This window comes from Sciurus carolinensis, chromosome 2 (assembly GCF_902686445.1).
Source record: "Sciurus carolinensis chromosome 2, mSciCar1.2, whole genome shotgun sequence".
NCBI lineage: Eukaryota > Metazoa > Chordata > Mammalia > Rodentia > Sciuridae > Sciurus > Sciurus carolinensis.
Genome location: NC_062214.1, coordinates 5968640 through 6040728, shown reverse-complemented (window position 1 = coordinate 6040728; position 72089 = coordinate 5968640). Strand labels below are relative to the sequence as shown.

General features: G+C 44.8%; 1 long non-coding RNA gene across 2 annotated transcripts; it reads right to left on the bottom strand.

The window, feature by feature from the left end:
* Positions 1 to 16130: 16130 nt before the first annotated feature.
* Positions 16131 to 64930, bottom strand: LOC124977753 (uncharacterized). Of its 2 annotated transcripts, none has more exons than XR_007107252.1 (4): positions 64827 to 64930; positions 63401 to 63468; positions 62836 to 62976; positions 16131 to 16237 (listed from the first exon to the last, which is right to left on the bottom strand). It is a non-coding gene; the product is annotated as an uncharacterized LOC124977753 (long non-coding RNA). The 2 variants fall into 2 exon arrangements; XR_007107253.1 differs by lacking the exon at positions 64827 to 64930 and adding an exon at positions 63618 to 64168.
* Positions 64931 to 72089: the final 7159 nt, after the last annotated feature.

The window sequence follows — 72089 nt, the reverse complement described above, 5'->3', positions numbered from 1 at the left end:
ATCTAACCCAGGGGTGCTTTACCCCTGAGTTATGTACCCAGCCCCAGGAATAAGAGTGTCTATCCTACCCATCAGCATGTGGCTTATTTATTTGGCATGGTATTGGCACCATGTAGACATGTAGACTAATGGTACAAAATAGAAGACACAAAGACAAACCCACATAAATATGGTTATCTCACACTAGACAAAGGTGCCAAAAATATACATTGGAGAAAAGATAGCCTATTCAAGATATGGTGCTGGGAAAACTGGAAATTCAAATGTAACAAAATGAAATTAAACATTTATCTCTCACCCTGCACAAAAATCAACTCAAAATGAATCAAAGACTTAGGCACTAGAATCGAGACCCTGTGCCTAACAGAAGAAAAAATAGGTCCAAATCTTCATCATGCAGCTTAGGACCTGACTTCCTTAACAAGACTCCTAAGGCACAAGAAGTATAATTAAGAATAAATAAGGGGCTGGGGAGATAGCTCAGTCGGTAGAGTGCTTGCCTTCTAAGGACAAGGCCCTGGGTTCGATCCCCAGCACCCAAAAAAAAAAGAATAAATAAGTGGGATGGATTCCAACCAAAAACTTCTTCTCAGCAAATAATCAATAATGTGAAGAAAGAGCCTATGAAATGTGAAAAAATCATTACCACACACACCTCAGAGCACTAATCTCCAGGATATATAAAGAACTCAAAAAACTTAACATTAAAAAACAAATAACCCAATCAATAAATGGGCTAAGGAACTGAATAGACACTTCACAGAAGAAAAACTACAATCGATCAACAAACATGAAAAAATATTCATCATCTCTTGCAATTAGAGAAATGCAAATCAAAGCTGCTCTAAGATTTCACCTCACTCCAGTCACAATGGCAATTCTCAAGCATACAAGCAATAATAAGCATTGGCGAGGATGTCGGGGAAAAGGCACACTCATACGTTGGTGGGATGGTAGATTGGTACAACCACTCTGGAAAGCAGTATGGAGATTCCTAAGAAAACTTGGAATGGAACCACCATTTGACCCAGCTATCCCACTTCTCAGTTTATACCCCAAAGACTTAAAATCAGCATACTACAGTGACACAGCCACATCAATGTTTATAGCAGCTCAGTTCACCATAGCTAAACTATGGAACCAACCTAGATGCCCTTCACCAGATAAACGGATAAAGAAAATGTGGTACAATGGAATACTACTCAGCCTTAAAGAAGAATGAAATTATGGCATTTGCAGGTAAATGGATGGATGGAGCTGGAGAATATCATGCTAAGTGAAATAAGCCAAATGCAAAAAAACAAAGGCAGAATGTTTTCTTGATAAGTGGATGCTGATTCATAGTCGGGGGAGGGTAGGGAAGAATGAAGGAACTTTGGATTGTGCAGAGAGGAGTGAGGGGAGGGGTGGGGCGGTGGGGCGGTGGGGAAGAGAAGGACAATAGAATGAGACAGACATTATTACCCTACATACAGGTACAGAACAAATTTTTTTAAAAAATGTATCACTCTCCAAAAGAAAGATAATGAAAAAATTTTCAATACCACGTATTACTTTACTAAGATTACTCTGAAATGTTCACATTTTTCCTGTTCCCAAATGAAACTGATATGTACTTACTAAGATTAAAAAGAGAGAGAAAAAGAATAGAGTCCCAGCTCTTGGACTTTGGGTCATACTTTAGACACTGAGAAGTGAGCAGATGTAACATTTTCTGTGTCTTTTTTTATGGTTCACTTTGTCTTCTTGAATTCCTGACTCTGAAAGAGGAGAGTTTCCCAGACAGTGGCTGCTCCTTCAGTCCGGGTCCCTGGAAAGGGGAGAGAGGCTGAGAGGGGCCAAGCGCTTTTTCAAGATGGCGGAATAGAAGGGGTCGCTTTCCTGGCTGCTTCATGGTGTAAACCAAGAAAGCTGATAAGCCGCTTCTCAGTGAGGTGGGTGGAAAGCTGAGGGCTTCACTGGAAACTAAAATGGGACATTGAAGGTAGCATTGGCTCAGGAGGTTGTTTATAATAAATAAGGGTAGATACCCAGTGCCACTGCCACCACGGGAGGCACCAGCCTGAGCAGGCCCCACAAGCAAAGTGGAGAGATAAGGAAATCAGAGGAGCCCACGTTTTCAGGAGGCCTCAGGCATGCTTGGGGAGACCAGAGATCAAAGACACTGCTGGGCTAACCTGAAAGGTGAGCCGCACAATGTCCTGTGCAGGAAAGAAGCCACATCTCTCTGGGCAGCCTACGGAGGACAGAGGAAGGAGCCCTGTCGTAGCAAGTGGGGACCGATTCCTGCCAACCCAACCTGGGCCCAAATTCCAGGCCTGCCAAAGCCACTCTGCATGACACAGAGTGCCTGAGTGACCAGGAGAAAATCAGACGCGGAGCGGGGTTCACACCAGTGAATCCTGCCCAGTGGCTCAGAGATGGGCTGGGAGACACACCCAGTTGGGAATTCAAAAGGGTGGGGACAGGAGGGGTTGAGTGTGGAACCTGAAAATGAGAGACCAGGAAACATGGAGTCCACAGGCATCAGAAGGTGATTAAGGATCGGCTCCTCCAGTGTACAAGGTGAACCCAGGGGAGATCCTGGGGCAGAACAGACATCCTGAGCAAAACAGACATCACACTCCATCCCACCCCACCTAGCACTGCTCAGAAGGGAAGCTGAGAATTTTTTCAACTCCAATGGAAACAATTCATTAAATTTTCATCAAGAACTACAGAACTCTAAAGAAAGAAATTGAAGAAGACCTTAGAAGATGGAAAGATCTCCCCTGTTCTTGGATAGGCAGAATTATTAGTGTCAAAATTGCCATACTACTAAAAGCACTATACAGATTTAATGCAATTCCTACTAAAATTCCAGTGATGTTCTTTATAGAAATTAAAAAAGCAGTCATGAAAATTATTTTCAAAAATAAGAGGCCCAGATTAGCCGAAGCAATCCTCAGCAAGAACAGTGATGCAGGAGGCATCACAATACCAGACCTTAAATTATACTACAGAGCTATAGTAACAAAAACAGCATGGTATTGGCACCAAAACAGACATGCAGACCAACGGAACAGAATAGAAGACACAGAGACAAACCCACATAAATACAGTTATCTCACACTAGACAAAGGCACCATAAACATACACTGGAAAAGATAGCCTCTTCAACAAATGGTGCTTAGAAAATTGGAAATCCATATATAGCAGAATGAAAACCCACCTCTCACTGTTCACAAAACCCAACTCAAAGTGGATCAAGGACCTAGGCATTAGACCAGAGACCCTGCGCCTATGAGAAGAAAATGTAGGCCCAACCCTCCATCATGCCAGCTTAAGAACCAACTTCTTCAACCAGATTCCTAATGCATGAGAAGTAAAAACAAAAAATCAATAAATGGAATGGTATCAAACTAAAAAGCTTCTTCACAGCAAAGGAAATAATCAAGAACATGAACAGAGAGCAGAATGGGAAAATACAGAAGGGAGAAAATCTTTGCCACCTGCACCTCAGAACATTAATCTCCAGGATATATAAAGAACTGAAAAAATTTAATACCAAAAAATAAAATAACCCAATCAATAAATGGACAAAGGAACTGAATAGACACTTCACAGAAGAAGAAATACAATTGGTCAATAAATACATGAAAAAAAAGTCCAACTTCTCTAGCAATTAGAGAAATGCAAGTTAAAATGGCAGAGATTCTATCTCACTACAGTCAGAATGACAATTATCAAAAATACAAGTATCAATAAATGTTGGTGAGGATGTGGGTGGAAAAATGTACACTCATATATTGTTGGTGGTACTGCAAATTGCTGCAACCACTCTGGAAAGCAGGATGGAAATTCCTCAGAAAACATGGAATGAAACCACCATTTGACCCAGTTATCCCACTCCTTGGTATATCCCCAAAGGACTTAAAATCACTACAGTGACACAGCCACATCAATGTGTATAGCAGCTCAATTCACAATGGCTAAGCTATGGAATCAACCTAGGTGTCCTTCAACAGATGAATGGATAAAGAAAATGTGTTACATATACACAATGGAATATTACTCAGTCATAAAAGAATGATCTGTGACTTTTGCCAGTAAATGGATGGAACTGAAGCATATCATGCTAAGTGAAATAAGCCAATCCCAAAAGGTCAAAGGTCAAATGTTCTTTCTGATATGCAGCTGCTAACATGCAACTGAAGAATAGAAGGAGGAAGAATAGAAGTTCAGTGGATTAGACAAAGAGGAATGAAGGGAAGGGGTAAGATGGGACAAGAAAAGACAGTGGATGAATCAGATATCACTTTCCTATGTTCATATATGAATACACAACCAGGGAAACTCCACATCATGTACAACCACAGGAATGGGATCCTAATTAGAATAGGTTATATTCCATGGATGTATAATATGTCCAACTACACTCTATTGTCATGTATATATAAAAAGAACAAAATTTTTAAGAGTAAATCATACAGAGACAAATGAGAGAGACAGAGAGAGAGAGAGAGAGAGAGAAAGAGAGGAGCCATGCAGAGATTCACAGAATCTAATCTTCAGGCCATGAGCAAGAAAATAAGTAAACATTTTTGTAAACCATTAAAGTATTAGAGTCATTGTTATTATAGCAAAAGAGTGAACATATTGCACATATTGAGAGAGCATATTGTACAGTTACACAAGAGAGTTCAGGGTAGATTTTTAATGAGAGAACAAAAAGAGACAATTGTTTACCCCAGGGAGAAAATTTGCACAGGAAGGCACACAATGTGAATCTAAAGTGAATAATATTAATATAATCATAATAGCATATGGATTCAACAGTTTTAATTAAAATTCGTGACAACCATATCGTAATGGAGTGATGGAAAAAGATAAGCTGTCTGTTTTCCATAGTACAAAGCCCACAGATAGAATCTAATATTGAAATATTAAAAATTAAATACAGGCATGTGATTTAGAAATATGGGAAAATACATCCTGGTGGGGGGTGGGTGTTGAAAGAGTTGGGTGAGGACCTGAGGGGGAAGGAGAAGGCCGAGACTAGTGCTGCGCAGGTCAAACCTTCCAGAGACGGTGCTGTTGAACCACAGTCGCTGATGTTCATGAGCTGGCATGGTGCCCGCTCTTGATTCTGGGTTGATCCTGTGATTCATTTAACCAAGAAAATGTGGAGAAGTGATTCTGCACCATTTCCAGTCCCACCGCGAGAACTCTGGAACCCAGATGCCATGTAAAATCTGACTGCTCTGCTGAGTCACGTGAACAGGGCCAAGACAACAGGCCTGTGGGCGAAGAGGCCAACAGGACATCCTGGCCCAGTCAAGCTCCCGCATGGCTCCAGCCCCAGTTCCATGTGACTGCAACTGCGTAGCAGACCCAAAGGAAAGCTAGCGGATCCACCCAGGTGAGCCCCGCCAGTCCCAAACATCGGGAAACCTGATATGAAAGTGTTATTTTCAACCATTCATAATTGGGGGCAGTTTTCTCACAGCAACAGGTAAGCAAGAGCAAAATTAGTACCTGAAAATAGAATGTTTCCATAATAAAACCTAAAACCTGTGACATTGGCTTTGGGACTTACTGGCAAGTGATGGCCAGAAGGCTTCATGGAGGGAGTGAATGGAGTATGGAAAACTGTGAAGAAGTCACCACTGAGGCTACGGAAAAGACCAGCAATGATTCCTAGTGGCATCTTCACCTGGAAGACGGAAAATATGCCCAAGGGCCACCTTTTCCTGGCCCCATCACAGGTACGTGAGCACTGGGCAGCCTGTCCCAGGCAGGCTGTAAGTGGGCTGCAGGAAAACTCTCCTGCGGAGCTGAGGGCCTCAAGGGAGTGGTGGTCGCAGATCCACAGAAGAAAGCGTGACCTTATGACGTCCCGAGTCTTTCTAGGGAAGAGACCCCTCAACCCTGAAGCCTGCAGCAAGACTTTAGGTCAGAGTCTAGAGCCCCACAAAGATCCCAAGTCTTGGAGTCTGAATCTGTCCTTGAGCACGGTGCCCAAAGACAGGAAGACCATCATGACATCTCTACCCCAAAGAACATAGGAGACCATGTAAATATGGAGGGTTTATCCAAAGTGCTAGAAGAGTCAGCTCCACTGCCACTGGACTCGGCTTTTCTCAAGAGGGTCCAAGTACCAGGCGTCAGTTACATGCATGCACGTGGCTATGGATTCCACTTGGAGGGAAAAGAATTGTTCCAAGCCTTTCCACAGAGACGCACGTGATGCTGGGAGGCTCTAGAGCCTGGTCTCCGTGGGCTATTAAGACAGCAAACAAGACGTGGGCTTAAACTGGAGCAAGAGGGAAAACCATGAATGAAAGGAATCAATTCAAGAAGGCACTGTCCAGCAAGGAACCAGAGCGGGAAGGAAGCAGAGGGACAGAGGATAATTTGCATTGGAGGTCACTGAAATGCTGAAGAAAGGTGGCGACTCCACAGCAACACATCTCTGAAGACGAGTTTGTTCCTTACAGAAGTGGAAAGATTGACCAAGAACTCGAGCAACATCCATTCACAGGCCAACCCAACCAAGGTGGCCCGCAATGAACGTAGAAATGTCGGAAAGCATTCATTTTAACCTTCAAACACATTTCTCCAGGAACAGAAACCCCGTCAGTGTGGTTCGCTTAGAAGGAGCCTGACACCACATTGTTGGTCATTAGGAAAGCCGCGTCAGGCGGAGGCCACCCACAGCCATGATGAAAGCTGGTGCTATGCTCTCCCCTCACCAGAACCTTTGGTCCAGCGCTGGGCTCCCTGGGGGCTCAGAGTTCCCAGTGGGGATACCACCGTCACATAAGCGAACCTGGGAAAAAAGAAGAATGATAGCACATCTCGTACCCGAGAAGGGAGGCTAAACCTAGCAGAGCAGGCAGCCCTACAAACGCAGCTGGAAAACCCACAGCCAGGAGTCACACCTCCATCAGTGACGTGAAACCCATGCAGAGGAGAAACCTCGAGAACGCGAGCTCCGTGGGAGCCCCTCCCCCTCTCCCGCCCCCCTCCTCCTTCTTCTTCTTCTTCTTCTTTTTTTTTTTTTTTTTCAAAACCAACACACACCTCACTGTAGAACAGAGAATTCGTTCTGGAGAAATCTTTATGGGTGCGAGCCCCATGAAGAAGCCTGCAGCCATGACTCACTCTCGTCATGTGGCCCTGTGGAGCCTGTGGATTTCATACCGAGAAGCAGCCCCTTGGCAGTTTCCCACATGGGAAATCCGACTTTGCAATGCACACCTCCCCGAGCCTGAGGGCTAGGACACACCGAGCTGTGGCCCGGGCAGGAACAGACGGGCCCTTCAGACTCAGGTCATTCAAACGGGATTTATTCACAAAGGCACTATTTACAAAGTAAGGGGTAGGGAACTGCAAAAGGTAACTCAAGTCACTAACCCTAGAAACGAAGAGCAAAGGGTTGGGGTCTATAAGAGAGGATAGAGAGGGCTGGTTTCAAGAGCTGTGGCCTTCCACCAGAGGCACAGGGAGGCCACCAGAGGACTTCACACCCAGCCTCGCCCACTCATCCCTCTGCCTCTTATCTCCTTCCCAAGAGCCCATTGGCTGAGGCTACCAGAGGCCAAAGGGAAGGACACCTGGGACGTGGGCAGCCTCTTGGTACAGCGAGCAGTGCATGGAGGTGAGGCTGGGTCTGGAGGTAAACCAAAGAGGCCAGGCCAGCGGCCAGGAACTGGTTGGTGTACCCTGCTTCGCTCCCCACAGAGTCCCCCGCATGCTACAGAGCCTGGCCTAGAGAGGCATCCAGCCCAAACTGATGAGTGACAGGACGAACCATGGAAGTAGGCATGTCTGGGCACAGGCTGGCCCCAGCAGAAAGTCGGGACCTCTCTGTCTTCTTCAGGGCCTTAGGGAGCACAGGCACGAGGTGCTGCCGTTACCCATTGGGATGGTCACCGGCACCACAGGGCTGTGAGAGCTGAAGCCTTAAAGACAAAGAGAGGCACGAAGGCCCCAAGAGGAAGCTTCAGAAGTGCATCTCATGACCCTGCCTCTCTGCAGAGCTCTTCTCTCTCTCCTGAACAGGTGAGGAAACAGGCTCGGGGGAAACGGGGAGTCCTCCAGGTCACAGCGCAGGGGAGATCAGGTTTGAATCCAAGCCCGAAGTCTTTGGCCTTCTCACCTTGTAGGACATGGGACAGACTCCGCTGCTGGGACAATTGCAATTGAGAACAACTCTGTAGCTTTAAGGCAAAAATGTCTCCATTCTGCCCATGTGTCATAGAAACTATTGGGGCTCAGAACATGGTGCCCAAGGTAGGGCAGCTCGGTGCTCAGGGCTTGGAGTCAAAGGAGAGTGGAAAGGCCTCAGAACAAGAGCACCTGCCCTCCTGTCTCCTCTACTCTTCCTCCCCGGGAGTGCGTCATGGAAACGAGGACTGCCCTCCCCCCAGGCAGAACCTAGACACCAGACCCCTCTCCTCACAGTCAGCCGTAACACCTAGAAAGGCCACTCTCCCCTCTGCCTCTCCCTTGAAGACCCGCATTCCAGAGGGGTCCTGCCCACTCCCAGGAGGATGGAGAGAGGCCTCAGCTACACAGACAGGCCAAGAAGAATCAGGCAGTCTACACCCGCTTCCGATCACCTCTGCACGGCTGACATGCTTCATCAAACCTAAGCATGAAAACGCAGCTTTCCCTGAGTCTTTGGGTCTTCATGTGTGAAGCTGGCCATGTCACCTAAAAGTGACTAAATAAATCTGTTGTTAACTTGTCTTTCGTTTAGCAGGGTGGGCCCTGACCCTCGTGACGGGAGAGGAAAGGCATCAGACCTTCCACCACTGCACAGCATTAATGCATCATTTTATGAACACTGACAAAAAACATCTATTAGGTGCCAAATTCAGAGGTAAGTTAATGATTCACTTAGCAACCCCCTTGGTGTTTCTTAACATTTGAAGTAAAAGGGGCAAAGTGCTTTCATGTCTAGAAAAGAAGTGGCGCATAGAAAGGCTGTTTTAAAATGTGCTTCTATTTATAATTATTGGCATTTGTACTTCAATGGAAAATGAAAATCCTACTGCTTAACACATCAAGTTGCTCAAAACCCAATGGAAAATCAAACCTTTCTTGACCACTGAACTACATTCTCAAACAGTCTGACTTCCCAGTAGAACTCGAGTCCCCCTAAAATCCTATAGGAGATTTTGGGTCACAAATGATTCCCTTCTCTTTAGTGATGAAGAACTGGCTTTTCAGTCAAAGCTTCACCCGACAGGAAGACTGTGACCACAGCAGACCCCAGCCAGCAGCCCTGCCTGAGCGACTTGAGCACCCATCGCTCACAACTGAGGCTCTTCTCACCAGACACACCACTCTCTGAGCTCTCACGCCAGAGCTGTGCCGCTGCAGGAAGCGGCCTGAAGAAGACGTGGAAGGCCCTGCCTGCGGACCCGGCACCACCAAACAAGCGAAAGGCTGCCAAGGCTCTGCTGGAACTAGGGAGGAGTCCTCATGAAAATCAGAGGACCGAGGGTGGGACCGATCCGATCGTAACACCAGCAGTGTCTGGGGGACACTGAGGCGCTGGTGAAAGTCCAGAGAGCATCTTGGGGGCACACCCTGGCTCAGCACCTCTGCCCGTCTCCCACCATGGCTGATCTCGAGCTACCTGAGAGGAAATCCACCTTGCTTTTCATATAATTTACATAAGAATAAGCTTATTTAACTTTCATAACAGCTGTGTTTGACCAATACCTTGCAACACTCTAGAAAATGTTGATAACCCACTCTCCTGAGCCAGGATTAGCAAGTTCCAACACACCACCGGATCAGAGCTCTGGGAGGACCTTTCTGAGGTGACATGTCAGATAAGACCAAAGGGAAGAGAAAGAGCCAAACAGGCAACTAACTGGTCATGAAAGTGGTCATCGCCTGGAAGAAGAGCAGCCAGCGGGGCTGGGGCACAGGGAGAGGAGCGGGGCGAGGCGACCCTGGAGGAGGCAGAAGCAGAAGGCGTGGGGCTGGATCCGCAGTGGAAAGGGACTCTGGTGACAACCTGAGGATGACAGAAAGCCACTAATGCGTACAGAGTCCTGGGGAGAATGATCATAGGGGAACAAGAGCAAAAAGGGGGCCCACCCACAGCTGTACTTGATCCAGGAGAGAGATGAGGAGGCGTCCTCACGTGTTTGCGCCTCCTGGTAAAAGGTAAGTTTTAAGAGAACAATGTAGATTTTTCTTGCCCAAATCTCCCAAAATGAATTACAAAGAGAAGACATGGCTCCCATTTTAAATACGGGGAAGCAGAGCCCTAGGAACACTAAAGGGGCTGCTCCCACAGGTTGCAGTTGGTAATGGCAATGGCAGGCCCTGGTCAGTGAGGCAAGGAGGCTGCACGACCCCGTGTTCCTGAGCTGTGTGCACATGCGCGCATGTGTCCGCTGAAAGGGCTGGAAGCAGACGGCCCCAGGCAGTGCACAGTCAGAGCCCAGACCTTGGGCTCCAAAACGTTCCCCTCCAAAAGGAACCAGCGTTCTTCAGAGAAGAGGCTAACTTGAGGTCAAGAGCAGGGAAGGTACAAGGTGAGCCCCTGGCACATCTTGTGATACCAGAAAATAAAATTTAAGAAGTGCTTCTTGGAATATGTCAAAAAGAACAGTTCCTGCTGGTTAAATCCGGGACATTTGAGCACCAAAATTGTTTAGGACTGTAGTGAATTAGAAACCACTGGGCAAGTCAGGACTCCACATAAACGGAGATAAATAAGTAAGTACCAAAAAATAGAATTAGGGGATAGGGGAGTTCTTTATATACAGTACAATGTCTACTGCTAACTGGTAAAAGCAGAGAAGGTGGCAGACTTGTAACAGCTTAATTTTATAACTGTCAAAGTAAAGTTCAAGTAAAAATCACCAAAGAACACCAAAAAAAAAAAAAAAAGAAATTATATAAACACAACATAGAGATCAAACAATATCCTTCTGAATGATGAACAAGTAATAGAAGAAACCAGGGTAGACATTTAAAAATTCTTACTCAAAGGAGAATAATGATTCAACATCCCAGAACCTCTGAGACACTACGCAGGCAGTTCTAAGAGGAAAGTGTGCAGCTATGAGTGCCTACATAAGGAAACCAGAAAGATCCCAAATGAACAACCTGATGGTGCATCCCAAGACCCTGGAAAAAGAAAAACAAACCAATTTCAAAACCAGTAGAGGAAGGAAATAATACCAGAGCCAAAATTAATGAAACTGAGAATAAAACAGGATAATAAAAAAGGATCAATGAAGTCGAGTTGGTTCTTTGAAAAGATAAAAAAGATTAATAAGCCCTTAGCAAATTAACCAACAGAAAAAGAGAGAAAACCCAAATTAATAAATTAAAGATGAAAAAGGAGAAATCATCACAGACATCACAGAAATTCAGTGAATCATTAAAGATTTTTGAAAACTCATACTCCAATAAATCGGAACACCTAGAAGAAAAGGATACATTTCTAGACACACATGACCTGCCAAATCAAGGGGACATAGAAAACCTAAAGAGGCCAATAACTTGCAATGAGATTAAAAACAATAATAAGCTTTCCAACAAAGAAAATCCCAGAACCACATAGATTTTTCAGTTGAATTTGACCAAACCTTTAAGGAAGAATTAAGCAAATGCTCCTCATGCTATCCTATGAAATAGAAAGTGATGGAACACTTCCTAATTCATTCTATGAAGCCAGTATCACACTCATACCAAAACCAGATGAGGACACGTCAAGGAAAGAAAACTACAGACCAATACCCCAGATGAACTTAGGTACAAAAATTCTTTTAAAAATATTAGCAAATCATATTCAACAATATGTAAAGATTATTCATCATGATCAAGTTAGTTTTATCCCAGTGATGCAAAGATGGTATAACATATGCAAAACAATAAAATTCACCACATAAATAGAATTATGGACAAAAATCACATAGTCATCTCAATAGATTCAGAGAAGGTCTTCAACAAAATTCAGCACCCATTCATGATAAAAATACTGAAGAAACTAGAGATAGAAGGAATTTATTACCTCAACATCATAAAGGCTATACATGACAAACTCAAGGCCAACATCTTGTGAGTGGCAAAAAACCAAAAGCATTTCCTTTAAAATCTGGGACAAGACAAAGATGTCCACTGTCATCACTCCCATTTAATCTAGTGCCAGAAATTCTAGTCAGAAAAATTAGGCAAGAGAAGGAAATAAAAGGGATAAAAAGAGGAAAGGAAGAAGTCAAACTATTAAGACAACATGATCCTTTACTTAAAAGATCTAGAAAGCTCCTCTGGAAGACTGCTAGAGCTAATATACAAATTCAGTAAAGTAGCAGGTTTAAAAAATCAACATGCAAAAATCAATAGCTTTTCTATGCACCAAGAACAAACCTGCTGAGAAAGAAATCAGGGAAATTACCCATTCACAATAGCCTCAAAAAATAAAATAAAACACCTAGGAATAAATCTAACCAAGGAAGTGAAGGACCTCTAAAGTGAAAAGTATGGAACATTGAAGGAAGAAAATGAAGAGAACATCAGAAGGTGGAAAGACTTTCCATGTTCATGGATAGGTAAAATTAATATTGTTTAAAAAGACCATACTACCAAAAGCAATATACAGATTCAACGTAATCCCCTTCAAAACACCAAAGATATTCTTCACAGAACTAGAGAAAACAGTCCAAAATTCACTAGGAAGAATACAAGACCAGAATAGTCAAAGCAATTCTAAGTCAAAAAAGCAATGCTGGAGACATCGCAATACCTGGCTTCAAATTATATTACAGGGCTATAGTAACAAAAACTGCATGGTACTGGCATGAAGACAGACACACAGATCAATGGTAGAGAAGAGAAGACAGAGACAAACCTACACAGGTGCTATGATCTGATTCTTGACAAAGGTACCAAAAACATACCTTGGAGAAAACAGTCCTTTTAACAAATGGTACTACAAAAACTGGTTATCCACACGTAGAAGAATGAGACTAGATCCTTATCTCTCACCCAGCATGAAAGTCAATTCAAAATGGATCAAAAATCTAGGAATTAGACCAGAAACTATGCAATTCACAGAAGAAAACATAGAGTCAACACTCCATAATATAGGCACAGGCAATGACTTTCTCCATAGGCTCCCTAAAACTCAGGAAATAATGCCAAGGGTTAATAAATGGGATAATATCAAATTAAAAAGCTTCTGCACGGCAAAAAAAAAAAAAAAAAAAAACAATTAAGAACATGAGAAAAGAACCTACAGAATGGGCAAAAATCATTGCTAGTTACTCTTCTGACATAGGATTAATATCCAAAATATATGAAGAACTCAAAAGCTTAACACCAAAAACAAAATAAATAAATAAATAAATGAGCAAATGAACTAAACAGACACTAATCAAAAATAGAACTACAAATGACCCACAAATATATGAAAAAAAAACACTCAACATCCTTAGCAATCAGGGAAATGCAAATCAAAACTACAGAGATTTCATCTCACTCTGGTCAGACTAGCAGTCATCAGGAATACAAATAATAATAAATGCTGGAGAGGATATGGAGAAAAAGGAATAATTTTTACACTATTGGTGAGATTGTAAATTAGTACAATCACTATGAAAATCAGTGTGGAGGCTCCTCCAAAGACTAGGCACAGAACCACCACGTGACCCAGCTGTACCACTCCTCGGTGTTTATCCTGAAGAATTAAAGTCATCTTACTATGGGGATATGTGCACACCCATGTTTACAGCAGCACAATTCACAATAGCCAAACTATGGAATCAGCCTGGGTGTCCATCAACAGATGAGTGGATAAAGAAAATGTATATAAACACAATGGAGTTTTATTCAGTCTTTAAAAAATAAAATTATGTCATTTGCAGGAAAATAAATGGAACCTGCGAACATTATGTTAAACAAAACAAGTCAAACACAGAAAGGATTGCATGTTTTCTTTCATATGTGGAAGATAAGGAGGAAAAAGGAAAAGAAAGGCTGGGGCAAGGTCTCATGAAAACTGAAACATCAGCAGAGTAGAGGAAAGGGACTAGGGCAAGAGAGGAGGAGAGGAAAGGGGAAATACTGGACAATGATACTGGCCAAATTGTACTGTTACATTGTGTGCACGCACAAGTATTTAACAACAAATCACAAAATTATGTACAACTATAATGCCCTAATAAACAATATCGAAAAAATAGGCTATGGGAAAAAAACGATGTGGCTATATCACTATGGTATTCTGATTGTGGTCCTTTTGGATAAGAGTCAAAGAGAAGGATACCTGGGTCATACAGTGGTTCCATTCCTAGTCTTTGAGGACTCTTCATACTGCTTTCCAAAGTGGTTGTACTAATTTGCAGTCTCACCAGCAAGGTATGAGCATACCTTCTCCCCAACATCCTCACCAGCACTTATTATTCGTATTCCTGAAGATTGCCACACTGAACAGAGGGAGATGAAATCTCAGTGCAGTCTTGATTCCCATTTCCCTAGTTGCTAAGGATGGTGAATGTTTTGCCATATATCTGTTGTTCGTTTGTGTTTCTTCTTTTGAGAGGTGTCTGTTTAGTTCTTTTGCCTACTTATTGATTGGGTTATTTGGGTTTTTCTTCTTCTTTTTTTCAGTGTTAGGCTTTTTAAGTTTTTCATATATTCTGGATATTTATCTCCTGTCAGAGGAGTAGCTGGCAAAGATTTTCTCCTATTCTGTAGGCTCTCTCTTCTCACTCTTAATTATTTCCTTTGCTGTGCAGAAGATTCTTAATTTTACACCATCCCACTTACTGATTCTTGGTTTAGTTTTTTGAGCTTTGGGGGTCTTGTTAAGGAAGTCAATACATGTGCCAACATGTCAAAAAGTTCCTGTCCAATTCCTAAGCCTTTTAAGGCAGAGGGAACTTCATTATCATGACTATTGGGAAATATGACTTATCTAGTTTTGATTTCTCAGAAGGTTAAACAGTGTAGACTGTTTAAAGGTTAAACAGCTTGGTGACATGGAACTTCAGCATGAATGGTTCCATTCTGATTTTTTGCGTTAGTCTGAGGTGGCCCAAGCAGAAACTTGATCCACAACAATGGCCCCTTGTGATTTTTATTTTAAACACATCTTTAAAGGTCTCTGCACAAATAGCTTTTAAAATACAAGCAGAAAAACATTTCCTATACAGGGAAGAAGTTACACAGCACTTCGGCTAGGTGATAAAAATTAACCTCTGTGACGAGGGGCAGAGGGACACCATTTGTCTCCAGGTGGGAGAAGGGAGAAGGGACACAACATCAGCGTGCAGAACGCTAACTGCAGTTGCAAATCAGAAACCAATCCCCAGGAAAGGCCAGACAAGTCCCAAGGACTGTCTGGAAGGAACAGAAGGGCCTTCGTTATTCAATAGCATGAGATGCCTGAAGGCCAAGGAGAGTTGAGAAAAGTTCCCAATTAAAGAAGATTAAAGAGACACAGAAACTAAATGCTAAGCATGATCCTGTGACTGGGTCCTAGGACAGTGGGAAAAGTAGCAAAAGACTTCATGGGGACAGGCAGTAAAACTAAGGTGCACATTGTACAAGCCACACAGTGAGAGAAAGATTAACTAACAGGATTCATGGTGAGAAGAAAAGTCCCAATGATACGGAGAATGAACTACACAGTTACCATATGGTTTGTCAGGGTCCTCTGAGGAGAGCGGTGACAGAGGATGGGAGAGCAGTGACTGAGGTTGGGGGTCTCTGATGACCTCACGGCTGTGGCATGCCAGGTGCCTGGGAATGTTCCTGGGCGAGGGCACAGGATACTCAACTGCTGTGGCAATGCCCTGCATGAGGAGGCTCTGTGCAAGAGTCCTATCAGCTCTGACCTCCATCTCGGGCACACAGCTCCTGGGAACAGAGGAATTCTTATGCTAGACAACCACAGTGTCTCACCAGCTCCACTTCTCCTGAGCCTGCCCACTTTACAGTAACTTGAGGGCTACACAGTTGCACTTTGCAACTGTGGATTGCAACTGTGGAAAAGCTACGTAGATGTTTCTAGTACTGCAACTTTCTGAGCATGAAGAATAATGCTTACATAGTCTTTAACCTGATAATGAGCCATATATAAATAATGGTCACTTACAGAACTCTTTAGATCCGGATCTCCAACAGACAGCAGCACTCCACCTGATCCCAGCTTCATCTTCAAAATCTGTGTTTGTGAGTATTTGTCTTCTAATCCCCCATTGCCACTCACTGGAACCTGCAAGTTAGGGTAAAGTACAGCAAAAGCCTTCACTGGGACAGGTGACAAAACTAAGGTACGCATTACATGAACTGAAAGATGAGGCAAAAATTAAGATATAGGATTCATGGTGAGAATAAAAATGTCCCAATGAGGCAGACAATAAACTACAGTCACCATATGTGTTTGTCAAGGTCTTCCAGAGGAACGGAGCCAGCAGGAAGTGGTACAAGCAATCAGGAAATCTTGGCAATTCTAAAATCTGCAGAGCAGGCCAGAAACCCAGAAAGAGTGCAACTCAAGTCTAAAGGCAGCCTGCAGGTAGACTTCCCTCTTCTTCTGAGGAAATCAGTCTTTTTCCATGAAGGCTTTCAACTGACCGAATGAGGCCCACCCTCATCAGGGAAAGTATATCTAGCTTTACTAAAGGTTTACTGATTTAAATGTTAATGTCACCTAAAAAAAATACCTTCACAGACACATCTAGAATAATGTTGGTCCCAATATCTGGGTTCCATGGCCCAGCTAACTAGTCACACAAATTAACCATGCCTTATGTTGAAAAAAAGCAGAGCCTGCTGTTAAGCATGGCCTCCCATGTTAAGCACAGCAGCTGGCAAGCACAGTCCTCAGGGAGGCATAGGAGTGTCATTAAACATGCCTTCCATACACCTGGATCCCAGCAGCTGGGGAGGCTGAGGCAGGAGGATTTCAAGTTTGAGGCCAGCTTCACCAACTTAGTGAGGTCCTAAGCAACCTATCAAGATCCTATCTCAAAATAAAAAAATAAAAAGGGCTGGCAATGTGGCTCAGTGGTTAATGACCAGTATCCACCTCCCCCAAAATGACTTCCTCTAGAGAGGATGTAAAGAAAAGAGGAGTGGGGAGAGGAGGAAGGGACACCATGTTCTCCAATGTTTGTATCAAAACACAATGTGTCGCTTCCCCAAGAAGAGCAGAACCCGGGGCTCCGTGGTGCATGGGTGAGAGGCCAATGCAGCAGCACCTGAGACGTCTTGCCTTGAGCTGGGAAGGGTCTGTGATGGGCTGACAGCTCGGGATGTTCTAGGCCAGACTCTAAGGGAAATGACTAAATGGCCTCCATTTTGCTCTGCGACTCCATGTCATGTAGGAAATAAGCTTCTCCCATGGGAACACCCGCCTCTGTGCCCATCATCAGTTACTTGGTGTGACGTGTTTAACAATATAAAATGACAATTCCTATGTAATGAAAAATTGCTCTCTTTTGATCTCTGTTACTCCTAACCAGTGTACCAAGCAGCAGTAATTGTGTGGCTGTTAGTAACCATTCTTTAGTTTGTACCTAGGTGACCCACTCCCACTACCCCTCTGTCGATGATCTCATGATGTTAATGTGTAATTTCGAATCATAGTAATAGGCACTTATGATTAATGTGATTTTTGGTATAAGAACCCCTAACCCTGTGGTCGGGGCTGTTCTCTCAATAGCCATTTTTGGGGGCATTGTGTGAGACAGTCAGCCGGCCGGCTTAATAAAGACTCTCAAATATGGACTTCTCAGTGATGATCGGTGTGTTCTTAAGTTGCGCCCCATAACAGTTCACAGCATCAGAAGACGACAATTCTGCAAGTAAAATACAGAAACGGAAGCCACCAAACATTCCCCTTTCAGTTCATCTCAACGAGTGAGGCATTTGAAAAGTACGGCCATGCCAGGTGATTTTCGGGAACTGTTAACACAGGGTGCTTCTCTGACGTGGGAAGGGCAACAGCACGGCACAGCAACCAAGGGCGTGGCTGTGAAGTCAGAGAAGCCGGAACGCAGGTCCCTGCTGGGTGGCCTGTGGGCTGCACGCTGGATGAGTCACTCAGCACCTCCAAGCCCAGATAAATGTGGTCAAGCCATTACTACCCATCAGCCATTTCATGACACCACTTTCTTTTCTGAAATGCATACATATAGGGAAAAAAGTTGGGAATATGTTTTTAAAAATATGTTTTTGTGGGTTTTCCATACTGAAGCACTGCTGTAGGAAAAACATAATTGTAATTAGCTAAATAAGTTTAAAAGTATGTGTTCAAATGGAGTTTTATTCGGCTGTAAAGAAAAATGAAATTATAGCATTTGCAGGAAAACGGATGGAGCTGGAGACCATTGTGTTAGGTGAAATAAGTAACTCAGAAGGTCAAGGGTCGTATGTTTTCTCTCATGTGTGGAATCTAGAGAGGAAAAAGGAGAACGAAGGTTGGGGAGGATCTCCTAAAAACAAAAGAGAGGTCAGTAGAGGAAAGGAACCAAGGGGCGGGAGGCAGAGAGGAGGGGAGAGGTACTAGGAGTGACATCAGCCAAATTATACTGCTACGTTGTATATGGTGTGCGTGTATGCATGTGTAACAACAAACCCCACCAATATGTACAACCATAATGCACCAATTAAAAAATGTGGGGAGAAAAGTATGTGTCCATATAGAAAGTCCCAGAAGAATATCCTAAAGAGTTATCACAGTTACATCCACAGGTTGGGACTGGTAGGAAGGGAGGAGGCAAGAAAATACACTTTTTTGCTTTATGCATTTATACAATATCTGAACATTTTGACAAGTGTGTATATGTTATTGCTTTTCTATTCCAAAAATAAATAAATAAAGGGGAAATATAAAAGAAATGCGATTAGCATCTGCCACAGGGCTTCGGTGACTCAGGGCGCTTGCAGCAAAATGACGGCCTTGACCATCCTGCCTTCCTTAATTGAGTTCTCTGAAAGGATTCAACATCACGCAGGCATTTTTCTCCCTGAAATGCTCAGCTTTAACAAAATTCTGAGTAGAAGAATGACCATGAGTCACAATTACAGGAAGGTTTTATAAATATCACGTAAAAAGTGCTCACGGCAACGTGGCTGGAGTTGGCACACGTGGCCACGCTTCACTCAGCCATGGGGAGGCGAGGGGACGGCAAAACGCCAAGGGGTCATTTTGTCCACTGTCCACAACCAGAATCTTTGGATAAGTCCTCACTTCTGGTCACACGAGTTACTGTGTCACCACAACCATGTTCAGGGGCACCACCAGGCACAAGAGACCCGTCCTGCATCCTGCCACGTGGAAGAACATTTCTCTGCACTCAAGTGTCTGTAAAAATCACTACATCAAGACAGCTTTGTAGGGATGATAGCAGAGTCCAGTAGACAAGAGACTGGAAGTGTTAGCCAGGAGAATCCATGTCCCTCCATCAAACACTTAGTATTTCAACAAAATCCCATCATATCAGAATTTTACTTACCTCCAGCTTCTATCCTTCCTCAAACATTGAACTAGACTCAACCACATTTTTCCTGTCACTGTGAATTCCCACTGCCTCCCAGAAACCCTGTCCACCCAACATCAGCAAAGTACCAAAAAACAGACACCAGTCTTTCTGTCCCCAGCCAAGCCTCCTCGGGCTTTCTGTACTTTCTACTATTAGATCTGAAACTGGCCTTCCCCAAATTAGAGTTATTTTTGTGCTCCCTTCCTGGAGATGACCACATCAGTGTCTAACTGTCCTAAAATCAATTTTAAAATTTTAAGAGCATCCATTTTATACTTAGTATTTTAACTGTAATATCGACAGTCACTTCTAAAAAGAACAGTGCCACTCACTGTATTAGGCAAGATGTGCTGGCATGGCAAAAATCATCCCAAATTCTCAGAGGCACACCCGCCAGGAGTTCTTCTCATGATAAGCCGGCGTTCAGCCCCGGCTGCCTTCAGCAAGCAGTGCAGCAGTCCTCTGAGGACCTGGAACCCTGAGCTCCATCAACCTGCTGCCCTCTGTCAATGTGTGACTCCATGATCACACCGATCGGAGGTTAAGCACCAGCACTTGAATGCCTGTGCCTTGGAGCCAAAGCCAAGACTTCCGCTCATGTGCCATTGGCCAAAGAAAGTCCCATGGCCACGTTAACTTTCAGAGAACAAAGAATTGCAAGCCTCCTGTTGTGCCCAGAGGTGGAGGAGAGCCAGACACTGGTGAGTGGTAGAAATGCCCATCCACATGCATCATGGGAGGGAAGCAAATCCAAAAAACACATAGTAAAGACGGGTGGTGTCACTCTGTTAGCCAGATACTGTTGCCTGCCAAAGGGAAACGAGTTGGAGGCAGAGAAGGGCCAGAGACATGCCAGCAGGCAGGCTGGTGTGGCTCGTGGCAGAGCACATGCCTGGCATGTGTGGGGCCCTGGGCACCATGAAACCAAAGGAGGAGGAGGGAGCTGAAAAATAAATAGAAAAATAAGGCTTCCAGCAGGCTGTAAAGGACAGTAACTCCAAAAATAAGTACAGTGAAACTCAAGGAGGATTAAACTAGAGGAGGGAATTAAAGCGCCTACCTAACTTATTGCTTGAAACTAAGAAAAGGATATATTTGAAACAATCTATTTTTATTGTATCAGTTCAGAGAAGCATTGTGCCAGCATTAGCTCTGATAATTAAGACTATGCAGCAACAATGAAAAATTCCCGTTTATAAAACAAAAAGATACAAACCGTCAAAGTGTAGCTCTGAGGTATTTAGTTCAGGAGAATATGCCTAGGAATCCCAGGACAAGGAGGAAACAGTCCTACTCACTGGGCGCCTGTGGGGGACCCTGTCTGTGCCTTGGGTATTCAATGTCACTGTCATTTAAAACTACAATTATCACAAGAAGGGGATGCCAATGAGGACCAGCTGACCAATGAGGACACTGAGTCACAGAAGGATTAAAAGCCAGTCCATGTGTTTTAGTCAGCTTTTTTGCTGCTGTGACTAAAAGACCTGACCCACACAACTGAAGAGGAGGAAAATTTTATTTAAGGGCTCACGGTTTCAGAGGTTTCAGTCCATATACAGCCCACTCCATCATGGAGGAAGAGTATGGCAGAGGGAAGCAGCTCATGTGTTGATCAAGAAGCAGAGAGAGATTCCACTTGCCAGATACAAATATCTACCCCAAAGCCACGCCCCCAACTCCCACCTCCTCCAGCCACAGCCTACCAGCCTTCAGTTACCACTCAGTTAATCCCTATCAGGGGATTAATTCTCACAACCCAATCATTTCTCCTCTGAACTTTCTTGCATTGTCTCACATGTGAGCTTTTGGGGGACACCTCATATCCAAACCATAATACCATGTCATATAACTTATTACAAGAAATGGAAATCTCACTGGGTGTGGTGGCCACATGTGTAATCCCAGTGGCTCGGGAGGCTGAGACAAGAGGACTGCAAGTTCGAGGCCAGCTCAGCAACTTAGCACACTTTTTTCCTAACCTCCCCCATGATCTTGAACTGGGGATTGCAGAATTAGAGAAACACGCATATAGTTCTCTGTAACTCTTTTTAAGGACATTGCATTGTGTTGCAAAAATCCGATTATGTTTATTTCTTGGGGTTTTTTACATACATTTTACATTTTAATATGTGGAACCACTGGAAATTTGTAACACATTAATTTGTGAGGAGTGTTTTAAGTGTGTTGTCATTGTCTCCATTGTCTTCACTTTGACTAGAGCCTATTATCATGGAAACAATAAAACTTATTGTGTTGGTTGCTAATAAATAAATAAATAAAAAGGGCAGGGATGTGGCTCAGTGGTTAAGCAACCCTGGGTTCAATCCCCAGTACCTAAATAAATAAATAATACAAAGAAGTGGAAATCTCAACACAGTTCTGTCTGATACAGTAAGAATTAACCAGAAGAGGATTCTTTTAATTTCAAGAGTAACTCTTACTTTCCAAAGACCCATATAAACAAAAACTAATGCATCTCTTTATTGTTCATGAATTGATTTTGAATCTGTCCTCATTTGATTGACTGGTAAGAACCTCAGCTCTGACTGTGTGCAGTTAAAATGCCACCTCTGTCCTCCCACTACCTGCTTCCCCAGAGGCGTGTACAGATGTGGGGAACTCGCCAGCAGCGGCTGAGCAGCTGCCTGTAGGGACTGTCATCTGTCTACAGTAGCTACAGCTAAGAAGACCCTTCCTGGTCCCGCTGTGGTCTGATTCCTTTGCTATACTCCAGATCCACATGCCAACAGAGGGGCCAGGAATCTCTGCCACTGTGGCTAGCCCTCCGCCTGGCGGGTACCCTCCCTGGAGCAAACACAGCCTTCTCTCTGATCCTCTGCAAGGTTCTACTATACCCGGGGTTTCCCAGGAGCAGGGCTGGACCCCACTGCTCTGAGAACCAAGGCTTTTTTTCTCCTGACCCAGGCTACAGGATGTCTTCTTAAATCTGGAAAAATTTCTTTTTTCCCTTTTACTATTTCTCCTATCAGCATTCCCTCTCTCCTGTACTTTCTACTATTAGAAACTACCATTCTTCGTTTTCAGAGGCTTAGGCCTAAAGCCTCAAAGTCAAAGAGCTTCCAGATCTAAAATAATTTTAAACTTAATACCTCAAAAAATTATCCTGCTTCTTGTCTCCACTGTATACATTATAAAAACTCTAAGAGCATTTTAACTTAATAATTTAGACCTGGTTCCTTGGTTAGGATTCTTTGGGGTTATAAGTAACACAGGGGGAAACCTAGCTGAAACAGATTGTATTGCTTGTGTAACTAAAAAGGGCAGATTTGGCTTTAGGTCCAATTCACTAACAATTCAGACACTGCCACAGAAACCTGGTTCCTCCTCATCTGTGGAGACCGGCCACACATGCTGGCAAGATGGCAGCAGCCTGCAGTCAACTTGTCTCCAGGTTCAAATACAAGCAGTTTCTTTCCCAGGATGCCCAGCTTGAGACTCCTTGCATTTCATTGGCTCTTAATGGGTCACGTGCCCATCCCTGAAGCAATCACTAAGGCCCAGAAGTTATGATGTGTTGATGGACCTGTGTCTAGGTCAAGCACTTCCCTGCGAACTGTGGATGCAGCTGGCCCTACCACAGAGGCATGCAGAGAGCAGAGGAGTGCCAAAAGAAATCCGAAACAGGAAGAGAGGGATGCTGAGACACAAGCATGTCCTTTACAAGGCACTTACCAAACACAGCTGATTAAAAGGAGCTTACCAGTTTTTAAACAAGTGCAGAAAGAGAGCCCTTCAGCAATGACGACATGTTCCAGCATTATAATTCAGTCAGCACTGGCTGTATAATTTGGTACAACCAGTGCAAAACAAAAATGTGAGGCGTCTTGTTTGAAAAGTAGGGGGAACTTGCTCTTCAAGTTACTGAAAGTCCTTTTGTCTCATGGTCTCTCAGTTTGTCCTGGTGACTTGTATTTAGTATGTTGTTCCAAACAAAGAAAACTCATGATTTTAAACTTGGGGCATGGATTTTGAATTACTGGCATTAATTTTACCTTTACCTCTTATTTGTAAATCATGTGTTGTCGCTTTAAATGCAAATATAAAAGCATTTAAGTTGTATATCACCAAATGTACACAATTTGTATTTTGTAGCTCATGTTTGCATATGAATGTTATTCCTACCAGAACGATAGAAATGCTGCACAAGACTAATTAGGATGTTTTTGTTTCACATCTTGATACACCCACACTCTCCCAGCCCGTCCGCCTTCAGCTTATGAGGAGCAGGAAGGCTGAGAGCGAAACAATTCTGAGCTGCCCTGTCAATCTTGTCATCCTATGTCATTGTTTACAGAATAAGTAACTGACTGATACAGGGAAGAAAAAACAAACAAACAGAAGTGTGACACTGTCCCGTGGTGCCTGGCATCTCTTGGGACAACGCTGCCTTCTTTCTGCCTTCAAAGCAACTTCTGGTTGGAAAACAGAAATCAGCCTCCCGGGCTGTCAGCATCGGGCTTAGCGGTGGATACAAGGTGACCGTTTTCTCTTTGCGTCTCACTGAACTGTGGAGCACGGCAGTCCACCAGGGCGTCTGTGCGCAGAAAGCCCTGGAAGCTGCGCACAAGCACGGCGGTTTGGAACTGCTGTCTGTGGCACTGCTGGTATCTCCTCTGCTCACACGCACTTCAGTGTCCCTGCAGGGTCCGCTTGCAAAACACAGGTTCCAAGACAAACCTGCTACACATTTTAGGATGGCCATGGCAGGGCCAGGAGCTGCTCGCAGTGCCCCTCTGACCCACCCTGGGAGCTGCACAGGGCACCTGCTGGGGAGCTGGCCCTGACCGCAGAAGGCAAGCCTTCCAGGTGTGACACACACGTTCTCTATTATTCTGGATATTTTCAGCCCCATCAGCATCACCCAAAATAGAAAACTAAAAGCTGTATAAAAGACGACATTGAACCTCACAATACTGCCTATCTGGCTGATTATATGTTGTTCTGCTCCTTAGTGCTTCTTTTATATCCATCATCATTGAGTTGGTACAGACTGAGCTGCCTGTTTGTTTTCTCATGGATAAATGTCCAGAACCACATCAAAAGCCACCTTGTATACATTTGCTGGAGAAGTGTACTAAGGGAGACAGGTCCAGAAATCAAGGCCTGGTGGTCTATGACTGATTGCTGGTTCACAAAGGAATGAGTCATAATGAAACAAAGAAGCTTTTGTTTATGAAGCACTTATGCCAGCAACTGTCCTAAACAGTTTACAAATATTCTTATTAATCCCCTAGACAACCCTAAAAGGCAAGAAACAATCACCAACCCCCATGGTACAGATGGGTAAGCTGAGGAACGGAGGTTGAACAATCCCTGGCTATACAGCTAGTAGGCAGGTACAGTGGTCAAGAAAGTTCATATTGTATGATAACTAACTAATCTAGTTTTTCTCACCAGGCAAACCCAACCCACCCAGAAGAGGAGCTTTCCCCAGCTCCTCTGAAACCCCTGGAGGATTCCTCCAGCCCACTGGTTCTCCGGTTATCACTGTCAAAACCTGGGCCGCCTCAATATATCTGGATGCCCTAATCTCACCCCAGACCAATGAACTTGAACATGGGGAGCGAGTCTGATCCAGGCCCCAGGAGCCTGTGAAACTCTTCAGGTGGCTGCAATGACTGCTGAGGCTGAGAACCAGCAGGTGCCAACCTGTCTTCCTGACTGGTTCCCAAGGAAAAGTGAAACCCATACTAGGAATGGCTTATATTTTAATGTAATTGCCTTCCTCCTCTTCCTCCTCCTCTTTTGCTTCTTTTAAAGGAAAATGTTCACTGCACCAGAAATAGTTCTAACCTGACATTAACGGTACCTGGGGTAAGAGTACAAACAAATTGAAGTTCACATACATTAAGTCTCAATATTCATGTTATCAATCAAGGTAACAAACTGTTAAATAAAATGAGTTTCTATTGTCCTACCTTTTGCCAAATACACCCACCTAACAAAAAAATGGGAAAAATTGTGCAATACAAGAGTTGATGCAAATAACTATGGATGAGAACACTCAAAATAAATTACATTTCTTTTGCCCAGAACCATCCCTTGCTCTGTGGTAGAGTGGAAATGGGAGATGATCTCGCACAAACTTCCTTCGGCCCGCAGGGGTCACCAGTGTGGCTCCCTCATCCTCCTCTCCTGGACCACGAAACCCACAGACATTTTTTTTTCCTTCTTTCTGAGAAGGCAGTTCTTTCACCCCCACAAGGTTAAAGCAGGAGCCATCCCAGCACCCTAAAGCACCCCGTTCACAGGTCACGAGACTTCCCCTTACCCCTTTCTGCTAACAGGAATCCAGATTCCCACTCCCACTGACACACCCAGACCTTGTCCCCTTTCTTCCCACCCATTCCAGACTCAATCCTACACCCTGAAGGGCCTTGGCCACCCCTCAGGCTGAGGGGAGCACCCGTGGATGGTACGCTGTGGGAAAATGGGCCGGCAGCCCTCGGAGGTTGGGAACCTGTGAGCAGGGAATTCCTCCTGGGGTCCTGCACCTGAAGGCGTGTGGAAGAGAGGGCCTGGGTGAGGGTGTGCATGTGCACCTGGCTCCCTGGACTCTGCCCCAAGGCAGCCAAGGGAGGGTCAGAGTGGGGTCCTGCCTGGGGTGACCGACGCTGGGCACAGGGGCCGTCCTTGCAGCTCTGAGGTTGGTGCTAGGCTGAGGGCTGCCTGCCGCACGCCAACTCCATCGGATCTTGCAAGGAACTGTGAACAGCGGGGGACCCCTCACGCTCTGTGCCCTCTGGGTGGGCAGAGTGGAACTGAGCTCCAGCTCTGCAGGAAGCCCTGCGGTCTCCTCTCCCTGCCGCCCTAGCTGCACCCGCGGAGTGGACCCCAGCAAAGCCCAGCTACCTTCCCATTTCCACCCCATCATGAGCTGCTCAGTTCTGACCTCACATGGTCACCAACCCCGATCCACAGAACGGGATGTGCTAATCACAAGGACACCAGGGTCAGCCTCTGAGGACACTCTTAAAGGACTCCACGTCAAGTTCTCAGATCTCACATGCTCATTCCAATGCTTTCCCGAGAACATTCCCGCCTGAGGGGCCCTCTGAGCATCCTGCCCCCCACTCTTGCCCTCCCTCCCCTCCATAATCACACTCCTCCCTGGAGGAGAGAAAGGCCACCTCCCCCCACCCCACATTTACTACAGTGGTTGTCCCCAAGCAGAAAACCTCGGGGGCAGCAGGCAAGCAGCCCACTCTGAACACCGAAGAACAGGTTGAGAGAATTGGGGGACCTGCAGTCTTCCTCAAGTCCAGGAGCGGCTTCCATTTCTTTGCTTTCAACAACATCATACCAGATCTAATTGAGTTGTCAGCTCATAGATCATTAAAAATAAATTTGTGACAAATCACCATGTGATTTTTGGCATAAAACTCAGAAGAAACATAAATGATGGAGAGTCACTGCTACAGCACACTCTTTTATTCCCATTAGCTCACTTATGTGTGAATGAGGTGTCTCAGCATTTACACCTCAGAAAAATGAAAAGCAAGAACAGAGTCAATGCTGAACCCCATGTCATCAGAGCAATAAGGGAGCTGCATTTGAGCAGCCTGGTTTTAAAAGCCCTATTCATCTTATTAAGAGATTCAATCCAAAAATGTTACTTTTATGCTCAATAATTATTTCTCCTGGCTTTTAATGAGCTTGCATTATCCAGCTCAATTATATTAATAATAGTTTTATTTCAACCTGGAAGATTATTTTAGGCACTGAAAGTTTTATAGTGCCAAGGAAACAGGTTTTTGCTTCAATGTCTATGTTTGCTTGCAGAAAATCATCATCAATAAAAGTCTTTGAAGCATAAATACATATTTTATTAGAATAAAACTACAGAAATAGAAAGGAGATTGGAAATTCAAGGAGAAGGGAGACGATATAAAAATTTAAAGAATTTTTCATACATTTTAAAATAAATGGACTTGGATATAATTTTTTAACATCTTGTAATTTTTATAACATCATTATTTCAAAACATCAATATTTATAATATGCCAAAAGTGATCTTCTTTACAACTATTTAAACTTGCAGAGGAAAATTTTTGAATGTCAACTTCAAAATGCATAAAGGTAAGTAATGTCATGGCCTGAAAAGTCCCCCAGAACTCCTGTGTTGAGATTCTGACTCCAGTGGGATTGCATTAGGAGGTGGGGCTCTTGGAGAAAATTAGGCCATGAGATTGTCCCTCAGGAAGGAGCCCTAGAGCTCTGATACCTCCTACCATGTGAAGACATAGTAAGAAACCCAGTCTGCGACCAGAGGAGGCCCTCCCTGGGCCAGGCCGTGTGGACAACCTCAGCACAGACCTCTAGCCTCCAGAGCGGAGAGAAATGAATGTCTGTTGTTTGGAAGCCATTCAGTCTGTGGTACTTTGTTATAACAGTCTGACTAAGACACAGTTTTTCTAAATAATTTGGAGGTGACAACACAAGAAAGACTGCCATTTACTTGACTGCCAGACCCCCAATGGAGATACACTCTGGTTTCAATATCTCTGTTCAACTGTTACATTGTTTTGATTTCTCCCTGGCTGCCTCCTCTCCAACTGGACTTGAAGCAGAGTCACATACTTCTTTGTGTCCCATCCTCTAAGAAGAGAGCCAAACCCAACTCCAGCATCTCGATTCCTCCCTTAGACAGAGGAGTGAGCTGAGTGTCCAGCAGGTTACCTCGTGAGCACCATGGGTAATGGCAAAAGCCCTCCAGGGCTTAGTTTCCTCATGGGGGAAATAGAGACAGGACCATGCTCCTACTGCATCTCTTATAGGATGTTTGTAAGGCTCAAATAGGACCAACTTTTCTCCTTGTTTTAACACCAATTTTTCAAGTCTTAGTTTGCATCTTATTTGCTTGTTCTAGGGTCAGAAAATCCCCCCAAATCATAATAAAAACACTTCCCCCCCCAAAAAAAGCAATGAACCTCAAAAAAATGCATTTATTCTACCTTGTACAATGAGCTGAATATGGTTCAAAATCCCATCTCAAAATTCCCTATTACTCAATAGCCATCTGATATTTGACAAAGGTGCCAAAAATATATCTTGGAGAAAAGACAACCTTTTAACAAATCTGCTGGGAAAACTGGATGACTGCTTGTGAAAAACTGAACTTTCACCCTGCACAAAACTCAAATCAAAATGGGTCAGAGACATAGGACTCAGACGAGAAACCATTCAACTGCTAGAAGGAAACACAGGTCAGCACTCATCATGCAGGTGCTGGCACAGACTTCCTTCACAGGACCCCCAAAGCACAAGAAAGAAGACCAGCAATCACTAAGTGGGATGCATCAAACTAAAAAGCTTCTGCAGAGAAGGAAGGAATTAGAGCACGAAGAGAGAGCCTACAGAATGGGGGAAGCTTGGCCAGACACTCCTCCAATAGGGGATTAATATTCAGAATATACAAAGAACTCAAAAAACTTAATACAAAAAAAAAGCCTAATCAATTAATTGGCAAAAGAACTAAACAGAAACTTCCCAATAGAAAAAACACAAAATGACAATAAATACATGAAAAAATGTTCACCATCTCTAGCAATCAGGGAAATGCAAATCAAAACTACACTAAGATTCCCTCTCACTCCAGTCAGAATGGCAATCATCAAGAACACAAACAACAATGAATGCTGGCCAGGTTGTGGGGAGAAAGGTGTCCTTATACTTTTGTTGGTGGGACTGAAGACTAGTAAAATCACTCTGGAAAGCAGTTTGGAGATTCCTCAAAAAACTAGGTATGGACCCTCCCTATGACCTACCTATTCCACTCCTGGGTATTTTCCCAAAAGATGTAAAATCAGCATACTACAGCAACACAGTCACATCAATGTTTATAGAGGTTCAACTGACAATAGCAAAATTATGAAAATCAATATGTGTGTATATATATGTGTGTGTGTGTGTGTGTGTGTATACATACAAGTACACATACACATGCACACACGATGGAATTCTCATCCATTAAAAAGAATGAAATTACAGCATTTGCTGGTAAATGGATAGAAATGGAGAATATCATGCTAAGTGAAATTAGCTCAAAGGTCAAATGTGTTCTTTCATATGCAGAAGCTAGAGTAAAATAAAGAATAGGGGAAGGGAAAGATAAAATTACATAAAGAACCAATCAAATATAAATTAATAGACCAGCAAAAGGATGTCTAGTAAAGAAAGGAGAAGGGGAGCAGGGATCATGAACTGAATGTCTAGCAGCGCAGAGAAAGGAGGGAAAAGAGGGGTCATGAACTGAAATCGATTTCCATGCAAACTCATAAGTTTGTTGGGATAAACCCAACTACTGGGTATGAACATTAAGCTCTAATAAAAATTTTTAAAACACTCTGTTCCCACTAATTGAGCTGCAAGGCTGCGTGTCCTCGATGTGTTTGACTTGAGTGTGGAGTACATCGGCTGTTGAGTGCTTGAGAACACCTCCCTCCACAGAGGCAGCTCACCACACATGAGGTCCTGCCAAGATGAAGGAAAAGTCACACTCTCCTTGGACTCCTGAAGGAATACTTGGACCCCTGGACCTTAAGTGACTCCCATCCTGGAGTCAGATTGGAACCCTGGAGAGGGAGAGGTCGGCCAGAGGAGGGAGGCCACAGCTAAGTTCCAGGTCTGCCTTGGCTCATGCAGAAGAGCCCCTTACCATTAGCACAGCCGGCCCTCAGGTAGAGCACCTCAGGGTTCCTGGGACACACACGTCCCTGCTCTGATTTGTCTCATCGCAACAATCCAACAGGTCCGGATGCCCCTCTGAGTCCCACATGTGGGTTTGGCATCAAGTCAGTTCCGTGCTAACGGGGATGCATTACGGAGGTCTGATCTCAAAGTAGAAGTGGAAAAATGGTTGGAAGAACTTCTGGGTGCAAAGTCAGAACCTGGCTCTCTGCAGCTCTGGGTCAGATGGAATAGCAGGGTCACCATGCAGGGACTGGCTGCATTCCATCCTCACAGCAGATGCCAGAGCCTGCAGGGAGACCTCTGCCCTCGATTGCTATGCCAGGGGAATACCAGTGGTGGACGTTTATGTGCACACCCCATGCTTCTGCAAGCTTCTTTCTGAAAATTTATCCTAGAGAAATAATCAGGCAATTAAGATTTCTGCACAAGAATATTCATCATGTTGGAATATATCATTCTGGAATTCCAAAACACCTGGATATCCAACTACAGCAAAAAATCAAATTAATTATGATCCATTCACGAATTAATGTCATACAACCTTTAAAATCAAGTTAAAAAATATTTAAATGTGGGGAAATGCTCATACAGAATGTAGCTCAGTGGTAAAGTGCTTGCCCAGCATGCACAGGCCCTGGGCTCAGTCCCCAGAGTTGAAAAAATAAGAATAACAATTAATTTTGAAAGAAGAATGTTGGCAGGAAATTAATAGGATAAAATCACTTGGGATGTAGTTCTGGCAATCCACTGCTGGGTATTTAGCCAAGAAATATGAAAACAAATTCTCATAATACTTACGCAGGGATGTCCACAGCAGCTTGACTCCTAATAGCTGAAAACTGGCAACAGCCAAGGCGCCCATCACAGGGCTGGAAAACCAGCCGTGACGTGTACATCCAGAGGAAGGGCATGCAGCAACAACAAGGGACAAACCACCAACCAAGCGCAGTACGGACGAGCCTCAGAGGCCCTGTGCTGAGGGCAAGGAGCTTTCACAAAGCCTTGCGCACTGTCTGGTCCCACTCCATGAGTTCTAGAACAGGTCAGCCCACCAAAGATGAGAAGTCACAAGTCACCTTGGAAGAGGGTGGAGGAAGGAATACACTGGACAAGCCTAGCGGACCTTTGTTGGGAGGTGAAAACATTGACAGGGATTTGGGTAACAGAAGTGCTTTTTTTTTTTTTCAAAACTTAGGAAATGTTCGCCTAAAATTCAACACCCCACTATATATAAACTTTACCTCATAAAAATCTTTAAAAGGAGATCCAAGATGGTGGACTAGAGGGAGGCTGCGTTCCTTGTCGCTTTGTAACTCTGGTTTCAAGCAGAGGATATCTGTTTCTCGGTGAGGCAGTTTTTGCTGCTTATCGATCCCCTGGTGTTTGCCCCATTTGTCTGCTGTGATGACCTGCAGTCTGCCAGCATATTGACGCGTTTTTTGAGTGCAGATTGCTCACTGTCAGGCGCCTATCATCCACCATTTGCCTGCCTCTGGCAGGTCCATCGCCTGCCTTACACCTATCCATCACCCAACGCACGAGGTTCACCTCCCAATCGTCCGACAACGGTCACCAAACTGATCACCCACCACCAATGGAGCACCAGCTGCCTGCTATTGCCTGGAAGTTCTCTGTCACAGTACCTGCAGGTTCGATTGCACGTGGCTGCTGTCATTTTGAGACAACAGCCGGGCCCCGTAGGACCCCTGGATGGACTGACTGAGCCCTGTCTCTAGGATACTTCAGCCCGACCGATCACTCCCTGCCTCTGGGGCCCTCACATCGACTGACTGCTCCCTGCCACCAGGACCCCCAGACAAACTGACTGCTCCCTCTCACCTGGACCCCAGACCGACTGATTGCACCCAGCCTCCAGGATTCCACAACCACACCAAACACACCCGACCTCCAGGACCCCTGCCTGACCAACCGCACCCCACCTCCAGGACCTCCTGCTGACCATGTCCAACCCTGAGCTGCAGCTCCCCATTTGCCAACACATTTTGAAGCCAGAGCGTCCATCTTGGATAATCCTGGAAGCTGTAGCTCCAATCCTGAGACGCCTGCTGGAGGCTTGAAGCTCACTGTCAGATACCTCTCATGCATCAGGCTACTGTAGAGGGAGGTTTCATTAGTATATGAATGTTATACTGTAGATTTTCTTTTTTCTCCTTTTTAAAAAATTTAAGTTTTTATTTCTTTACTTTTCTTGCTCTCTTTTCCTTTTGTTTACCTGTTCCCTCAGAGTCTCTTTCTCCCTTTTTTGCATGCTAATATCCAATTTCTTTTGATTACACTCTCACCCTTTCTATTTTCTAGAACTTCTGTATATTCTTTTCTTATCCCATTAACAGCCATGTTCTACATCCCTCTGCATCCTCTTTGTCCTCCATTAGAAACTGCAGACCTTATTGCAAACCTGTTTGTTTCACCGAAGATAATATTTGAACTCATTCTGTTTACTATGACAATTTTGTTATTGTCCTCATAGGGGCTATTTGGACTAGGATTGCATAGTGTCTGAATTGGGCACTGCTAATATTGATCTCCCCTTAAAGAAAGTGTTTTGGAAACCTATAGGGCCACTATAAGCCTATAGGGGGAAATCTGCAATACCCCAGATCTGCACAGCTAGAAGGGAAGATACATGAACAACATGAAAAAACAAGGGAAGAAAATGATCCAAACAAATCTAGATTCTATATTAATAGAATCCAATGACAGTATGTTAGAAGAAATGTCAGAAAAAAGACTTCAGATTATACATGATTAAGATGATTCACGAAGCAAAGGATGAGATTAGAGAACAAATGCAGGCAATGAATGATAATACCAATAAGCTGAAAGAGCACCTGCAGGAAGCGAAAGATCATTTCAACAAAGAGATAGAGATTCTCAAAAAAAAAAAAAGAAAGAAACAAACAAACGGAAATCCTTGAAATGAAGGAAACAATAAACCAAATAAAAAACTCAATGGAAAGCATCACCAAAAGATTAGACCACTTGGAAGACAGAACCTCAGACAATGAAGACAAAATATTGAATCTTGAAAATAAAGTTGCCCAAACAGAGAAGATGGTAAGAAATCATGAACAGAATCTCCAAGAACTATGGGACATCATGAAAAGACCAAATTTAAGAATTATTGGGATTGAGGAAGGCACAGAGATACAAACCAAAGGAATGAACAAACTATTCAATGAAATAATATCAGAAAATTTCCCAAACCTGAAGAATGAAATGGAAAATCAAATATAAGAGGCTTACAGAACACCAAATGTACAAAATCACAACAGATCCACACCAAGGCACATTATAATGAAAATGCCTAACATTCAAAATAAAGATAGGATTTTGAAGGTTGTGAGAGAAAAGCATCAGATTACATATAGAGGGAAACCAATACGGATAGCAGCCAACTTCTCAACCCAGACTCTAAAAGCTAGAAGGGCCTAGAACAACATATTTCAAGTTCTGAAAGAACATGGTTGCCAACCAAGAATCCTATACCCAGCAAAACTAACTTTCAGATTTGAAGATGAAATAAAATCCTTCCACGATAAACAAAAGTTAAAAGAATTTACAAATAGAAAGCCTGCGCTACAGAATGTTCTCAACAAAATATTCCATGAGGAGGAAATGAAAAACAACAATGAAGATCAGCAAAGGGAGGAACTACCTTAGAGAAAAACCACTCAAAGGAGAAACCAAGTCAACTTAAAAACCAAAACTAAGCCAAATGACTGGGAATACAAATCATATCTCAATAATAACCCTGAACGTTAATGGCCTAAACTCATCAATCAAAAGACACAGACTGGCAGAATGGATTAAAAAGAAAGACCCAACAATATGCTGCCTTCAAGAGACTCATCTCATAGAAAAAGACATCCACAGACTAAAGGTGAAAGGATGGGGAAAAAACCTACCACACACATGGACTCAGTAAAAAAGCGGGGATTTCCATCCTTATATCAGATAAACTGGACTTCAAGCAAAGTTAGTCAGAAGGGATAAAGAAGGACATTTCATACTGCTTAAGGGAGTCATAAATCAGGAAGACATAACAATAGTAAATATTTATGCCCCAAACAATGGTGCATCCCCTTACATCAAACAAATCCTTCTCAATTTCAGGAATCACATAGACCACAACACAATAATTCTGGGTGACTTTAACGCACCACTGTCACCACTAGATAGATTTTCCAAACAAAATCCAACCAAAGAAATCATAGAACTCAATAACACAATCAAGAACCTAGACTTAATAGACATATATAGAATATTCCATCCATCAACGAGCGGTTTCACTTTCTTCTCAGCAGCACATGGAAACTTCTCGAAAATAGACCATATGCCAAAAAGCAGCCCTTAGGAAATGCAAAAAAATAGAGATACTGCCTTGTGTTCTATCAGATCAATAATGGACTGAGAGTAGAAATCAATGACAAAATAAAAAAACAGAAATTACTCCAACACATGGAGACTAAATAATATGCTATTGAATGAAACATGGATAACAAAAAACATCAGGGAGGAGATAAAAAAATTCTTAGAGGTCAATGAGAATGACAATACAACATATCAAAATCTCTGGGACACTATGAAAGTAGTACTAAGAGGAAAATTCATTGCATGGAGCGCATTCCAGAAAAGAATGAAAAGTCAACAACTAAATGACCTAACATTACAGCTCAAAGCCCTAGAAAAAGAACAGAATAACAGCAAAAGTAGTAGAAGACAGGAAATAATTAAAATCAAAGCTGAAATCAATGAAATTGAAACAAAAGAAACAATTCAAAAAATTGACAAAACAAAAAGTTTGTTCTTTGAGAAAGTAAACAAAATAGATAAACCCTTAGCCACACTAACAAAGAGAAGGAGAGAGAAGATTCAAATTACTAAAATACATGATGAAAAAGGAACTATCACGACAGACACCACTGAGATACTGAACATAATGAGAAGCTACTTTGAAAATCTGTATCCCAACAAAATAGAAACTACCGAAGACATTGACAAATTTCTAGAGATATATGCTCCTCCCAAACTGAACCAGGAGGACATACACAATTTAAACAGATCAATATCAAGAAATGAAATAGAAGCCATTAAAAATCTACCATCCAAGAAAAGCCCAGGACCAGACGGATTCTCAGCCGAGTTCTACAAGACCTTCAAAGAAGAACTCATTCCAATACTTCTCAAAGTATTCCAGGAAATAGAAAAGGAGGGTACCCTACCGAACTCATGTGAGGACACAGTGAGAAATCTACTGTCTGCAGCCGGAAGACAGACCTTGAAAGAATCCAACCATATTGGCACCCTGAGTTTGGACTTCCAGCTTCCTGACTGTGAGAAATGCATGCTTGTTGTTTAAACCACCCAGTCTGCGGTAATTTGTTGTAGTAGCCCAAATCGACTAAGCTCACATGTTTAGTAAATTTATGTGCAATCTTTATACTAACTTTCTTACACCTCATTGCCATCATTTTACAGATGAGCTAACTAAGGTTCTGAGAGGCCCAGACTACCCCTGACTTCATATACACTGCATATCTTCTCATGCCTGTGCACACACATCCCATAGAAGCCAGGCCCTTTACAGAGGGCCCTTAGGCAGGTGTTCATGTCACAAGACCTTCATGGCCACAGCTGACTGGCCATCAGTGAGCACTGTCCTCAGGGCCTCCATTCCACAAGGTGACACAGGAAAACAAATGAAGTGAGCTCAGGGAATTGGGAAGAAAATGACGATAGCTGTGGTCTTCTAAGTGCCCAGCAGTGGGAGCACACAGTAGGCACTCAGGAAAGATTTGAAAGGTGAAGTCCCAGTTCCAAAAGTGAAGTGAAGTCGCATCTCCTAAACACCCCACGGCTCCTCCCTGGCCGCTGTTCCAGTACCACTGCTCTGACCTTTCTGAAGACAACCCTGTTCCCACTCCACTCTAGACTTCCTGTCTTCACGTTCTTAGAGTGCTGGGGTTGCCGTGGGTTCTCCCCTCGGTCACGGGCCGTCCTCTCCTGTTCCTGCCAGCTCTTTAATACATTCCCGAGCCAGCTTGCTTTCCTCTCCTTCATGGCATTGGGCACAGTGGGTGTGTGATAGAATGGTCCCCTCTCCTGCCTGATTTCCATGTGGGAGGTGTCAGCCCACCACCAGGAGAAGAGGCAGGGACTTCCCACCACGAGCAGCACCTGCAGCCCTGTACGGGTGCTGCCTTTGCTCTTCCCGGCTGACTGTTACGGCTGGCTTGAAGAACCCGTCTTTGGTCAGGTCAAACACAGTCCAAGCCTCAACAGCGGCCTTCCTATTTGCTCATTTGCTCTGGCTTTTAACGCTGCCATTGGTGTGAATAATCAAAACCCAACAAACAAATTAAAAGAAAATCCACAGAGACAATGTTGACAAGAGTTGTTCTATTGGGGATGGGACAACTGGGAACAACTAATCAACTCAGCAGCTGGAAAGGAATAGCGAAGCCCATTCTCACACATCCAGTGGCTGGAAGACCATTCTCTAAAGTCATAGTTCTAATGCCTTGCCCTGGTGGCAATGTTTGTGACCTACTATAAAGTGAATAAGGATGCCAAATAGTACATGTCATGATTCCAACTGCAGAAGAACAAACTATGTTTGAAAACAACATGTGCATGTGTAAGTAGTAGGACTTAGGTATTTTTTATTCTTTCCTTTATTTCTCAAATATCTTTTACAAGTACTTAGTATTTTCAGTGCAAGAATAAGAACAAGAATACTGGCAGAAAGCCAGCTGAGGTGTGTGCAGGGCAGCACACATGGTTCGCATGGCCTGCGTTTGGTGCCCTCATGCCGCTCTGGTTGAGCGACTTGGTGGCGTGGGCTCTTGGCTGCCTGCTGGGAGACGTGAGCATGGACCCTCCCTCTCTACCTGTGGCTTTGAGCGCTCTCCACCACCCAAGGTCACCAGAGACCTTTGTCTCCAGGTACCCTGGAGGTCACCAGCCTGTGCCCACCTCTGCTGTGAAAGCCTCCACCACACAGTGGACGCTCACCCCCAGTACTGGTTCCCAAACCCTAGCCGCTCCTGGAACCCTCCTCCAGTCTGTCCCTCCTCACTAATAATCGCACAGCACAGCCGCCCGGAGGTGAGGTGGGTGTGCACAGGACTCACTCTAATTCTGGCAGTAACAGAAAATTGACTTTCCCTTCTTTCTCCCATTTTCTTTTTTAAATTAACAAATGCTTCACTAAAGCAACATGAAATCATGTCTTTGCAAATGCCAGCCTGTAAAACTTTCTTCAGCTGATATTTTTCAGGCCAGTTCTTCCCTAATTTTCCCCTGGAACATCCCCAGTTCATTTCCCCTAACTCCCATGATTTGGTAATAATTGGGAGGCAACATCAGACTGAATTTATTCAGCAGTCATTAAGCCAAAAGGTAAAAAGGAGTGCAAGGTCCTGCTGCTTTGCAGCTGAACGGAGACCAGCTCTTATTAAATTATGCATCCTCTGTGCCTCTTATTTCCTCAATGAGAATGTGGTTTATAAACTGTTATGTGAATTACCCTAATCAATTAATTTCAACAATCTTTAGCCTTTAGGCAATTTCACTGCATTATGTAGAGTGGATTGGACACTCGAGCTTTTGAAAGGGCAGTAATTTTGTTTTTGAACTCCGGATATCCAAGGGTTAGGAACATGTTGCTTGGGTTTCCTGAGCCTGCCGAACCTTTCAGAGACCTTCTTTTCTGTCGCTGGGCTACTCCTTCAGGACACAGGTTCACAGTGTCCCCTTGGCAGGGTTCTGATTGTGTCTCCTAATCACAAGAGCCTCATATGTTCAGGAAAAAAATAATTCAAATAGCTCCAGATTAGACTTGGAAGAATAACGGGAAGTGGCTTCTGAAAGGAGAGCTGATGAAGGGTCTTCGTCAAGTGGATTTCTGCAAGAGTCTGCACTCAACACCACACCTAGTGGCCAGGCGGGGGCCGGGTCACCTGGCAAGTAAGAAAGTTCTTCCAAGGTCGGCAGTGAAGGAGGTCTAGAAAACATTTCCTTTTTTACTTTGGTACCAGGGATTGAACCCAGGGACACTTAACCACTGAGCCACATCCCCAGCTCTTTTTGTATTTTACTTAGAGACAGGCTCTCACTGAGTTGCTTAGCACCTTGCTAACCTGCTGAGGCTGGCTTTGAACTCAAGATCCTCTTGCCTCAGCCTCCTGAGCCACTGGGATTGCAGGTGTGCACCGCCATGCTAAGAAGCATTCCTTTGAGCCTACTATGTGCTGATCAGTACCTGCTTGCCCTAAAGCTATCTCCAAGGCAAGGTCCTGGACAAAATAGGCTGCTATTCGTGTCTGAGTCTAGGAGTCCTACGATTCAGTGATAATGCTGTGAAAAAGACTGAACAGTTCTCCATGAAGGCTGGTGGCCTGGCTCACCTACCCACTAGCTGAGAAACCCCAGGAGAAGTTGTTAGCCTCTCTGTTCTTCAGTTTCCTTACCTGGAAAAATGGGGACAGTCGTGGTTTCCACTTCATGGAGCTGTTATGAGAAGTGAGTTGAGGTTTGAAAAGCAACCAGAACAGTATCTGGCTTATGCTTAATTCTGCATCCTGCTTTATGACTTGGGAATAAACTGGGCCTCATCCTGTTCTGTCAACTAGTACCAAGTCACAGGAGTTGGAGGGACAGGGAGATGAACTGCAGATGATCTATGAAAAAACTGCAAAGGAGTTGGCTAAAAATAATAATAATAACAATAATAATAATAATCAAAGATACCTGTGCAGACTGGCATTTGCAAAGAACTATTTTCTGTTTATTTAATTAATATTAGTGGTATGATTTAGCAATCAGGATTCATCATGTAAATGATAGTTGAATTCAATGACTAAATTAAAAATATTAAATGTCATCATCTCCACAGTCCCTAAGGGAAGGCTCTTCATTATTACCATAGCTTCTACTTCCAGAGACTCTTAACCAATGGCCTGTGCACATCCTCCCATACATGTTTTAAGTCATCTCCAGATTATGTGCAATACCCAGTAAGTATAAATGTCATGTAAGTAGCTACCGTATTCTATAGTTTAGGGAACAATAAATTGTCTGTACCTGTCAACGTGGACACAACTTCTGTTCAAATATTTGAATCTGCTGTTAACTGAAACTCATGATGGGGATCTTACCCATAGATACCAGGGATCAACCGCACACAATCACAGCTCCCACCTGCCTACTCCTGTCCCATTTCCCCTCCAAGAATAAGATTGGTGACATTAAGCATCCTCCTTCCTTTCCATGTTTTCCCTCTTTTCTGTGATTCATGCAACTGTTTTAAGATAAGGAATACTTGAGATTTTATTATTAAACTTTGGCCACTTAAATCAAGCGCCTTTTATTTAAGTTAGTTTCGAAATTCTTTAAGGGGAGAAATTACCAGTTTACTTTTAGAGTTTCGTGGAACTTTTATTAACTCATAAGTGAAGCTGCTGCTCTTCTCATCCCTCCTTGGTCTCCACCATCCTAACCTTTCATTCTCTAGCTCCCTGTGTGTTGCTCCTGGTCCAGGCAGGAACTAAACGGCATACTCAGGAGATGCCTGAGGAGACCTACAGAGGTGTGGTCTTGACTAAGGGAAACAAGACACGTCAGAACTGGCCACAGCAGAAAGCCATCTGCAGCCCAGGCAGGAAGGGGCAGTGAGGAGCAGGATCTGGAACCTGGACAGCCCAAAGCTGAAGGACAGGGTCGCTCAGAAGAAGCCATCACCTAAGGAAGGAGCTGTGCTTGCCCTCCTGTGGATCTTGGGCTTTAACTCCCTCCTGGTGGCTCATGGACAAACCCGCCTACAGGCAAGAGGACAGAGGGGCAGGGTGGAAGCAGCCCACACACCTGACCTGCACAGAGCATGACTTGGGGTAAAGAGAAGTGTTAGGCTTGTGATGGCAGAAGAGATGCAATGGCCTAAGAGGTCTCTCAGCATGAAATGCTCCTGTGGAAAGAGTCCCTAGCTCTCCCCACTTGAAAGCAAGAGTATGTTTTTGAAAACCAAAATTTTCGTCAAAACCTCAACACTGGAAGGAGGTTCCAAGATGGTGGAATAGATTAGGTCGCTTTCCTGGCTGCTCCATGGCATGAAACCAAGAAAGCAGACAGGCAGCTTCTCAGCAAGGTGGGTAAATGAAAGGGTGGGGGGGCTTTACTGGAATTTAATACTGGACACTCGAAGCGGATCAGGGACTCGGGAGGTTGGATATAATAAAATAGGGGAAGAAACCTCCAGCACCACAGCTGCTGCACAGCTGGAGGCTCCAGCCAGAGCTGTCTCTTGGCAAGCACAGTGGAGAGTGAGGGAACGAAAGGAACCTACATTTGTAGGAGGACTCAGGCACGTCTGGGTACAGAGAGTTTGGAGATCTAAACTGAAAGATATGAAGCTGCATCTCACCCTGTGGCAGTCAGAGAACAGAGGAAGGGACCGCAGCTGCAGCACAGGAACTGGCAGCTGAGGGAGCCGAGTCCTGACAAACCCAAGTCTGGCCTGAAACATAGACCTGGCAAACCCACATTGCACGACACAGAGTGTGCCTAAGTGACCAGGAGAAAATCAAACATGGAGAGAGGTTTGCACAGAGGACAACCGGTCATGGAAACCCACCCAGCTCTCCCCCACCCCCTCTAATCAGGCTGCTTGCAGGGCCAGCTGGGAAGGATATACCTGAGCAGGAATTCAAAAGGGTGGGGGAGGGAGAGACTTGAGTTTGGAGACTGAACCCAAGACCAGAAACTTGGGTCCTCAGGTGGCACAGTGCACTGAGAATTGGCTCTTCTACCACATGAGTGGAACCCAGGGGAAAGCCTGGGGTGCAGTCTTCCAGCAGGCCAGGAATTGCTGGGTCCAGGTGGCATTCAGCAAAGAGCTTGGAGCCTACAGAAGCCTAAACCCCCTCTCCGGGGGTTCCATGTACAGGATTACCTCTCTCACCCTAGCAGCCCCACCCTGAGGGTAGAGCAAGCATCATACTCCAGACCACCCACCTAACTGCTGAGAAGAGAAACTGAGACTGTTGAACTCCAACAGAAACAATTCTTTAACTTTTCATTGAGTTTTTTTTTTTCATTCCTTTTTTCCCTCCTTTTTCCTTTTCTTTGCTTAACTGTAATTTTAATTGTTCATGGACATTTATATGTATTCATATTCAGTATTTTTTTCTTTTCTCTTTTATAGCATTTTTGAAACCAGTTATTTTTCATGGATCAGTTTTTTCAGGTCTAGGTAAGTTTGATTAGTTTATTTAAGTTTTGTTTTTGTGTTCTTTTATTTTTTTTCAGGGCCAAGAACTGAACTCAAGGCCATACACATACTAGGCAAGTGCTCTGTCAGTGAGCTAAAGCCCCAACCCATTTTTTATTTTTAATTCTCTTAATTTTTAGTTTAAAATTTTTTCTTGTATTTATCTGTTTCTCTCGAGTCTCTCTTTTCTTCTGCTAACAGCCAATTTGTATTCTTCTCTCTTTTACACTTCCTTTAATTTTTTACTTCTAACTTCTTTCCTCCTCCCTCATAATCATCACAATCTACATCACTCTGTTCTCTCTCTGTCCACCATTTGAAATTGGAAATAGTTTTGCAAGCTTACTGTTTTTATGATAGGCAATAACAGATTATATCATTTCTGTTTATTGTGACAACATTGTAGATGTCATAGCAGAAACTATGTGGTTTAATGCTGTGTATTTTTTGCATGGGTTGTTATTATTTATCTCCACCTAAATGGTGAGGGCACAGAAACCTTCAGGGACATCATAAGTCCACAGGATAAAAACTCTACTGCCTCACATCCATACAGTTAGATAAGTAGACACACGACATGAAAAAACAAGGAAACAAATCTTCCCAAAAAAAACCGAGATACTTCAATAACAGAATCCATTGCCGCCAAAGTAGAAGAAATATCAGAGAAGGAGATTAGAATCTACATATTTAAACTAATCTGAGACGTAAAGGATGATATGAGGAGTGAAATCACAGAGAAAATACAGGAAGTGAAAGATCACCTCAATAAAGGGATAGAGATTTTGAAAAAAAAAAATCGGGCAGAAATCCTCAAAATGAAAGAATAAATAAACCAAATTAAAAACAACAGAAAGCATCACCAACAGATAAGACCACTTGGAAGATGAGTTTCAGGCAATGAAGACAAAATATATAATCATGAAAATAAAGTTGGCCATGGAGAAAAGATGTTAAGAGACAATAAACAGAACTTCCAAGATACATGGGATAACCTGAAAAGACCAAACATAATATTTATTGGAATAGATGAGATACAAACCAAAATGTACAATCTTTTCAATGACGTAATATCAGAAACTTTCCCAAACCTTCAGAATAAAATAAAAAAATCAAATACAGGACGCTTATAGGACCCCAAATATACAAAATTAAAACAGACCCACATCAAGGCACATTATTATGAAAATACCTAACATACAGAATAAGAAAAGAATTTAAAGGCTGCCAGAGAAAAACGACAAGTCACATTGAGAGGGAAGCCAATCCAGATCTCAGCTGATTTCTCAACCCAGACGTTCAAACAAAGCCAGGAGGTCTTGGAATAATATATACTAAGCTCTGAAAGAAATAGATGCCAGCCAAGAATACTGTTCACAGCAAAATGAAGCTTCAGAAATGATGAAATAAAAACCTTTCATGATAAACAAGTTAAAAGAATTCACAACTAAAATCCTTCACTACAAAAACATGCTCAACAAAATATTTTATGAAGAAGAAATGAAAAACTGAAAACCAGCAAAGGGAGGAAAGACCCTAGAAGAATAGCCAATCAAAGGAGAAACTAATTCAAATAAATCAAAATGACAGGGAATAAAAAATCATACCTGAATAAACATGGAATGTAAATAGTCTAAACTCATCAATCAAAAGGCATAGACTAGAAGCTTGAATTAAAAAACAAGACCCAACAATATGCTGTCTCCAAGAAACTCACCTCATATTCAAAGACATCCACAGACTGAAAGTAAAAGGATGGGGAAAAAAAAAAACATATATTTCACGTGGATCCCATAAGCAAGCAGGGGTTCTATCCTCATATCAGAAAAAGTGGATTTCTAACCAAAGTTAATCAGAAGAAACAAAGAAGGACATTTCATACTGCTTAAGGGAGTTATACATCAACAAGACATAACAATCATAAATATTTCTGCCCCAAATAATGGAGAATCTATGTTATATCAAACAAACCCTTCTCAGTTTAAAGAATCAAATAGATCACAATACAATAATACTGGTTAACTTTAACATACCTCTCTCACCACTGAATAAATCCTCCAAACAAAAACTAAATAAAGAAGATAAACAACTAAAATAACAATTAATTCTTTAGTTATAACATATATATAGAATATTTCATCCATCAATGACTGAATACACTTTCTTCTCAGCAGCACACAGATCCTTCTTAGGCCACAAAGAAACTCTTTGCAAATACAAAAGCATAGAGATAATACCTTGCATTCTATCCAATTACAATGGAATGAAATTAGAAATCAATGATAAAATAAAGAACATAAGCTACTCTAACACCTAGAGACTAAATAATAGGCTACTGAATGACCAATGGATAGAAGAAATCAGGACAGAAATTTTAAAAATAATTAGAGATAAATGAGAATAGCAAAACAAATTATCAAAATCTCCGAGACACTATGAAAGCAACTAAGAGGAAAGTTCACTGAATTGAACCCATGCATTAAAAGAGAAAGTCAACAAATGAATGATCTAACATCTCAAAGCCCTAGAAAAAGAAGAACAAATCAACACCAAAACCAGTAGAAAACAGGAAGTAATTAAAATCAGAGCCAAAATCAATGAAATTGAAACAAAAGAAACCACCCCCAAAATTAACAAAACAAAAACTTGGTTCTTTGAAAAAATAAATAAAATTGATAAACCCTTAGCCAAGTTTACAAAGAGAAAGACAAAGAGTTTGCAATGAAAAAAGAAATACCACAATGGAAATACAGATGATAATCAGAAACTATTTTGAAAATTTATGCTCCAATAAAATATAAAATCTAGAAGACTTGAATAAATTTCCAGAGACATATGACTTACCCAAATTGAATTAAGAGGACAGGAAAAATTTAAACAGATCAATTTCAGTCAATGAAATTTAAGACACCATCAAAAGCCTACCATGAAAGAAAAGCTCAGGACCAGACAAATTCTCAGCCATGTACTACCAGACCTTTAAAGAAAAATTAACACCAATACTCCTCAAATGTATTCCATCAAATAGAAAAGAAGGGAACACTTCCAAAAATCATTCTATGAAGTTAGTATCACCCTGATCACCAAATGAGACAAAGACACAGCAAGGAAAAAAGAAATTCAGACCAATACCCCTGATGAACACAGATGCAAAAATTCTTAATAAAATACTGGCAAATTGCATACAAAAACATATTTAAAAGATGGTGCATCATGATCAATTGGGGTTCATTCCAGGGATGAAAGGTTGGTTCACCATATAGAAAATGATAAACCTAATTCATCACATCAATGAACTTAAAGACAAGAATCACATGATTATGTCAATAGATGCAGAAAAGCATTTGACCAAATACAGTATCCATTCATGTTCAAAATACCAGAAAAACTAGGGATAAGGAACAGAGCTCAACATTGTAAAAGTAATCTACATTAAACCCAAGGCCAACATCATTGTAAATGGAGAAAAATTGAATGTATTCCCTCTAAAAACAGGAACAAGACAGGGATGCCCTCTTTCACCACTTATATTCAACATAATCCTCGATACTCTAGCCAGAGCAATTAGACAGAAGAAAGAAATTAAAGGAATAAGAGGAGGAAAAGAACAACTCAAAACTATCCCTATTGGCCAACAATATGATTCTATATTTAGAAGACCCAAAAAACTCCACTAGAAAACTTCTAGAACTTAGAAATGAATTCAGCCAAGTAGCAGGATATAAAATAAACACCCGTAAATCAATTGCATTCCTATACATCAGTGATGAATAAATGAGAAATTAGGAAAACTATCCCATTCACAATAGCCTCAAAAAAATTTGGGAGGAGTCAATCTAACAAAAGATGTGAAAGAACTCTACAATGAACTCTGAAGAAGACCTTAGAAGATGGAAAGATCTCCCATGTTAGCATTCCACTGACCGAATGCATCCACTCCTAACAGATCCTTCTACAAACTTCCAGGATGGTGCCTGTGTATGTGTATGTGCGTGTGCATGTGTATGTGCATGTGTATGTGCATGTACATGTGTATGTGCCTGTGTATGTGTGTGCGTGTACACGTGTGTGCCTTGGCTCACAGAAGACAGCATGCTCCATATCTTACTTGCTTCTTGATGCCCCTCAGCATGCCATCTTACAGGCCATGTCTTAGGAGAGTAAAGAAATGCCTCCTACTCCCCTGTGCCCCCATGCTCCTGCCCTTGCATGCGGGCTCTTGCGAATGAATACTGAGGGAACTTTAAGTCTCTTGCCACTGAAGAACACTGCAGGGAACAACCTTGAACATCCCCATTTGTCTCACTCAGGAGTCCATCTCTGCCAAAAGTTCCTGGGAGTGGGATTGGAGGATCCAAGGACAGGTGCATCTTATATTTATTAGATCAAATTGCACTCCGAGGGAGTCTTTACCCATTCCATTTCCACTAACAAAATTACCAAGTATTTTAAATAACACTACCGCATCTTTCCCAGAACTGGAACTATCAAACTTTCTTTTAATAAAAGAAATCCATTACAATGAGATGCTTCCTGTCTCGAATAGTCCAAGTTCATCCACAAATTATTCTAACAAATACAAACAATGTAACCCATACATTCACATTTAATCAGACCAAAAGGCCAAGGCAGTCCCCCAGACAAGCCTTCAGAGTGCCTGTCTGTTCACGAGGGACCCCTTCTTGAAATCTGCCACTCCGCCACTGTTAATTAATAGACACTCCCTCATTATGTCCTATCAGAATTTAAGTTTGCTTCAATTCCAAAGCAACTTCATATGAACAACCCTGAAAAGAGAGAAAAGTTTAAAATTCTCTGGGGAAACAAAAGTGTCCACCAGTGAAAGTGTCATTTCAGTCAGTTCCTATGAAGAAATATTGGATCACAGTTTCTAGTGTCACCAAAGACACTGCTCAGTAAGGTCAAGCAAGACAAGGCCCAACACTGCTGCCTTTCCTTCGGCTGGAGTGGAACATCCCATGCTTTCAGAATTGGACTCATAGTACCAAGAACATGTAAGGATGAACCAGAAATCACATTCCAGAGTAGGGAAGAGAAAGCAAGTTTGAACCTGGATGTGTCTGCTGAGATTCTGTCCATTGATCCCAAAGGACTGCAGATTCTACTCAACCTGGGTTCAGGGGGAAAAGGTTTGGAGATGAATCATTCACTTGGCACTTTTTGATGCAGGTGACAAATGAGCATCTTCCAAGGAGAGTGTCTCTCTCTGTCTCTCTGTCTCTCTCTCTCTCTCTCTCTCTCTCTCTCTCTCTCTCTCTCTCTCTCTTTCTCTCTCTCTCTCTCTCTCTCTCTCCTTCTTTTGCTTCTTTTCTCCTTTGCCTTGGCATCTACAAAAAAGATGCTTCCCATATACCATATAAATTCCCACATAAATTCCATGCCCTGGCAGGGATGGTATCACCCCTTCTGAATATCTGAGACCAAACTGCTGGCCCTGAACTCGGACCTTGAACCATGCCTGGTACCCTGAACCAAGCCTGCATCTTGGTTTGGTCCCCTTCCACTGTCTCCTCTCCTGCTTTCAGTTCCCTCAGGAACATCCTCCAGGCACAAGGGAAGGACATCAGAAGGAAAAGAGCAGGCTTTATTAGCAGGTGACAAATGCATAAGTGAATTGAGATACATGTGTACAGTGAAAATTATTCTGCATTAAAAAGAGATGATATTGGGGTGAATAGATAGCCATTTGCCATAGAATGAAGCTGATCCAACCTCCCACTGTGCAAAGATGAACTCAAAATAGACTGAAGACCCAAATTAAGAATAAAGCTATATAAGAAGAAACCATGGGTAAGTCTTCATGACTTTAGATATTGCAATGGCTTATTAGAAATGTTAATAAAATCAAGTTGGATAAAAAATAGACAAAGTGAACTTCACCAAAATTTAAAATTTTGTGCATAAAAGTACACCTTCAAGAAAGTGAAATGACAGTTTTACAGAATAGGAGAAAACATCTGTAAATCATATATGTAATAAGAGTCTCATATCGATAAGATATTTTAAATTATTACAACTCAATGACAAAAAACAAAAAAGCAATTAAAAAATGGGCAAAAGATGTAGTCATTTCTTTAAAGAAGATATGCAAATGGTCAATAAATGCATGAAAAGATACTCAACACCATTAGTCACTAGAGAATTTCAAATCAAAACACTTTAAGATAGCACTTTATGGTCACTAGCTGGTTACAAACAAAAAACAAAAAAACAAAAAATAAATGTTGGCAAGGATGTGATAAAATTGGAGACCTTGTGCATTGCTGGTGGGAATGAAAATTGGTGTTGTCACTTGGAAAATCAGTCTGGCAGGTCCTCACAAAGTCAAACAGGATTATCACATGACCCAGCAATTCTACTCCTGGGCATACACCCAAAAGAGCCGAAAACAGGTATTCAAACACTCACACACAAAAGCTCCTACCAGCACTGCTCACGATAGCCCGAGGGAGGAAACAACTCAGGTGTCCATCAGCTAATGAGTGGCTAATGAATGCCATGTGTCCATACAATGACATTTCATTCAGTCACCCAAAGCATGAGGTGCTGGTACGGGCTACACCACCACCAACCCTCAACAGCATTGTGCCGAACAGAACTAGACACAAAAGTCACATATTATATGAGGCCACTTACATGAAACACTCGGAAGAGACAAATCCATTTAAACAGAAAGCAGATTAGCTGTCGCCAGGGACTGGGGGAAGTGGGAATGAGTAGCGGCTGCTGCTGAATGTGGGATTTTCTTATGGGGAAAGGAAACTCTTGGAATGGAACAGAGGCGATGTGAAGCTGCAAGGCATTCAGAATGTAATAAAATGGACAGTAAACCGCACACATTAGAAAGGTCACTAGCTAACGCAAAGCTATGTGAATTCTACCCAAAAAGACAGAAAGGAAGCACTGCATGCTACCCACTGCAGGATGAAGCTTGGAGACCTCAGGCTCAGTAGAAGAAGACAGCACATAGTGCAGGACGCCCTGAGGGGGCAGCTCCACAAAGACAGAAAAGAGATGCAGTTTCTAGGGCTGGAGGGAGGCCACAAAAGGGTTCAGCAGCATGAAAACACTCTGAAATTGACTGAGGCAATAGTAGTCTGACTGCGAGCACACTAAAAACCACTGCATCGTATACGTGGGACGGGTGAGTGGTATGGCAGGTGAGTCGTATCTCTCAAGGAGGCTGTTTTTCTGTTGTGGTGTCTTTTGTTTTGTTTTGTTCTTTAATGAGCTTAGAAGAGGATTCTGAACTCTCCAGAGGAGAGTTCTGCCTGGCTAACCTCTGGGACTCAGCTTGAGAGTTGATACCCTGGTCAGGCTGTCCCAGACTTCAGACCACAGAGCTGTGGAGTGTGTTTTAAAATGCTAAGCTTGTGCTGATTTATTACACAGCAGCAGAAAACTAATACTCCTGTTCTTGAGAAGCAGGAGAGACTTCCAGATGGTTAGTGAATCTTTGAGTTCCCTGTCTGCAATTGATCAAGATGAGCCTGGGAGGACAACAGCCCCTCTCCAATGACTGAGCTCTGCAGTATAGAGAGCTGAGCAGGAAGGCAACACCACAAATAGGATGACTCCGGGGACCCTGGAGCTACACAGCTAGGCAGAGGCACAAGGAAAATTACAAACTGATATGCTGCTGGGGTAGAAAATCCACATCCTCTACTGACTTTCTTACACATTTACTTTATTTTAAGGCAAGATCCTCAGCATGCCCACAAGCTCCCGCAAGGCCTTGCCCCTGCTGGCTTCCGGCTTCCTACATCCCCATTCTGCCCTTGCCAGACATGCTCTGCTCCTTAGCTTTCTCTTAGTACTAGAGCACACCCCACCTGTTTCCCACCTCAGTGCTGTTGCCTCTACCTGGAATGACTCCTCAGCTCTTGCTTTGGCTGACTCCCTCTTAGAGTCCAAGTGGAAGATCATTCCTGCTTTTGTTTAAAAGACTTCCAAAAAACCTTCAGTGAACAGTCCAAAGGGGGTCCTTTCATCTCATCTGTACTGCTGCACCTGCTTCGGCCCACAGTAGGGCTTGAGAATCTGCACTCGGATGTGCGTTTGCTTGCTTACTTATTCACCCTCTGTCCCTGTCGCTGGAGGAGGATCCCGTCTGCCGTGCTCAACCTCTGCTTCTGCGGGTCGCAGCAGCGGGCCATGCCAAGGAGGCCCTCAGTAAGCAAGCCAGTGAATGGTTGCTCTGACCTAGGCCAGTGAGGCAAGGAACTGTTGGGTTGTGCTTTCTGAATCCCAGACATGCTGTCTGTGTCCCGGAGATCACCCATCGAGGGAGGAATATTTATTAGCCCCATTTCACAGATGAGGAAAGTGACACTCAGATTCAGAAAACACATAGCTTCGTGGAGCACAAACAAGCTTGAAACCCAGTTCCTCTTGGCTCCAAAGCCAGGCTGCTCACACAAGCAATGCTTCCAGCCTGCAAGAGAAGCCTCCTTGAGAAATTGTGACATTCCAATGCCCCTCAGCATCCAACCAACCCAGCTCAGCCAGTAAGACAGGCCAGAGAAATCTGGCTAAATGGAATTTGAGGCCGGTTACAAAGCAGTGGGCAGAAAACAAACCCTGCTAGATGAAAAGTGCTCTGCAGGCTGCAGGCTGCAAGCAGACCACAGCCTCTTCCTGTTCACTAACGCCTTCAGCACCAAGGATAGCTCCCAGGGCCAGATGGATATGCACATGTTTGCTGAGAGGATAAAATTTTCATATAAACATATTAAGGCACACAGGAAGGTATGTGGAATTGGAACCTCACTGTGTGAGCATGCTACACTGGCTTTAGTCTTATAAACTTTCAGGAGATAGAAGAGAAAGGAATCAGGAGGACTCTGAAGTGACCATGGGGCAATTCTGTCTGGAGATGCCCTGGGGGCTGGTAGGAGGTCTTGGAGCTCAAGTGGTGCAGATTCCTGAAGAACTTGCCACCTGTAACCCTCCAAGAGGATGGCTCTGGTAACACCTGGATTCCATTTGAATGAGGTGCTGTCTTAGTGACTGGCCCCTCAGCTGCCCCGCAGCACAGCCAGCCTAACAATCCCCATTGAGAAGTGGCGGTGGAGAAGCAGCCGGGGAATGGGGCAGCAAATCCACGATCCCTGCAGGCTGGAGTGTGGGTGGCCTGCCAAGATGAGCCAGTGAACACAGACCCATCATCCCTCAGTGGGTGGCCCGGGCCAGGTGTCACTCCCTCTACAGAAGCCTGCTCCACACGGCACTGCAGCTCGGGAACTTAGGCACCCCCACCTGATGACTCAATCTCCATCTTCCCTACAATTAAGGGAGAAATGGAAGTGTGACAAACCTGAATGGGCTCACCAATAGCATCAGTGCTTCTCCAGACCCTGACTAGCATACGTTTGGACCAACAGCATTGACCCAAGTGCCATATGAACTCCTAGACTAGCACACTCAAAAGGCAACCCCTGTCAAGTTCCCTCTTGCCCTGTGGGGGTTCTCTTCCTAATCACTTGAATAAATCCTACTCTTCCATTCACTCATCCTTGTCTGTGGATTTCATGCTTTGAATTCTAGAGACAAGAACCCAGAAAGAAGAAACTGGTGGTGACTGCTGGGGTGTGCTGTGGCACTGGAGGACACAGCAGGGCACAAAAAGCTGCAATAGGTCACTCAATGGCGGTGCAGAAGCAACGGCTTTCTCAGCTGCAGAGGCTGAGACCCCTACACACCAACAGAAGTAGAAAAACTCTGGTTTCATCTTGGCAAAAATAATATCAGCCTCAAGTAGGGTTTCTACCACTAGAAACAAAGGTTTCTGGGGTAGAGAACAAACCGTGCAATAAAACAGAGAAGGGTGCTGGAGTAGGGTGCTTCCTCCCTAAGGAACACTGCTGAAAACAGAAACCTAGCAATCAAGGTGTCCCTGAGTGTTCGTGTGTGCGTGCACGTATGTGATGGGATCAAGCCACGCAGAGAATGTGCATACATCACAGGATTTCCTAAGTGGCACTGTGAAACCTCTTTACACATCAAATTGCATTCCCCCAAGAGAGTTTCTTCTCTGAATTTTCCCTTTAAATACACTTGTTTAGCAGAACTGATTCCACCTTCCCAATGCATTACCAGGAACGGCGCAGAGTTCAGTGAAGGCATCACGTGAAACACAGCATCCCACACCTGCCCTTCCTCCTGCTCTCAAACACGAAAAGGAACAAGGACATTGTGACAAGAAGTGTCAGGCCCTCTCTATGAGTTGGGCTCTCTGCCCTGGACAGAACAGCAGAGGAAAAACCAATGGTGAGAGAATATTCTATTGGAGATTGTGAAAGGACAGTCAGGTAGAAGCTCTGGAGTCTTTGCTTGAATATGACCTATTACCTACAGGCAAGAAGCACACAGGGGTCAGAGTGCTCTAGGGAGTAATTTTTTAAGTGTTTCAGACATTTTCTTGTGATAAAATGTTAAAGAGAAATTCAATAAAAAGAAGAAACAAAAAGAGACCTTATCAGATAAATGAAAGCTCTAAAAACCCACCCCAGCCAATGCTCAGCCCCACAGCTGCCCCAGAACAGTGCTATGTTCTTCCAGAACAATTAGGAGCCCCTGCTCTGGGGTACTGGGTTTTTCCTCTGGGGTGCAATTATCCTATGACTTTCCAAGTGATTGAACCTGCATCCTGAGCTACCGTGATCCATTGTCCACCTGCTCCCATCCGCCTCTCACCCTTCCCACCCTATTATGTGCCCTAGGAGTTGACCTCAAGGGACGCCCTGCCCAAACTCCCCTGACCCAACTGGGTATGGTCAAAGGGAGGCAGGGGCAGGAGGAGAGAAGGGTGCTGTGTTTCTGCCCCACGCCCCCCAAAATTAGTCTCCGTGGGCTGCTATCTCAAAGCATCTCACACCCAGTGTGTTTCCTCACAGTTCTGGAGGCTGGGAGCTCAATGTCAAGGTGCTGGCAGGACTGGTCTCCTCTCTCCTTAGCTCACGGATGGGTCTCCTCTTGTGGTTTCTGTCCCTTGGTGTGTACACCCCTGATGGTTCTTCTTACAAGAACACCAGGCAGATTGAGTTAGAGGCCACCCTAACAGCCTCAATCTAACTTAATTATCTCTTGGAAGGGCCAGTCTCTAGGTACAGTCACATTCTGAGGTCTCAGGGTTAGCACTTCCACATATGAGCTGAGGGACATAGTTCATTCCATAACTCCCCACCCCATCTCCCCAGCTCTGCCCTGATGGTGGTCACAGCCCTGTAGACACAAGCCCTGTCCCAGGTATATCTACCCCATCCCTTCCTCTGCATTCCCATGAGGAGTCCCTGGGGATCCCCTTGGTCCCCTTAACCCAACCCATACACCACACATATTCATTAAGTCATTTCATTAAGTCCCAAGTTTTTGATACTTCAAATATTTCAAGAAATTGACACAGGTGCATTACAATAGGTTGGACTGCTTTGGAAATCAGTATGGAGGCTCCTCAGAACACTAGGCATGGAACCACCATATGACCCAAGACTCCTCAGTATTTATCCTGAAGAACTGAAGTCATCATACTACAGTGACACATGCACACCAATGTTTATAGCAGCATGATTCACAACAGTCCAACTACAGAACCAGCCTATGTGTCCTTCAGTGGACAAGTGAGCCAAAAAAAAAAGTGATATATATACATATATACACAGTGGAGTTTTATTCAGCCATAAAGAAAAATAAAATAATGCTATTTATATAAAATTATGAATTGTGAGAACATTATGTTAAGTGAAATAAGCCAAACTCAGAACATCAAGAGTGTATGTTTTCTGTTCTATATGGAAGCCAGAGAGGAAAAAGGTAAAGAAAGGTGGGGTATCTCATGAAAATCAGAGGGAGATCAGTAGAATAGGGGAAAGGGACCAGAGGAGGGAGGAGGGAGGGAGAAAATGCTGGGGAGGGATATTGGCTGAGTTCTATTGTTATATCATGTTCACATGCAAATATGTAACAACAAATCCCACCATTATGTACAACTATAATGTGCCAATAAACGTGTGGAAAAAATAAAAATAAAATACGCTGTAAATCATAATCTATCTAGAATAATTACATATGTTAATATATTATCATATATTATATTTGATATTTAAGTTTTATGGGTATTTCACATTTTACATACATTTTATGCACTTTATATACAATTATAATGCACTAATTAAAATAATAATAACAGAAGGGAGATCCATAGAGTAGGAGCAAGCAGATCACAGGGAAGGAAGAAGAAAAGGGAAGGTACTAGGGAAGGAGATTGATCAAATTATATGTACATGTACAAATATGGCATAATGAATCCCACTGTTATGTATGATCATAATGCACCAATAAAATAAAACAGTTAAAAGATCATGAGCCCGCATAAATAAATGACTGAATAAATAAAGAAGTCGGGGCAAACAGACAAATCTCCCATACAGAAGAGCTCCAAATCACTCCTGTACCTGGTGCCCCTGGAGGAAGTAGAACACAGCTTGGCACAGTGGCACAGCTTGTCACCCTGGTGAGAGTGAGGCAGGAGGATCACAAGTTTGAGCCTAGCCTTGGCAACTCAGCAAGACATGTCTCAAGACCCTGTCTCAAAATTTAAAAATAAATTAAGCAGCCTGGGGATGTAGCTCAATGGTAGAGCACCGTGGGTTCCACCCTCAGGACTTAAAAAAAAGGGGTGGATCACACCTTTGCTTCTTGAGCCTGGGCTGTGCTCATGACTTCCATGTGCTGTTTGAACAGGTAGCGAGAGCCTAACTTCACAGTGAAGACAAGCTCCACCACGTCCCTCGCTGGGCACCAGTGGTAAGTTATGTTGATAACAACAATGCTTGATAAGATGTGATAAGAACAGCAGTTTACCTGCGAGGATTTCTTCCTAAAAATCTGCCACCCAGCCTGAGAAGAACATCAGGCAACCCAAATTGTGAAACATTCTGCAAAATACAGAACCAATACTCCTCGAAACAGTCAAGATCGTTAAAAACAAGGCAAGTCTGAGAAAATGTCCCGATCAAGAGGATTCTGAGAAGACTTGACAATTAAATGTAACATTCTATCATGGGTGAGATCCTGGGACAGAAAAGGAACATAAAGTAAAAACTAAAAAAACTGGACAAAGTATGGACTTAATGTATCGATATCAATTCATTATTTGTGATAAATGTATCATACTAATGTAAGATCTTAATAGAAAGGGGAGCCAGGAACTGAGAACAGGTGTTCAGCCTACTCTGGGATTAGTGCCTGGGGCTCGCATCACACGCTGCACATGTCCTGAGTTGTCACAGCCTGCACCTAACCCACCTCACCTGGCAGCTTAGCTCAGCCTGTCTGAGATGTGATCAGAATGCTTTAGCCCACAGCTGGGCAAAATCATCCAATACAAAGTCTGTTTTATAGTAAAGTGTTGAATACCTCATATAATTTATTCATACTGTACTGAAAGTGAAAACTGCAGTAGTTGTCTGGGTATACCTTCACACCATCACAAGCCAAAAATCCTAAATCAAACCATCATATGTAGAGAACTGTCTGTTTACAAACTCTGTATTGACTTCATAACTTTTCTATGAATCTAACACTATTATAAAAGTTTATTTTAAAATTTAAAAAATAGGTTGGAAATCAAAATCTAAATATAACTGCATATTATTGTATTAATATTCTATTCTTACATAATTATATGCCATATTTAAGTTTTTATATGTGGTTGTATATGAGATGATGGGACAAAATGGGTTCATTCTTCTCAGTTAACCCTTCCAAGTGTGTCTGCCAAGGAGCGGCCATGGAATGCAGTCCTCTCCACATATCTGCAGGAGGATGAAGGGACCCAGGGAACAAGTCCTCATTAGGGGATCTCTTTATACCCACATCACTCACTCCATTTCCAATTCAAAAGTGTAGTGACGATATTGTTTAGCTGTGTGCTTGAGTGCACATGCGAAAATTATCAAGCACAAAGGTGCTTGCGGTAATCGGCATTTGTAAGTCACATCATCTGTGAAATTGACCGAAGACCGTGTTTCTCAACCGTGGCGCTGTCACACAGTTGACATTCTGGACTGGAGGATTCCCTGACATGGGGCCGTCCTGTGCATTATCACGTCACAGCACATTTCTTCTCCATCTACTCCCAGTTGTGACAATTGAAAAGTAAAGCTGACAGCTAAGTGGCCTCCATTTGAGCAATACCTGGACAAGAGGAACTCCTGCCTTAAGCCCCGTGCTTTAGAGAGCCTGGCTCTCATCCTCCTCTACCCTCCCCTCACACCTCCTCCCAGCAGAGGAATCCCTGCATCGGGAGGACATGACCTCCCAGGGCCCTCTTCTACTCCCCCTCCATTTCCTTGGGCCTCGCGTTCCCTGCCAAATGGCCACACCCACTTCCAAAGTCTGCAGGGGTCTCTTTCATGGTCTGATGCCACACCAATGTGTAGTGCCACCAAGTGCTGGCTGTTGTATGAGCCCTGGAAGAAGCTTCATTGTGCCTGTCTGCCATGGTTTGTACACAAGCACTGCAAGCTTGCTCAAGGCACAGAACAGAGTTGGAAGCAGAAGGATGACCAGGTGGACCAAGGACAGGACCAGCTCTCCCTAAGCTGCCATGGTCCAGGAGAAATTATGAAGAGTGCAAGAACTCAAAATCACATCTTCCAGGTCAACACGGAGGTGTATTTGTCAAAGTAGAGAGCTCACAGGTGTGCTCTCTGGCACTTGGTTAGCTTTATGTGTAACTGTTAAGCATTTAGGGGTGCAGAATGTGAACTTCCACTTGTGCTCTAGACAAATGTCTTACACAGATATCCGCACAATGTCAGGGGTGAGTGATCTAGACTTCCTGTCTAGACAAAGCCTCAGAGTATTAAAAAGCGGGAAAGGAGTGATCCTTGGGTCACTGAGGCCAGTGGTGCTTCTTGCAGTACAGCAAGTTTGGTGGCCCAACCTGACACATGGACAGCACAATGAGCATTAGACCTTCACTGGTGGCACTGAAGTTACAAAAGATTTAAAGAGATCTGGCAGCCAGATGTGAGGGACAGCAAAACAGGGACCTCTGTGAATCAGGAACTAGGGGCCAGAACAGAGGTTGATGGTAGCCTCAGAGGGCACCTGAGTGAAGAGAGGCATCTGGAGCCGGAGAGCTACAGATCCCAGCCTCCCAGCCAGAACCCTGGAACTGCGCACAACAGCAAGGAAGAGTCCACGCTTTGTCCCCGTGTTGGCGGGGGTGCATCTCAAACTAGGAATAAAGTGGAGTCAGAGCAAAATCAAGGTCTCTCTCTGGCACCTGAGTTCTGCTGGCACGGCCTGGTGCCCAGCCTCAGAGCAAGCTGCAGCATGTGGTACACACTCCACAATGACATCTGTGCCCACGGAACCCAAATTTTCTTAATTCATCTACATTTCAAAGCACCTGGTTTGGATTTGGAGTTGAAGAATGTGATCCTTCATACAGATGTGCATCAAGTTTAAGCCTTCCCTGAAGTACATTTACATTTTTTAAACCGAAGAGTGTAATCTAGATTGTTGGTTGCCTGGGAAACAAATGCACTGCTTTTACCATTTAAATGTTAAGAGGGTTTGAATGTTTTTCTGCAAAAATCCTATTTACCCTACACTGAGTTTCCCAGGCCTCCCAGTCTCACAGGTTGGGGAGTTCCCTTTCATTAGAAAGTTCAGAGGATGATTTGTATCAATTTCTTGCTGCACCTTCTAACAAATTTCAAATTAATTCCACTCCAAAGTTGAACAAATCAGATCCAAGAGAGTGTGACTTTATAGTAGTCTGGCCACCATTAACTGAGCACCAGATTTATGTGGGGTATACTTAGTTCATCGTCTTTATTCACCAAAATCTCCCAGATAAGCAGATTGTTCCCAGTAAAGAAGCTGAGGCTCAGAAGTGAAATCACACAGGAGAGCCAGAACTTGAACCCAAGTCTTCAAGGTCCCGAAACCTGTCTTTCCACTCCAGGATGCAATCTTCTCCACGGCACCAGTGGGTTAGCTGAGCTTTCAATTCGGCAATATCCCTAATTTGAGGTGGGTTATCATTTTCCTGCCCCTAATTGCTCAGAGTGGCCTGTGTGCCCGCTTCATTTCTCCCTCCCTGAGACTGCAGAGAAAACTGCTTGGCATAGGAGCCCTGGTGGGAATCAAATGGGATAGGTCCTTTATTTGAGACAATGTCAGGGTAACTGGAATTACACGGGAAACACCCATTCCAACACCAGCTACTCTGGGAAACTCATACGAACAGAAAGCTTGGCAATTCAGGAAGATGAAGCAAACAGGGTCAAAGTAAAAAAGGTAAGAGAGGAGACTTCTTATTTAAATTGAATATGATTTTGCACACTATGAAATTCACCCTTTTAAATGTACAATTTAGTGGCTTATGGAATATTCATCAAGTTGTGCAACCATTAGCACTATCCAATTCTACAACATTCTCCTCATCCCAAAAAGAAACCTGATATCCACTATCAGTCACTCTCAACCTTTCCCTCCCCTGAGTGCTGGCAACTCCTGATCTACTCCCTGTCTTCATGGAGTTGCCCATTCTGGATATTTCACATAAATGGAATTATGTAATATTTGCCCTTCATGCCTGGCCATTTTCATTTGTCATGAACGCTTTCAAGATCCATTCACATTGTAGTGTGTCAGTGCTTAATTTTGGATTCTTGTTTTGTTTTGTTTGGGTGCTGAATAATTATATGAGTATAGAGCATTTTTATTCCTTCATCAACTGGTGGACATGTAGGTGTTTCCACTCTTTGCTCTTATGAAGAACGCTGCTAGACACACTTGTGTGTAAGTTGCTATGTGGATGTATTTTTTCAGTTCTCTTAAGCATATATCCAGGTGTGGAATTTCTGAGTCATATAATGGATCTATGTGTAACTTTTCGAGGAACTGCTAAAGAATGTTCCAGTGTGATTGACCATTTCCTCCTCCCACCAGCCATGCACAGGGTCCCAATATCTCCACCAACCCTGGTCAGGCAGGAAGCACGCTGGCTCCTTGTGGTTTTGATTTGCATTCCCAGAAAGACTGAAGCAAAGAAAGAGGTACAGTGCACACCTGCTTGTGCAGGGAACTGTCCTGAGAGTGGTGCTGACAAGAAACCAGGTGGGAGTGGCACAGCCTCTGCCCCCCTGTGTGCCCCAAATATGCGAGAACAGCCTTGAAAGTCACGTCCACCATGGACAAGAAAAGAGCATTTCAGATGGTGCAAACATCTTCTGCAAAGATGTAGAGACAGACACAGAACGGCACCCCCTGCCACTCCCCAGTTCCACTGAGGACCCGTGTTACACTACACTCTCCTCCCTGCCACTGGCTTCCCTCGTCTGATTTCCTTTTCTCAATAGCTTGTTCCATGATGCTGCCCTCGATAGGTCAATATTTAACTATTGAGGGTCTATCTCTCCCCACTCAAATGGCAGCTCCCTGGGGGTGGCTCTTCCCTTCTTATCCTCAACATTAGGACAGTCCCTGGACTGTGATGCACACTCAACTGTATTCAGAGGATCATGGATGAAGGATGAATGAGTGATAGAGGCCAGGTCCCAACATGCATTCTGAACAAGGGATAATATTTTGCACAGGTGGTATGTATAGCTACACATCTGGGAGTATTCAAGTTCATGTAAATTACTCCCCTAAGCACCATGGAAACATCTAAGAAGCCATTGTTCTGAAATAAGACTAAAAGGGAAAATCAGTCACTTAATTTAAAAGTATTCATGCTTCTGTATAATAATTAAGTGTAAAAAGAAAAAAGCATGTGAAAATATTGGTTCTATTGTCAGCACCCGTTTTTCTTTTAAATCTTCAAAATTCAAATCTCCTCTGTGCCTGTCTCATTATTCTCTCTATCAAGGGCAGGACTAGGGTGCTAGGAGACTTTGAGACAGGCTGAGTATCTGGGAAGAGGGTGGGTGTCACCTGATTTGTCTCTCTACTCCCCTCCTTAGATCTTAGGGGAGTTGGGGTTTGGATCCCATGGAACTATTTCCTGAGTGCCTTGGTCCCAGATCAGAAGGGCTCAGATGGGAAGCCAGGTGGCTGGCAGGGACAGTGGCAGAGCCCTTGACAGGAATTGAAGACATCCCTCTCTGCCATGGTCCTCTGGGTAAGCCCTGGGTCACTCCTGGGTTCTACTCTCCCCCAATATAAACTGCTGGAATTGGGTCGGTTTCTAATCTTCTGCTGTCCTGTGACTTAGTGATCTAGCTTGAGAGAAGTTGAGGGTGAGGAGAGAAGAGGTCCCAGCCCCTGGCTATTCCAAAGCCTGGACACAGCTTGACCTGCTGTTCTCCACTCACTGCTGAGCCTGTGGTTCTCAGAGTCTGGACCTGCAGCATCGGCATTACCAGGCAACCTGTTAGAAATGCAAATTCTTGAGCACAGCCCCAGAATGGTGAAGCAGAAACTCTGGTTATCCAGAAGCAGTCTGGAAACAAGCCCCACCAGCAACTGAGATGCACGTTTAAGTGTGTAGTCTAGTCTCCATGTTGTCCACTCAACAGAATAGTTCCACCTGGGCCTGCAGCACAAACTTCCAACGAACAAACCCTGACGTCCACCTCTGTAGGTCTAAGTCATGTGTTTGTGCCATTATCCCGGGAACAAGACAGCACATGTTGCCTCCCAGCAGAGAAGCTGGTGCCTAACTTCCTCTTCCTCTCAATTCCTGATATTTATGACCCCATTTCCCACCCCTCTACTGCTACTTGAGGACTTCAGAGGATGCACTTCCACTGTTTCTGGTTCTTCCAACTTTCCGCAGTAGTTCTTGACTCTCTGCCTTTGCAAGACACCATTCCCCTCTCTGCTCCTCCCTCTCTTCCACTTCACAACTTCTTCAAAAACCTCTTAGCTTTTATTTCTGAAGAGTTCTTGTTTACAATTCCTTTTAAACTCATGAGCTAAGTCTTTCACACGTGGTGTGCAGATCAATTCTAGATGTTCAAAATCAACAAGTGACATTTATATTATTATGAGATTGTAAAACAAGGATGATACAGCTCACAGCACACACAAACCCGAGCGTCACAGGTTATCGTCCTTACAACAAGGGAAAGATTGTTGAGGTAGGAACATCCTCCAAAGTGATCTCAAATGATACTTGCTCCTGGTACCTCTTTGTGTGGTCCCCACCCACTGGGTGACCAAAAGGATATTGGAGATGAGCTGGTACGAGATTTCCAAGGCAAGGTTGTAAAGAGCATCACCCCTGCAGCCATGTGCTCCTGAGAGAGCCGGCACCACGCAGGGAGGACACTCAGGATGCTCGAGGAGAGGCCACGAGCAGAGGTACCCAGGCTTTGCCAGCTGCCAGCCCAGCTGGCCCACCACGTGAGGGCCCCACCTTGCAAGAGGATTGCCCAGTCCCATGACCAACACTTCAGTGGGCTGCAACCCTGACCCATCTCTTGACTGTGACCTTGTGGGCACTCTGGAGCCAGACCCACCCACCCACTTAAATTCCTTCTGAACTTCTGACCCATAGGAACTATATACAATAATAAATGTCCATTATCACTTTATTGATTGCATTTCAGGGTCATTTGTTATACAGCCATTGATACTGACTATGGTTTGCAGTAGAATTGGCCATATTTCACAGTGCAGAGCTAATTCCAAAGGATGATATCCTGAGTCAGATAAAGAAATGGTTCTCTCTCACTCAGAGATGGTAGTTTTAAGTTGTACTGAGACATGGTTTTGATTATCTCCAAATTCTCTGATTCTGGTGGCAAAAAATCAAAGTTAACTCTCATATGATCTGGTTCATGCACTGGCATCTCAGTGAGACATGTAGGCTCAGGTATTTCACAGAGGGGACCCCTGGCCAGGCCACCTCTGCAGCACACTGCCTGCTCCCTCTCCTGCTCTAGTGCACTTCAGACTGTCACTGAGGAGCTGACAAACACCCAGGGCCTGTCCCCAAGGGTTCCCAGTCCAGGCCTGTAGTCTGGACCCAGGAATCTACTTAGGAAAGAACCCTGCCCTTGCCCAGGAGACCCTAATGTGGGCCGTCCCCAGTCCATGCCAGGAGAAAGATGCTCTAAAGACTGGTGTCTCCTCTCCCCAGATCCATCAGCTCAAGTGATCACAGCTTATGAAATGGGAATGACATTGAACACATTTACAAGCACAAATGAACCATCTTAGGAAATGAGGATGACATTGAAAGCATTTACAAGCACAAACTAGTCAAGCCTTCTCCAGTCTGAAGTGAGAGGCTGGCAAGCCGAGTTCCATTGTGTACGATGCCCACAATTCCGATCCCATCTCTGTCTCCCACAAAAACCCTCCAGTGAATAACTCAGAGAAATGCACCTGAAAGAATCAGTGACTACCCCTGTCCTCCTCGGGCGTTTTCTTCTCTAATTTTGCAAATCTGAGGGAATTGCATCTGTTTCTTCATGGCAGGTATTGAGACCACGATTGTATGTAAGGGCTTATTTAAGTCTTACACACAATGTGAGGAAAATCACTTGGAAGCTTCAAAAACTGGTGTGAAAAGAGAGTTTAGCTCCTCTTGCTACCTCACTTAGCACTTCTCAGGGACACTGACCAAAATAATCACTTCCTTATCCTTGTCAATATCCATTGATTATTCACCAGATGAAGTTATTAAAGCATGTCAATGTGCAGAAGCTACAGCTCAGGTGACGTCCAGGCATGCTGCAGGGGATAATGAGATTAGGACCTTGAAGCTACTGAAACATGAAGATTCTATTTTTAAACAGAACCAGAGATCATCTCCAACAGAGAAACCCACAGGTACAAAGTGAGTTTCCATATCCCAAGAAGAAAGCCCTCAAACACAGATGCCCCTCAACAGCAATCGCAAAAAAAATATTTTCAACACTGACATTCCATTTGCATTTATAAACTTACTAAGATTATATGGGCTGAGACTGCCATGAGCAGCAAACTAAGATTCACTTCCAAGGGTTTTATAGACTTGTTTGCAAACTGGCAATCCCTGGGGTCCCATGCAGAGATCAAAAATATCTGGTTTGGCCAGTAGTGTTGTTTTTTTTTTAAATTCACTGCCCTCTCTACTGTCATGTATATCTAAAAAGAACAAATTAAAAATAAATAAATTAAAATTTTTAAAAAGTCATTGCCCACATTTAAAACTCAGGAGATTTTACATTCCCTAAATCCAGCTGTCCAGCAAGGATTGGCTGGCATTTTCTATGTAACGAACTACCACGTACTGTCTCGTGCTTCCAGGATTCAGCAGTTGGCTGGGGCTCTGCCAGATGATCTCACCTAGACTTGTTCACGAATTTGCAGTCAGTTTCCAAATCAGATGGGGCAGTGGGGGGGAGGCAGGGAGGCTAGCATGACTCATTTGATGTCACCCTCAGGCAGGCGAACCTGGGCTTGTGCATCACAAGCTGGTCACAGTTCCTAAAAACAAAAGCAGAATTGTGGAAGGCCTCTTCAGGGCTGGACTCACATCTCAAACACCATCATATCTGCTTTATTAATAACTATTGGACAAAGCAAGTCATGGGCCAGTTCAGATTCAGGGGGTAGAGAAACAGACTTCGCCTCTGGATGGGAAGGGAAGTATTTGTCCATTTTTACAATCCACTACCCAGTTCACTTGTAGATGTGGCCACCTGGGGCAGGTAGCCACGCAGTATCAATGTGCTAGAAGAGCTGTCCTCAGCCCCTCGCACAAGGCTTGGCCCTACTGTTTGGCTGCTTTGCACAACTACCAGCCGCACGGGCATGGGAAGCTATTCCCAAGACCTCCCACCCCAATATATCCCAAGACCCAGACTCAGTCGTGAACGCAACTGCTGAACAGTTCCCTAAAATAACTTACCCCTTCTCAGAAAATCTCTCCGTTCTATTTACCCTGTTTCCTTCTCCGGGAAGTGGCTGGTGGAGAATCTGCAGGAAGAGTAGGGAGATATTATTCAATCAATGGGGCATTTAGGAAAAGACCAGCTTTGGGGCCAGATCGTCTCGGAAGCTGCCTCCCTCGCTTCTACGAGGTCATTCAGTCTCACTAACCCCGTTTACTCGTACAAAAATTCTACCTGCTATGTTTGCGTACTTCTCTTTAAAGATATTATGTCAACGGAGTCAAACATTTTGCATCAATGTGGATCCATTTCGATAACAAAAAGTTTTAGGAAAAATGAAACAGAATGGTTAATACTCTGAGCATGAACCCGTTAGCTCTGCAGCAGGGCCCAGTCCTGAGTTGACGGCCGGCGTCCTACAAGAGGCAGGTCCTGACTCGTGCAGAACAGGTTTGCTGGAGGATTTGGAGACTCGGGCCAAGGGCGCGGTGTTAAGCAGTTGCATTCGTCAACTGACATCTTCGACCCAGAGCACGGCTGCCTTCCGCGGGTGGTCCGGGCCTTGGGAGAGCCTGCAGCGCCACCTCCTGGGCGAGGGCGCCCACAGCAAGGCTATCGTCGCGGGGCGCGGATCGCCCAGGCACCTCCCGCCCGCAGCTCCGAGCGCCGCCGGGACCCCAAACTCCGGCTTCGAGGCCGACCTCTGCAGCCGCCCGCAACCTTCAGACCAGGTAGCCTTCAAGCCGAGGGCGCGATCCTCGGTGCCCAAGGGGGCGCAAAATGTGGGTGGGAATGGCTTCCGGTCGCTGGCGTGGCGGGGGAGAAGCTCGGCTGTGGCCGGCCGCGCCCCCCATCCTCCCCTAACCCCTTGGTCTGTTTCAGGTTGGTGTAAACATGTATCCACTTGAAGCTCTTAGAAAGCGGCCAAGCGTGCAGTAAGGAGCAGCTGTCAACCTTGTGGGACTCTCCTCTGAACAAGGGGAGGGTGACAACGATAGTAAGCAGCAGCCCTGGAGCAGCAACAGAGCGGCGGTGTCCGGGGCGGTGTCGGGCTCCGGGAACACGAGATCCCAGGCAATCCCACGAAGCCGGTGGCTTACGTCCCCGTTCCCTGGTCAGCCAGGGACGTTTCCAATCTTTCCTTTCCCTCTGAGGATGTGATCATTTTAGTCTAGGAAATAAAGTGACAACAGGCAGACTGGGGGCACAATTGTATTAATAAGAAACAGGAGAAACGCACGGACTCAAAGAGAAGGTCGATGGAGGCTTGGATACCCTCCTCACTGAGAATAGGGAAGCGAAGCGGCGGTGCAGTTTTCAGAGGGAGAGAGGCTGACTTTCTGCCGCAGATGAATGGGTCCAGAAGAAGGAAGGGAGGGACAGTTCCTTGGGCTCCAGAGGCCAGGTTGGGTGGCTAGACCTACTTCCTGCAGTAGGACTTACCTTCTCTGGTTCATGAAATTTCAGTAAGAAAACCAAAGGCCCCTGTGATTCTCTTTTGGCGAATCTAACCAGGTAGACAAGGGAACTTTGCAGAAAGCCTCCCCAGTGCTGGGCAAAGGAGGGGACAGGGAAGGAGGGTGCAAGAGAAGGTCAGCGCCCTCGACCCGGAAGCGGATCCCGCGGCCTGTCCACACGGCCCAGCACCAGCTTGGGGTGTCGTTTTCTGTAACCCCAACCTGCGGACCTGACTCCTGGCATGTCCCCAGCCGGCCTCATGCCCCACGCTTGAGCTCTGCCATGCTGGCCTCCTTTGAATCTGCCCCCTTCCCACACGCCAAGCTCTTCCTCCTTTAGAGCTGTGCCTGTACCGCCCCCTGCTGGACGGCTCTTCCCCTGCAAGCCTGCTCTTCTCCCCTCCAGAGCCCAGGGCTGCCTTCTGGATGGGCCCTTCTGGTGACCCACCTGGCTCATGATGCTTTTCTTCCTGGCTACAGGTCCCCTGCACATCACCCCCACCCAACCCTACGCTCCATAAGGGCAGGGACCATGTCCAGTTGTCCAGCAGCGTAGTACTGGGTACAGTACCGTGCAGGTCATAGATGCTCAATAAGTACTTGACGACTGAGTTAATGAGAAGATAGTTGCAAGCCCTCGTGGGCAACTCAGACTATCGACAATTATTGATATATTTTATAAGGACAATAGCTCACCTCAGTATAGGCCTGCTCTGAGCCCGGCACTAATCTGAGCACTTTACATAACCCACCACGAACCAGCGCTCCTGTTCCCACCTCCCACGTGAGGAAACTAGGGCACAGGTTCCAGTGGCCTGCCTAGTGTCCCGCAGGAAGCAAGCGGTGCTGCCACAGGTGGAAGCCCAGCTTCACTCCAGCTGCCACCCGTCACCTCCATGGGGAGCACCGTGTGTCCACCCCAGAAGGAAGGGAGTCAGACAGTTCTGGCACAGCCCCGCCTGGGCCAGTGTCACACAGCCCCACAAGGAAAGATGAGGCCACTCTGTGGCTACCTGAGTGGACAGCTGTCCTTGGTAGGACAACAGTCAGATAGCTTGGACATAGAAACACGTATGGAAGGACACAGGGAAGCCGCTGATCAGCCTCCCCACGCCCACCCAGGCTCTACACAGGGCCCACCCATCAAATACCCAACACCTGCCTGGCCCCTTACCCTGCTTCCCTATGGTACTTGCTGCACCTGACATTAGTGTATATTTGTTTAACACCTATCTGAGAATTGATAAATACAAATTACCCAAAACAATAATAATCACTTTCCCTGATGCAAAAAGGGAAGGATCCCCCGCTTCTTAGAGTGCTTCTCTCAGTTATCTTGGTTACAAATTCTAACTCTGGCCCTTTGAGATGAAAATCTTGCTAAAGGTTGAATGAGCCTCTTGCCAGTTGTCCTGACCCAGACGTCCGAGAGCTTCTCTTTGAATGCAAACATCAGGGAGCAGAGCTCCCCATCGCCTCCTGCCTGGGAGGAGTGAGCTCAGGTGACTAGGTCCGGGTTGCCACCACACGCCTGTGGGAGACAGATGAGCCGTTTGGCATTCCTCTGAATACAACTGGCAAATGCAAGCGACCACCCCAATTGTCAGGTGCATTTAAGAGTGTGACAAACGAGTGTCAAGTCCTCTGATTTGAGGGTCACCCACCTGGGTCTTGAGAACACGGATACAACGTGCAGCATCTACTCAGCTGTTGGGACGCTGAGCTCTCCTTAGGTCTTTGCCCCTCTTCCGGCTTGCCAGTGACATGCATCTCATTCTGGCTTAATGCTTATTCAATAACAAGACTGTTCTCTTTCTCTCCTGCTTTCCTGGAAAGGGCAATGTTAGCTTTCATTACAGTCCCACAGCATCTCTTCCCAAGGAGGGCAGAAGATCCTTGCGACTTTCTGACCTCCACGTTCATGGCTGCCTAGTGCCCCGCAACGAACAGGTGCTCAAAGCCTGAGCATCCAGTGTGGCAGGGACAGTTATAGGGGGCAGAAAACTCTCTGAACGTTTGAAAATTGAGTCTACAAAATAAGCAATAGGCTGATTAACAGAGAAAAAAACATTTTAATTCCATGCACGTGCATAAAAATCACATGAAATAGGAGACTCAAAGAAGGGCCAGAGGACTGACGTTTACATCGCGTCCCAAGCTGCAGAAAGTAGTAGGTAACCAGGGCCTCTGGGAGGAGGGAGCAGTGCCAGGCCACCGAGGGCAGGGAAGTGAATGCGTGGGGCCAGCAGGTGGAAGGTCTCGCAGGTGACGGCCTCGCCCCCAGGCTCTTCCTCCAACAGGTGCGTTCCTGAATAGATTTTATGTAGAGATGTACGTTGGGCTTACAAAAAGACAGCTATTCAGGGCTCCACTGTGTCTGCTGTTTCTCCAAAAAGGAGCTCTAAATCACTCAAATAAATTTACTTTGGGTGGCAGCTCTGGTCTCTCGCCATCATACTTTGGGCCGGTGTGTCCTGACCCCCAACAAGTATTGTTTGAATTTTCTTTTTTTCCAGTGAACAAGTCTGTCTTATTACAATTTTAAAAATTGAGCTTTTAAAACCTCCATGATTGCCAACAGAGCCAGCGCTGCTTTGCTTTACGAGACTGACTTCATTTCCTGTTCGTCCCGGGCTTCTCAGGCCTGACTCAGTGCTCTCCACATCGTTACCAGCAACTACTGGAGGCATCACCGTTGGCGACCATTTCAGACATCATGCAGAAACACCCCTCGGGCCGGCTCAGTTCCTCCAGAGCCTTACTCAGTACTTAGAATGATCTGTTTCCTTCTCAAAGGCAGCGGCGGGCGGCGAGCTTCTCAGAACACTGTGTCACACCTCCGTCCTCCCTGAAGCCACCACTTTCCTCGCGGATGGTTTCGTAAGTAGCATCTCTCCCCACGTGGCACGTGCTCCACGTCCTGCCCCCTCGACGCCCACGCCTTCCGGCCTCTTCTCAGATTGAAGAAAAGCGACGGCGGGGAAGGACGGCAGTGCGGGGGCATCTCATCAGCTCTCCGCGGGCCAGGCATCCCTGAGTCCTCGGCAACCCCGTGGGGCACTGTGCTCACCAACTTTGCCACCATGACAAGTAAGAGTTCAAAAGAGGAAGGTTTGTCTGGCGCGTGTTTGGGAGATCTCAGTCCGCGCTCAGCTGGCTCCGTGGCTCTTAGGTCTGTGGTGAGGCAGACACATCATGGTGGAAGGGAGTCGGGGGAAGACTGCCCGCCTGGCCTCATGGCAGCCAAGAAGCACAGACGGAGGGAGAGGAAGGGGCTGGGGACCGCTCCCTTTAACTAGCCCCCCTCCTGCAGTGCTCACCACATCCCCAGAGTCCATTCATCCAGACACCAGCGGGTGCTCCTCAGATGAGCTCAGAACCCTCGTGACCCAGTCACTCCCCAAAGCCCTCCTCGCACACTGCAGCCTGGGGACCAGGCCTTCAGCACGTTAGCCTCTGGGGACAGTCCAGATCCAAACTGTAGCAGGTGGGTGCCATTATGATCCCCAGCTTGCAGACAAGAAAGACAGCTGATACCTGGAGGTGTTGAGTGGCCCGCTGGGTCACACGGCAAGGACTGGTCAAAGCAAGGAAGCACCACCAGCTCTGGACCCCAAACCTGGAACCAGTCTCCCACCTGGGAAGAGAAGCCCAGTTGCCTCCAAAGACCTGCCTCTTAGCCCCCCACTATACTGTCTCACAGAGAGGGAGAAGAATCGGCCGCTGCGGGCCAGGCAGCGCCTGCTGAGGACTTATCAAGAGAGCCAGTAAATGAGTGGATGAGAACTTTCAAAGGAGGAGTCACTAACAGGACATCACGACCAACAGAGACCAGGAAAAAGCCAGGGAGTCAATGATTAAAGTCAAGTTATAACAACGAAAAAGGAAACCACCTCTGTGCCCTCTGCCCTCGAGACTGCGTCAATCACAGTGCCTTGACTGCCAGCCACTCTGCGGCTTTTACGGTGATGCTCCAAGTTACGGCTTCGGCAGGAAAGGCTCATATTAGTGGTCCTTAAGTGAGAGACGGTGTCAGAGTGCCTAAGTGCCACAGGCCCCCACTTTTACCCACACCAGGAACGGGCACTTTGGCAAGATTTGGGTCACCTTCCCAGTCCCTGGACTGGGGGACACTGCGCCTTGATAGCCACACCCAAACTACTTTAAGGAGGGAGGGGCATTCCCCAAACAACACCAGGTGTTGAGCAGACAGAGAAACAAGTGCCAGCCATACTGCCATGGCTTGGTCCTTGCCCTGTGCCAGGCTCGGTCCCATAAGCATATATACATTATCTCACTTAACCTTCTGCTATAGTTTGAATGTTCAATGTACCCAAAGGTCCATGTGTTAAAGGCTTTGTCCCCAGGTTGGTGCTAACAGAAAGTGCTGGAATGTTTAAGAAGTAGAAGGTCCTTAGATCATTTGGGTATGTCCTTGAAGGGAACTGCGAGATCCCAGTCTCTTCCTCCCTTTCTCTGCTCTGGTTGGGGATGGGACTGTTTTGCTCCTGCCATGAACTTACAGGTGCCATGCCTTTGAACCTCCCAAACTGCAAGCTAAATAAATCTTTTTTTCTTTATAAGTTACTTGCCTCAGTTACTTCATTTTAGTAACATGAAGCTAACCAATACACTTTCAGCAATGCCTTGAGATACATTTTATCAGTTCCACCCCTTACAGGCAAGGCAGCAGGAATTTAGATTTAGTCAAGTCATTCAGTTGGAGGCACAGCCAGGTTTAAGATAAGCATGTCTCACAGCAAATCCACACGTTAGCCACCAAATCTTAACACAACATGCCTTACTTTCACTGTCTCACCAGTTGTTAGCACAGAATTGGGAAGCAGTAGGCGTTCAGAATAATGAATGTTGGTTGGAAGTGAACAGAGAGGGGCACCGGCAGTTGGGTTTGTCTTGGAAAAGGGGATGAAAGTAAAAGGAGGTGAGGAGGGAAATGTGAAGGGGAGCTTGTGCTGCCACCACCAGGCTCGGGCTGTCCTGGAGAAGTGGGGGCGAGGGCACGGCCAAGAGGCAGGCCTCCAGGGTGGGCGAGAGGCAGCCGGAGGGCAGAGAACACTTGGAACAGAACAGAGAGGAGGAGAAGTGCAATAAAGATGCTCTTGTCCTCAGAAACACCCCGATGAGGTCAGAGGATGCACTGGGAGGAAGCACAGGGAAATTTGTCCCAAACACTGTCCATCTTTTATTTTAACACAGTTCCCTGCTTGTTGTCCAAGTCATGATGAGTAATGACCAGGCCCTGGATCCCAGAGTTCCCCTGGAAACTAAGAACAAGTGCTTCCTCCCCAGGACAGGAAAATTCTTCCTTTTTCCTCCAGCAACTCGTACCCCATCATTTCATCCCCTCTGACATGCAGACGCACACACACACTCACACTTGCCACCTGCACACATGCACTGCCCTCCTGAGTCATACTCATCGCCACACACTGGCAAACTGTCCCCGGCAGCAGTCACTCTGCTCTGCCCCCACCAACAGGGCCTCCACGTTGTGCAGAAAATAGTGTGCCTGCTCAAGTCTAAGCAGAGGTTGCCTCCTTTTGCCAGATCCTCAGACTCCAGCTCTGCTACTGCTAAGAGTGGCTGGGGGACTCCATTCTCACCAATGAATGAAGGGTGTCTCAAGGTGGGAACGGCGCTGGAGGTTCCTGAAAGGTGGGTTTTGCTGACATATTGAACATAGGTGCATCAACTCCCATCTCTCTCCAGTGCGCCTTCCAGGAAGAAAGGCAGAAACTTCCCAGACTCCCTTGCAGCTAAGGCTTCTGGGTATGAAGTCGTTTCTGCTGATTAGATGCACATGCACAGTTTCTTGAAGGCAGAAATGAGGCCTAGACGGCTGCCTCTTGTTTGAGCTATGTGCAGCTCCTAAGTGTGTTTGCTGGGGGTGGGGGCTGTGCAGAATTCAGGGCCCAGGCACCTCCGGTGCAGATGGGCAGTCACGGCTGAGGCAGCAACCAGACTCCACCTGTCCACATGCAGTGACCTTGCTGCGGGGGCTGGGATGCAGCTGCCATGAAAGCAGTTACCTGGTCCCTGGATTGCAGCTGTGGCCTCATGTTCTAGAATGGTGATGAACTCTGATTCCCAACCCTCTCCGTGTTGTGTCTGAGAGCAGCTCATCTGGTTGGCCAGTGTTGCTGTATCCAGGCAGTCTCCCCCCACGGCCCAATCCAGTGCCCACTGCTGCTGTTTTTTGACTGATTTTTCAAGCACCAATTCTTTTATGACTAAAATACAAAGATACTGAAACAGATTTCCCCCCCCTGTGTTCAACAACAATGCTCTCGGGGAATGAATAATACTTGGGGAGGGTAGTCCTCAGGGAAGGCGCATTTCTTTCTTTTTTTTTTCCTGGTATCAGGGATGGAATCCTTGGGTACTTAACCACTGAGCCACATCCCCAAACTCCTTTTTTAATTTTTTATTTTGAGCTAGGGTATCGCTAAGTTGCTTGGGGCCTCACTAATTTAAGTTGCTGAGGCTGGCTTTGAACGTGCAATCCTCCTGCTTCAGCCTCCCAGCCACTGGGATTACAGCTATACACCACCATGCCTGGTGGAAAGCACCATTTCTTTGAGCCTCAGTTTCTGCTGCTGCAGAATGCAATCAAAGGTTAGGACTGTCATTACTGTAAGTTAACAGTTGTTGAATGCTAAAGCAGATTGTATTCCCTGACAACAGTCACAAAAATACTCCCCAGGCACCAGCTCTCTACCTGAAACTTCACCACTGTCCAAGAGGAGGAGTTTGGTCCCCCAGCACCAGAATCTGGGCTGGCCTCTGACTTGCTCATAGCCAATAGAACGTGGCAGAATAGAAGCCACACGAATAAGTCTGGGTCAGAACAGGCCACGAAGTTTCTCCTAGTTCCCTTAGAAGGCTTCCTCTCCAGACACCTCCTGCTGAATCCCACATGTCATAAGGTGAAGTCCCTAAGTCGCATGGAGAGCCCAGGTGTTCAGTAGTCCCAGCTAAGACCAACCTCCAGTTCAATGAGTAGCGAAGCCTCCAGATCATTCCAGTCTTCAGCCCTTGAAGTCATCCCAACCATATGTCTCCCCAGGTGTGATGGCAGACCTTAGGTCACTGACCCCAATAACTCCTACCTCCTGATGCCCACCCCTTTGTGCAATTTCCACCCCTTGAGTGTGAGCAGCGCTGGGACTTGCTTCTATCTGATGAGGTTCAGCAAAGGCGACTTTGCTTCCTTGACTAGTTATGTTAA